Source organism: Halichoeres trimaculatus, unplaced genomic scaffold, assembly GCF_033239565.1.
Source record: "Halichoeres trimaculatus isolate MK-OKI-2021-1 unplaced genomic scaffold, fHalTri1.1 fHalTri1_scaffold_27, whole genome shotgun sequence".
Lineage (NCBI taxonomy): Eukaryota > Metazoa > Chordata > Actinopteri > Labriformes > Labridae > Halichoeres > Halichoeres trimaculatus.
Genome location: NW_027437205.1, coordinates 24785 through 96873, shown reverse-complemented (window position 1 = coordinate 96873; position 72089 = coordinate 24785). Strand labels below are relative to the sequence as shown.

Here is a 72089-nt window from a genome sequence, read left to right as displayed (position 1 = left end):
TTTTTGTGGCTTCAGTGATATTTTTACTACTTTTTCTCCTGTGTTTGTCTGGAGATCCTACATGTAACCATGGCTGCATTGTTTACATGTGAAATCAGCTGTTAGCAGCCCGTAGCATGTCAATGCTAACTGGTGTAAAGCTTGATGATTTCCCTCAAGGTGAGGAGGAGGAGGTGAGGACAACATGCTGGTTCTCCGGTGTGAGCTCGGAGGTGACAACGTGGACCTGTCCTTCCATCCATTGTTGTTGGGAATGTGGGATTTATCTGGGATCTAACGTGGGATGGACGAGCTAGCCATGCTGGCCCAGCGGCAGAGGGGCTGCCAGAGGGCAGAGTGGCATCGTGCTGTTCACGGACGTGGCTGACAGAGCAAACACCGGACGCCACCGCCACATTGGAGAAGCCTTACCTGCTGTGAGCAGACAGGATCTAGGAGACAGAGACTGAACAGACTGCTGGGGAGGCTCAGTCCTGGACCCTGTGGAGGTGGAGGCTGGCTGACTGGACAATGATGGACAAGCTGTCATCATCTATTTTCTTATGGACCTTTTTGCACTTTCTATACACTTTATTATTTTTGTTTTCTTGATTGCTGCTGTGACTTCAATTTCGTTGTACTTGTTACAATGACAATAAAGTTCAATTCTATTCTTTTCTAAATATTTTGATCATTCTTACATTATGTCATTACGTGAATATGTATGCAGCATATAGATCAATGATTAAAATTACATGCACCACACAAGACTGATAGACAAATTAGATAATTATATAATGTATGAGAAACTAATCCCCTTGTGAAATCAAAGTGACTACAACTTACAGATATCTGGGCCGACTTTACTGTCCTGCATGCGTTTATAGCACAGAGCAACATTTTATGCAAACACAATATTTCTATTGCAATATGATTTTAGATAACAAATTGTCAATACTTGAAAAAATGTACAATCATTAAAAAGTGTATCAACCTCCAGTGCTTTAAAACTGATGACTACATTCAGGTTCAATACACATTCAAACACCAATAAAGACTGAAGGTTTGTACAGTCAAAGTTGACATCATTCTGTGAATAAGGGCCAATGTGTGCTGTCACAGGTAAACACTTATGTTAAAAACATGATTTACATGTCAAGGACAGCTCATAGAGCAAGCAGTGAGGGTGTGTTTTCTACAAAAATCTGGTTTGTATGCAACGGTATATGTAACAATAGTAGTTAAGTTCAGTGCAGTATGAAATATCTATTTTGCAGGATGTGAACTTATCATTACGCAGCTGAAATAAATTAAACCAGTGCGATTTGAGTTGACTTTGATAGCGCTACCTTCACCCCACGTTAAGCTAATTTGAGCTGCTACTACGTTGTTTATACAGATGAGTTAGCAACGAAAAAAGAAATGTTGCAGAGAAAGTTCTCTTTAAATTTCTCTCTCTCTTCCAGAAAATGGTCCAACAAGACATATTATTTTTTTTGTTATGTCTGTTTTGTTATCGACATTAAAATGATCGGGAGAGTTTACAACTTACCTGGCTTTTGTGTGATCAATAAACAATTCTTGACATGAATAACGCAGCATTAACTGGCAGGATCCTTGAACACTACGACTCCCAAAGGGCATTGCGTCTTACGCATCCAATCACCAAGCTTGAGACTGACTCACCAAACTTTTGGCGGACTGAAGCTAAGTGCAGATATTTTTTTAACAGCGTTTCAATAATTAGTCGCGTTTAATCACTTCACTTCAAATATATCTGACAAAATCTTTGAAATGCTTCCATTTTTGATTGGTTTAAAAAAGATTTGGTGAAGCAAAGCTTTTGGGCGTCGTCACTATGGAAACAACCCACGGGATTGTGGGTAGTGTAGTATCTTCGGCCATCCAAAAGTGAGATCGAATTCATTATTTCTCAAAATCGAAAGGAACATAAAGACAACTGATGGACTTAAACATTGACACATCTTATTGAGCAATTAACAATGACAAATATGTGTTTTTTTTGTAGAGAAATATCGCGTATAACATAGTAAAATAGCGACGAACGTGAAAACTGTCAGACAGGAGAGTTCTTCCGGATGTTCGTTCCCCCGTTAACCAATTGGATGTAAGCTCACAGCGTCTTAAAACGCCGCAGTCGGTTTACATTGGAGTAAACTGAAGACCCGCAGCGTCTCATGAGGACGCAGAGGGAGAACTTTCGCGTCAGCTTCTGAAGGCAAAGGGCCCTGACCAAGCGTCGGTTTTTGACACGCTGGGAGTGAGACTGTGTTGGCTAGACACTCTTGAAGCAGTTTGTGGGGTTGCCCTGCTCTTTCACTCAACTCTGCTTTGGGCTGAGCAGGAGCTCACTTTGTGAGCTTCACTTCATGTGATTATCAGCTGATCAGATCATTATAGTGATCACCAAGAAGCACTGCTGTTTTGCCTAACGTGGCTTCGCCTTACGCCGCCTGGTATTACTGGACTTTGCTTTGCTTTATATGTTCTGCCTTGACTCGGCTGGGCCATGGTACACCTGGGTTTGGCTGCCTGAGTCATATGTGTATCCTGCCCAGAACCAAACTTAATTGTCGTTGAGCCTGCTGAGTCTGAGCCTTACTTGTGCTCTCTCAGCCGAACTTTACTTGGCTCAGAATAACTGGGCCTATTTGTTTTAAGTGTGTGAAAGTGAGTTAATTAATTTGATTTGGATTTCTTCTTTTGGATTTTGGTTCAGCACTGATTTGAGTCATTTTGTTTCGGTCTCCTTTTCTTCCTGGTTTGATATTTCCTTTTTCCCCTTTTGGTTTATTCACTCATTTCCTTGTGCCTTAATTCTTTTGTTGTCATATTAGAATTTTGGACACAGTTATTTCTTTTGGTTTGTTTCTTTTGTGAATAACAGTTATTTCTGAGGGTTGGTTTGGGTACCCCAAGGGTAATGTGGTATTGACTGTTTATTTGTGGTAAAGTAATTTTGGTTCAGTTATCTGTTTTCTGTTATTTCTTTATTATCCAGTGTAGTAGTTGTGTTCAGGCTACTTTAGCAGTTACCTTTGGTGGCCTTAAATGTATTTTTGATTTATTTGTGGGTTAGTTGGGTTTTTGGTTTGTGTTAATTGAATTAATTTTCTCTCCCTCTCCTTATAGGACTGGAGTCTGGTGGTGGTGGTCCTGGGTTCCTGGTGGTGGTGTTCCCCCTCCTCGTGTGTGGTGTGGTTCTTCTTGAGTTTTTGCACAGTTCAGTGTGTGTTTTTCACAAGTTACTGGGTGTTCCCTTCCCCGTCACATCCCAATCCAGCCCACTGGTGAGCCCAGTCCTGCCAGGTCCCCTTTTTCCCTTGTTTTCTTGTCTTTTGGAGTGTTTGGGTGCTTTTTATGAATTAAACCTTTTAATCTGTTCTTGTTTGAAAAAGAAAGTATCTGTGGACTTTCTAATGTGAACCACGTCTCTGGTTCCTCTTTATGGACTGACCTGTGTGCCTGTCATCAGTGAAAGTGAACCCTTTCCCTGGGTGCAAGTCCAAGGGTGGCGTTGCCTGGCTCTATTATCAAAAGTAAATTAAGGGAAACTCAGACCCCGTCCACTCTAGAGAGAGTGTGTGTGTGCTTGTTTAGGCTGGTTTCTTTCACCTCCTCCACTCGCCACATTTTGATAACAGAGCTTTGCAACTTCTATATAACTGGTTGATTGTTCCTTACTTGACCTACTGTGTTGATATATGAGGAAGTGCAAGTTAAACTTCCATCCTGCCAAACTTCATTTTACAAAAAAGAGCAATAAGGAATATTAACAGAAGTCCATACAGAGCTCCCTTAAACCCCAGTATTCATTAAGTTACAGTTGCTGAAGCTTAATAATAGATTTTAACATGCTACAATTTATGCAAAAAGCTAATAAAAAGCTCTGACCATCAAACATTCAGTACACATTTATAAAGGGAGAAAGCATTACAAGTTAAAAGGATTAGAAATATTTAAAAAATCAAGATCCAGAACCACTCTAAAGGAGCACAGTATTACAGTTAAAGGTTTCTCTTTATGGAACAACCAGGACAGGGACTCTAAGGAAACCAAATCATTCAGTATCTTCACAATACATGCATAAACAAATACAGGGATGAAAGATATTCTTAAACCTTCAACTTAAAATAAATAAATAAATAAGTCAATAAATAGGAATAAAACCACCAAAATATTTACTGACAACCATGATACGATTTTTTTTGTTGGGTTTTCCTTTTGTTTGATGTAAATTTGCATTTAAGTTGTGAATTGCTTTGCCTGTCTTCTTTCTGCAAAAAAGAATGAAGGCAAAGCTGAAAGGCATGCTGGAAGACAGTATTTTTGTTTTTATCTGATCATGTGTTTAGCATTGAATGAATGAAGGGGACTTTTTCTCTTTTTTGCTCCTTTTCATTTGTTTGAGATTTGTGTTGATTTTATATTGTACTTTTATTTTATTGCAACATAAATCCAAAAAAAAAAAAAGTTAAAATAAATAAAATAAGAAAAAAAAAAAACCTTCATCCATCTTTCAGTGAGAGCTGTCCCTTCAGCAGGCAGAGGACAACTGGTTTCTCTAGTCCATGACACACAGTGGCCCTCATTTATCAATCTGAACGTGAGTGTAGGGTACGCTCAAATCCCACGCCAGGTCTGAGTTTGTGTTTGCAAGTTTCATGTCATTATTAGATCATATGAGCGTAAATCATTTTCAGACAGAAAAACAGAGGTTTACAGAGAAATATTTAAATATTAATAGTTAAATTAGATATGAAACAATAGTGTTTCTAACATTTCACTCCTCTTCTGTCAAGCTTTCATATACATCACTTATGCAGAGAGCAGAGAGCTGTCAGCTGATAAATAAATATAATAAATCCATAAAATAAATAAAAAAAGATTACTCTATGGGTTTTAAAAATAAAAAATAGAGGCTGTTATCAGTTTTTAATACACTCCCATGTCCATGATAAAGTCTCTGCAGAGAACATTCAGAGGATGCTAAATCAAACTTTGAGCCAGGATTTTTTAAGGAAGCCGTATTGATTACAAAATATACTGTGAAGATGATTATTTCACCCCTCATAATTTTATCATGTAAACGTGAATTGTGTGTGAAAAAGTGACCGTTTCATATTAAATTGTGTTCATTTACATGGGATCACAAACAACCCGCTCGTCTTGTGGTACAAGTAATCATAAAACTCATTGACACACTTCTTGTCCAGACACCAAATCAACCACGAATAAAGTTAATGGGATCAGTTTTTAGGTGCACTAGTTTGCAGAATTGAAAATGTTTTATCTGTATCTGACACACAGTGCAGGTTAGTCTGTCCCTCCACCACTTCTGCCTGAAACTAACGCAGAGCCGGTGAGAGCTCCTCTCCCTCCTCAGTCTGTGACAGGTTCAGCAGGAGGGGGTGGAGAACATCTCTGCAGTCACTGTGTGAGGGTCTCATCAGGTCCAGGATCAACCTTGACCTCAGCTTTTATAGACAGCCAGGAGACCTGGACTCTTTCAGGACCATGTGGTGCTTTAAGGGCATTTTGAGTGATGTGGCAGACGGTGACCTGAAGTTTGGGAATGTGCAAAAACTATGATGTTTTTATTTATTTATTTATTTATTCAATATTTCAACAGAAAGTTTGTTGAAATAATAATTTTGAGTTGAACTGACTTACATGGGTAAATTGAGTAAGAGCAGCAAATAAAGTGGTTCAAAAAAAAAAAATCTGTCCGTCCGTCCGTCCGTCTGTCTACAGGGAAACATGCTATGCCTCAGGTTGTATTTCCATCCTTTTGCCATTGAAAGTTATTTCCACTCCTGTGGCTCTTTTCTTTTGATCTGGTTCAGATGAGTGAGTGATTTATTGTTGCATTATGTGTGTGGTGTCAGTGACACTATCCAGCTGCTACCAGCCAATCAGAAACCACATTTGGACAAACAGGCAGTTTGATATGAGAGCAAACTAAGCAGCTATGAAACAAACAAGATGACATAAACCTATTATATAGTCTGCACCAATCTGTCAACAATAACCTCCATTTATCATTCACTTTAACAGACAAACAAACACACAAAGGTCCGTACCTTCCTCAGACTGTGTGAATGGAGCTGCTTTCACCTGACACAGAAAGAGTTCACAGGTTTTTTTCTGTCATTATTCTTTATCCCACTGAGAAACAAAATCCCTTTCTACATACCCTCCAAGTGGCTCTGGTTGTAGAGGCCTTCAGCATCAGGAGGCTGCGTGTGATTGGAGCTGCTTCCACCTGACACAGAAAGCATGATCAGCTTCTGATTGAAACATTCTATCTTTGCATATGCATCCCCTCTTTTCAACAATCAATGCTTTTCCTGCTCACAGAGCTCACAGCTCACTGACACACCATCAACACTTTGCTTCAATGAAATCAACTCTGCATGAATGTTTGTGAATATTTGAAATCAAAATGTAGAGCTCCACAGCAGCATGCTTCAAAGAGAAGAGAGCCAGCTTACCCGTGAGGAGGAGCAGAAAGAGGAACCCTGCAAACATCCTGACCGTGGAACGTCTCCTGTCACTAAGGATCCCTGTCCCTCAGACTCTCTGCAAGATTCTGACTTTACACATCACTGCCTTGTTGTGGAAGAGGGCAGGCCACACCTACAACAAAAGCTTGCTTCCTTCCTCTAAATGGCATCAAGCTCAACCATTAGCACACTGTGGGTAAATCCATTTTCTCCTCCAAACAAAGCAGTTTACTCCTCAGCACATCCTCTGTGGTGGCTCCAAAATTTACCAAGAAAAAGCTTTTTAATGGAAGAGCTTCACCCAGCAGCTTCCACACAGCCATGTGTCATTCCTCTTCAGTGCTGTTGATCTTTGAATCCAGCCTGTTTTTAACAGAGATCAAATCACTCCCTCAGACTCCCTTAGTAAAGACTTAATAGACCACTTCAGGGGTCAGACTGACCAATGCAACAAAATCCCAGGGGAAGCAGCAAAGCAGCAGTCCCCAAACCAAAATGCATCTCTGCACTGCCAGCTGTATAAAGATCTCAAAGGCTGAAACCAGGTGAGCCTCTTTGATAAGAGAGCTCAATCCCAAACCACCCCCTACATACTACCCCTTCACTTCTGAGTATAACTCAAAGTGAAGTCACACTCCTGGTTGTGGAGGGCGCTCTTATTGAAGGGGGAGGGGACAATTATGAATGGCAGGAATGGGAGGCCCTCTTCACTTCACTGGGACACAGAATACTGGTCGCCATGGCAACAGAAAGACCCTCTCTGTGTATGGCTGTTAGAATAGAGTAGTATAGAAAATACTTAATTTATCTCTGAGGGGAAATTCAGGAGTCACAGCAGCATTTAAGAAAACAAAAGTTAGAAAGTGTATAGAAAGTGCAAAAAGGTCCACAAAAAAATAGACAATGACAGCCCGTCCACCACTCTCCAGCCCAACCAGTCTCCACCTCCACAGGGTCCAGGACTGAGCCTCCCCAGCAGTCTGTTCAGTCTCTGTCTCCTGGATCCTGTCTGCTCACAGCAGGTGAAGCTCCTTCAATGTGGCGTCGACGTCCGATGTTTGCTTCGTCAGCCACGTCTGTGAACAGCACGATGCCACTCTGCCCTCTAGCAGCCCCTCTGCTGCTGGGCTAGCACAGCTAGCTCGTCCATACTACCGGAGATAGATCCCACATTCCTATTACCGTCTCCCAAACATAATATAAACTGGCTACAGACCGCAACATAAAAGGGACACCACAAGCAAGTTTTGAAGAAAAACAAGAATTTAATTTTATTTCAGACAAATCAATGTTCAACCAAAATGAAACAATAAACCAAAAAGGACTGGAGACCCCGGCCGAAATAATCAAAAGATGGGAAGCTGCCGGGCAACCATGCATTGGACCGTCGTACCCCATGCATTGGACCGTCTTACCCAACACCTTCCCCCAACACCTTCCCCTAACCTAAAAACAACAGAAAAAATCCTACTTCAAAGAAAACCCGATAACGTTTAGATGTGTGTGTACGTTCAGATGTGTGTGTTACGTTCAGAAGTGTGTGTGTGCAGGTCTGTGTTTATGTACGTGTGTGAATTTTTCTAAACAATGGAATAATATTATTATTATTATTGTTATTATTATTGTTATTATTATTACCATAATTATTTCTATTATTATTATTTCTCTTATTATTTATATATTACTATATAATAGTATATATCTCTCTAATATACAATGGGCCAGGGTGGTCCGGGGTGTCCTTGACCCTCTGGCTGCCACGGCCCGGTGCTCTGAGTCTGGCGGATCCTGGGCCCCCCCTGCCCCGGGGGGCCCCGGGGAACAGGGGTGCCTATTGCTGCCAATAGGGCGGCTCACCCTCCAGAGGGGAGCTTTCTCCTCTCTGGTCTTACTTTGCCCCACAGCCCTCACTCCCCCGCTCATCTAGAGCATCCACACACTTAGGACCTTGAGGTGCACGTTCGTCAGGTGCGGTGGTAGAGGTCCTTAGGGACCACTTCTGCTACACCCTGATAAGACTTGCGCCTCAGTTTTACTTACACTTAGACATCCCTACATGATGCCAACTACTCTACACAACACACACAGAGACCCTTGGGGTGGGCCAAGTGGTATATGGTAGGCAGGGCACTTTGAGCTAACCACCTGAAGGGCACTGCCCCATGAGCTACGAGGCCGTCCACTCCCCAATTTTAACTTTTCTTTTTAACTGCATTAGGATCACAAACATCCACACACTACAGAGCGGGGGAGGTAGGGCAGGGGGCTCTTCTCACACCCCTGTTTCTACCATGCCCCCTGGGGCATGGGGTAAAAGCGGATCCGCTGCCTTGGGTTCTGGGCGAGTGGCTCAGCAGGGGTCCCGCGGCGCCCCGGAGGATGCCCATGGCTTTATATCTACTTATTTACTTATTTATTTATTTATTTATTTAATCCTCTTTTTAAAATTATTTATATATGTACGAATATATATATGTATTTGTATGTATATGTATGTGTGTGTGTATATATATGTATGTGTATATATATATTTATATATATATATGTATATGTGTATATATGTATGTATGTGTATTTATATATGTATGTATGTGTGTATATATATATATATATATATATATATATATATATATATATATATATATATATATATATATATTTTTTTTTTTTTTTTTTTTTGGTGAGTGAGGACGAAAAGGAGGGGTATTTCCCACCTGAGTGGCTGGAGGTTCTGAGTGCGTAATGATATGGTGCTGCCGTGTTGTGATATTGTTGTGTGGTCGTCTTGTGGTGCTGTGGTGTTGTTGTGCTGTTGTGTGAACGTATGGGTATGGATGGACAGAATGTTTATGTGCGGGTGTCAGGGTCCACGGTGGAGGGCTGGTGAGCTGTGATAAAGATGAGAGGGGGATAGGGGTGGGTTGGGACAGGAGGCTGTGTACGGGGGATACTGGGTTTCTGGGGAGAGGACTTCTGTGGTCTCTGGTGTCTGGCCGGGTGCGCTGGGGGCCGGCACCGACTCGTGATAGGTGGTGGCCTGGGCTGGGTCCGTCCTCCCGGGTGCCTGACCGAACCCCTCCTCCTCGGGGGTGAGTGGCCCTTGGGCACAGGTGACCCCTGGTCTTACCCCTGCACTCGATCGGGGGCCCTGCGTCTAGCGGGGCCTGCAGACCTCAGTCCCTGGCCCCTGGGGTCCTCCCTCCGCAGTGTCGGGGGCCTGCCTCTAGCCTTCCCGGGACGCTCCCCCCTTGCCTCCTCCTGGATTGGCGTGCTGCTGTCTCCATGGTGGTCTGTCTGGGCCCTGTGCTCTGTTGTGGCTGCGGGACGCCCGGGGATGAGGGCTATCTCAGTGCATGTCTGGCCTCTGGGAGCAGCGGGGCCACATCTGCATGATCACTCCTTGGCATGATCACCTGACCCAAATCAAACCCAATTTTCTATACTGCCACCTGTAGCCCTATATGTGTAGGTGAGTATATGCGTCTGTGTATAGATCTATATACGTATATGTACCTCTTTGCAATTGTCATTGTTGTGCTCACTGCTACTCATGATTTCTCCAGTTCATCTCTCCAGGTTCTTCTCGTGATTATGACGTCAAAGACCCCAGGATACTGTCTCCTTTCAGGCTCAGTAGCTGGTTATTTGTTTCTCCTGTCTGTAGTCATCTGTTCAGTTGTTGTGGTTGTTCTCTACTGTTGTTTTGTTGTCTCTCTCTCCCCCCCTGTCTAGTCTCTTCTCTACAATCTTTTCCTTTTTCACTGTTTCTTTCCTGATATCACCTTGTTCTGGTTAAGCAGTAATCTTCGAACTTGGCAATATACGGGAGGGAAACTGTACATGTATGCGTATGCGTATATATATGTGCATACATACGTATGTGTGTGTGTATGTATATATATGTATGTGTATTTATGTATAAAATATATATATATAATTAAAAAAAAAAAACACTAATAAAGAGTACCATTTTAACACTCAAGGGCAGCTCTATACATTAACGGCTCCCTTTGGAAAAGCAAATGTGTTCTGCACAATACGGCAGCCAGACCATAATTCTGTTGTTGTGACGCTGAACAGGACAAGGGGAAAAAAAAAAAAAAAAAAAAAAAACCAATAACTGCACTACCTGAGATCTCCAGCCCAAACTAAAACAACAAAACCTGGGTGAGAGAGAGGAGACAAAAGAAGCACAAGTACAATGCAGTTATAAAATTTCACACAGGGATGAATTTTGTGCAAAGTTTTGAGAGTTTAGAGCACAATGAAGGCACATAATCTGGGATTAAAGAGTCTGAAGAAATAATAATCCTTATGGTTTCAAGAGGGCCTTCGCCCTGTTTTTAGGCTCAGGCCCTAATCAACCATCCCATTGCTAACCCCTATACGTGAACTAATATGTGAGAGCGTATTTTATCTATTTTCAGTTTAACACACAGTGTGTCAGGTTTCTTCTAAACACTCAGATCTTGATAATATCATATCTTACTCATATCTTGGTGGGAATTCACACAGTGGAGCCTGACTTTGGTCATGGGCTCCTTTTTTCAAATCAGCAAATACATTTATAGATACTACCTGTTAAATTTCTCTGTTATTCATCAAATTAAATCACAATACACACTTTAAATATCAACGAAAGAAAGTTTTCTGACCTGAAAGACACAACAGACACAGAAAGATCCTCTCCATCAAGGTGCTGCTCTGTGGACTGTGCAGGACCACAAAGAAACCCAGGGGTTATGAAGATCCCACTTTAGGTAAAAAGCGTGATGACAGCTCAGGCAGTGGCACAGTCTAACTTGGATGTCAGGATGTTGTATCTTTCTGAATGTTGGCCTTCACATCATGAATCAGGAGGAAAAACCTGCGATGATCCCAGAGCGAAAACAAACCCAGCCCTATTGAACAAGAAGTAAAGGGTAGTCCACTCAAATATCCTCAAAGAAGCAGCTGGCTCTGTGGCTTAGTTTGCCTTTTATTGTGACGGCTGTGTTGATTACACCAACACAGGATCTCAAAGAGACTTATAAAACAGTTATGTTAATTATAATTTGAGTTCAGATTAAAAGGTTTTTAGATCATTTATACAGTGAATTACTGTTTCTGTTATCTGTTACTATGGGGGTGAAACCTGGTTAAAAGTTGTCTGGTATGTGTCCAGCTTTTGCTCGATTCTCAGTCTGTTCCAAAATAAACACCACATGTTGAAATACGATAACTTTTCCCTGTTGCAGGAGCACGCAGAGTCTTTAATTCAACTTCATGTGTATGATGTACAAAACATTATGGAGTTTTTTTTCATTACTTAACTTCTGCACCAAAAAAAAACCAAACAACAACCAAAGAAAATCATCAGATAAACATTGACTCTCCTTTCAAACACAGGAGACAGTAAAATTTATGCAAGAACCAACAGACATTAGTCATCCAGATGAATAGTTAAACGCTGGGAGCTGCCTGAAAAACAAGACGACAGAAGCTCATGTAGAGGACTGACAGCTGAGCCTGGAGAGTTAGTATCTTCCTGTGGTGTGTACTCCTATAAAAAGCCTGAAATTCTGAAGAAATCTTTATTCTTTAATGATCCGTCAGAAAGTTTCCTGCTGATGACAACCATTCAAAAGTTTCAGTCATACCTACTGGCCAAAAGCAGTACTACAGTGCACTCTGCACTGTAACGAACCAACTGTGAAATTCACAGTGATCAACTGGCAACAATCGTCAAGTAAGATATTGTGAAAAAAATTACAGTGTTGTAGCTGTATAGCTGAACACGGTAATTCAAATTTACTGTATGTTTTATTATAGCATTATTTTTGTAACTGTAAAATGTAACACAGTAAATTTTATGTATCGTTATTTATATTACAGTAATATTGTTGCAACTGTAAAATTAAATAAAGTAACTGCACTTTACTGTATCTTATGTAACAGTACTGTTATTGTAACTGAAAATCAAAATCCAGTGTTTACTGTATGTTTTTTACGGTAGAGTTAACTGTAACTGTGAGCCAAAAGACAGCAAATAATAAGTGTTATTTTGTTTTACTGTTGTTGTGGTTTTTTTTTGTTTGTTTGTTTTTTGGGCTGTAAACAAGAAAAACAAAAATGCTATATACTGTATTTTTACTAATTAAATTGGGACAACAAAATAAACATTTTCCTAACTATTTATTTTTTTGTGCATAAACACAAAACAATGGATACAAATATCCATACATAGCATTAGCAAAATGTATGATCACCATCAAGTTTTCAGAACATGTTGTGAAACATCTTACAATATTCCTTGCCATAATATCCATAAAAACAGTGGCAAAAACATGTCAACAAAACTCTTTTTTGTATAGGGCACTCTGTGAACATTTGTGGATTCCAAGTAGAAAAAAACTCCATAAAACAATGGATATAAACATCCAGAGATCATATAGACAAAACACTATTTTTGCATAGAACAAGCTGTGAACATTTTTGCACTCCGAGACTCCAAGTGTACAAAGACATCTTGCCTCTGAGGATCCATCACCCAGTCTGTTCCACAGCAACATCCTGAAAAAGCAACAATCATAGTAAATAAGAAGCGTTTAAACAACCTATATTTGTGTAAGTTTGCCAAAAGCAGTGCTGTACTGCAGCTTTACAGCAGTTTTTCCTTAACAGAAAACTTTTATTAAAGTGCTGTGGTCATAACACCAGATTTATACTGGCCACTAAAACGCTCTCATTCACATCTGGGGGGTATTCCAGTAAGTACAATTTTTCGTTTTTCTTTTTAAACCGACGCGCCAGGCCTGTACACTGGGGACACTGGTTCAGATTGACAACTAAATGATTGTTTTCTTTTATAATTTAAAATGTGGTGGTTATGATCAGAACTAAAGTGGAAAAAAAGTATAAAAAATTAATGAAATTTCAGGCTGTTTTAGAAGAGCTTAAAAAAAAGGAATATTTTAGCTACGCTGTGAGACTAAAGTCGGTCAAGAGAATGGTCACTTACATGCAACGATGCACGTGGGCTGCTCCACTCGCTTCTGTTAACCTTGGAGTTGTCCTGGTGTTTTCACAAAGTGCTGAAAAACAGTCCTCCTCTTCCTGCAGCAGACTAGAGATGGTTGCAAACTCCTCTTACAATCCGTTTTGGTTTGGTACAGAACAGAAGCCAAAACCAATAATGCGTCTTAAAACAACACCAGCACTCAGTAATCCGTTCGCGCCAGTCAGTCTCTATTCGTTGAGCTTGCCGCTTACTTGTTAGCTGCAGCCATGTGAATCGCGCATGGTGATCACATGACCCAGGTGGCTTCCCGGGCATGAGCAGCTGCACCAACCAGCATCTGCTCTCTGATCACCGTAGTTCCTCTAGTAAGATGATTACCGTAAATGACAGCAGGCTTTTCTTTTGTCCATCCCCAGGTTTGATACTGAAAAATGCAGCCTCTTTTTTTTTTTTTTTTTTTTTTTTTACTCCATATAAACACTAATCATAGAACAAATTAAATGAAATACCATACCATACCATACCAGCTTTATTTATAGAGCACTTTTAAAAACAACCACAGCTGTAGACAAAGTGCTGTACAGGTAGATCAAATGAAATGATAAAAACAGATAATTAAAAACAGAAAAATAAAAGAAAAACATTTTAAAAACAATAAAAAGCAAATAAAAAGGGAAGTTATTGTAAAGGGAAAGGGAAGTAAAAGGGAATAAAAGAAAATAAAAGAGAATAAGACCAGGCAAAGAAACTAAGTCTCGCTGGAGTTAAAAGCCAAAGAATAAAAATGGGTTTTAAGACGTGTTTTAAAAGTGGACAGTGAAGGGGCCTCTCTAATGTGCAGGGGAAGACAGTTCCACAATCGGGGAGCAACATTAGAGAAGGCCCTGTCCCCTCTGAGCTTCTTCCTGGACCTTGGTACCTGCAGGAGCAGCTGGTCGGCTGACCTGAGGGACCGAGAGGGTGAGTAGGGCTGAAGAAGCTCAGAGGGGAAATAAAACAAAGATAGAAATCCAAATAGAAAAGCTGTATAAAAAGCTCAAAGTACAATATAAAAACTCTTTTGGATTATTTTATTTTTATAGATTATACATTTGATAAATTTGAATTAAATGTATTTGATAGGAATTAATACATTTTATTTTCCTTGATGCTGTTTCCTGAAATGTGTATTGCTTTGATTGGGAATGGTAGCTGCAAAGCAGCCAAAAGCTGTTTTAATTCCCTGAATATGTCACTTAAAGTTTTGATATTTTTTCCATTTTCTCCTTAAGGAACTTCACTGTGTGTGAAAGAGCATGTGATCTTTAGCCCCAGTGAAGCTCCGCTCACCGAGACACAAACACGTGCACCCATTTACACCCGCAGACAAGCTCATTTCATATAACGGACAGAGAGCTGGAAAACCACCACAAGAAACATCTCCCAGTGCTTTCTCCATGTAGATGCAACAATCACTCTCCTGTGCTCGCTCCTAAGCTCCTGCAGAGTGACCCAACTCTGCAGGACCTTTGGCAGGCCAAGAGCCCCAGTAGGACGATAGGACCCCCAAGGGGCTTCCTGGGGGTCCTATTGCAACAGGAACAAAATATTCTGGTAGAGGACCCTCTGATAAGCAACATACTCAGATTTCATGTTCACAGCTCAAAGTGTGTATAAGTCTTTAGATGGAAGCATGCGTAAAGGCCACATTTACTCTGATGGTTGTCCCCTGTGACCTTTGGCTCTTCCCGAGGTGCTGCGGCTCTGAATTTGTACACAGTGCATGGCTTGACCCCCACGATGAACACAGTAACATTTCAGCCCCTTATGTCAAAGCGTTTGGGAGTTATTAATTTTCCCTGTATTTTGTAATTTCAAATTTCAAAAAGTGCCTTTTTAGCTGCCATGCTGCAACCTTTGACCCCACTGACCCCAAACATGGCACATGGGATGGCCCTAGCCCCCCACAAACAAACTTAAAATTTAACTCTCCAGCTTAAACCTGTCTCCTTTAAGACTCATAATATGTTACTGTGAATTTTTACAATGTCGACTGGTTGTTGTCATTTGTTAAAAGTAAATGTTATTGTAAATTTTGATATATTACTTTGGATTTCTACAACACCAGACAGGTTGCTGGATTTCCCAGAGTACGTGATATTACACTGAATTTTTTATTGGTTGCTGTAATCTTCCACAGTACATCCACAGTTGAGGTTTCTACATAACAGTACACAATATGTAACCGTGAAATTCTACAGTTCTGCAATAAATACTGTGATCTTTCACAGTACTCTACAGGTTACTGCCTTTTCCCACAGTAAATTATTTGTTACCTTAAATTCCAATGTATAACTGTGAATTTCTACAGTACCATACTAGCTACCCTACCAGACACAATATATTACTGCAAATTTCAATGAATTATTGTGAAATTTCACAGTACTGTAACTCTTGCTTTGTTTTTTTTTACAGCATTGACGACATTACTGTGAATAACCACAGTAAAACTTGGTCTGCTGTGAATTTATACAGTATCGTGTTTATTACCGTGACTTATACAGTATTTTGCCAATTACTGCTAATCATACAGCATTTTACTTTAAAAATATTCACAATAACTAACCTTACAGAAAGACTGTAAATTACTGTGTATTTCACAGTCATTTTTTACAGTGTGTGGTTGAAACAATGGATGTGTGCTTGACTTTGGGGCCAGGTCTCATGGACAATTCAACCTTCAAGCCGTAATGTAACATCTCAGTGTACAGAGGGGTCTCACATCCACTGTGTCCCCTCTTCACTCACTCATGGTTATAAAACACTGTCACAACAAAAGTGACTTTGCTGTAAAATAACAGTAACATACTGTCTGCAGTGTTACCAGTGTTTTATTTTTTTAAATACATTTATACACTATGTTACCATATACAGTATAATACTCGAAAAAAATAAATAACAGTGCATGCCTTGTAAAATAACAGGAACCCACTGAGTGAAGAGGCAGTCAAAGGACGTCCTTTCAGAGTCATTTTTGAACGTCTAACTTTGGTCTCCAGACTGTTCCTCCAGACATGGTCTTAGTCTGACATCTACTGGATGTCCATTTATGACGTCTACAGGACCTTCCTATAAGAGTGATCCAAAATAAGAAAGAAAAGAAAAAAGATCAGTTCATGTCAATTCAGTCAGGAACCCTTTGTCTGTGTGGAGCACCATGACTTCCTCATTGGCTGTGCCGTATTCTTGAAGACACTGGACCACAGCCATAGACACAGTAGAACGGTTGTTCTCCTGTAGGAAAACAGTGTCAGCAAGGTGGGGCAGGATCCTCCCAGATTCATCCTTCTCCAGGAGGCAATGAAGATGTTCACATCCTCCATCTGGAGTCTCCTACGAGCTTCTTTTTCTTTAAGGTAGACTGATCCTAGGTATTTCTCCTAAGGCTGGTGGAAACCAGGAATGGCTCCTCCACCTCCTCCTCCTCCTCCTCCTCCTCGATGACATTTTCCTTCATGAGTTTTCTCATTATTGGGTGATTGCTCTGAGAGAGTGGGATGTTTTACTACAGTGCAAGGGGCAACCTAATCTTCACAAATTTTAGGGTCAAGGGAAAAAATATTCTGTCAAGATAAATAATCACAGCTGGTGAAAAAATAGCCCCACTCCACTGTAGCCTGCCTCATTCAAGGACGTCTATCTCACAAACCAGCTCTGGTTTCATGACAAAACCAACTTGATATTTTGAATAAAGCTTTTACAGCATGTTTCAACAATAAATCAAAACTTCACGATGAAACTACTTTCTGAAGCAGAACACCAGGGAATTACAGCACAGCCCCACAGTCCGAGAGTCTTTCAGTTCTCCCTGCTTACACCCTTTGCCAAATGTAGACCTTTGTACACATGAAGACTTAAAGGAAAAGTCAGAACCACTTCCTGTAGGGGCATCTATCAGCATACAGCACAGAGCTGTTAGCAACACTCCTGGCATTACAGTGGATAGAAGAGCGTGGACTTTGTTCAGCTGTTGTTGGTCTCCATGACATCAGGACAAACTCCCATGAAACCCTGACATATGTCATCATTTTGTACTGGGACTCTGGCAGACTTTCAGAAAGGTGTCCTGTCAGGAGAGAGCTTGTGTAGTGAAAGTCCAGTTCAGTCAGTCCACTCCTGCTGAGCCCAGTCCAACTTATTTTGAGCAGCACAACTTTGTCTTTGGCATCTTGGCTCTGAGCCTCATCACTTCATGCAGGATGACTTGACATGAAGTCAGTGATCCACATCATCCCAAGATGCTTTGCAAAAACAGCTCTAGACTGTACTCTGCAGAGACCTGGAGTAGAACCAGACTCATGTTAGAGAGACATCTGCAGAGACAGTGTTGGCTTAGAGAGAAAGGGATGTTTTTGATTTTACTCAACAACTTTGTTTACAGTAATGTGCAACAATGAAGAAGCTCATTTTTCACAGCCTAAAGAGCCTGATGATCACACAATGGACCATGTTTCCATAAAACCTCTAAGATCTGCCGTTCCTTTAAAGAAATGAAAGTCCACCCAGACTCTGGCTCTCACTAAGAGAAGGAAGAGCTCACTCAATTCCTTTCCTGTCCTCTTCTCCACCTCTTTCTTCCTGCTGAGAGAAACGCACAATTTTGCCTGTCCTGATAAAAGAGTTTCAAAGTTTCCGTCTGAGCGTGCTGGTGTGGACCAAAGTATTTTTAAAAACCAATTGGGGGGGATATTCCTTCTTGAGAAATACCCGGCGACGTGTGTACAAGGCCTTAATCAAACCAACAACCTCCCAAACACAAGTCTATTCTCAATACTACTACACCACACAGACAGACAGGCTTCTGTTTCATGAAGAGAGGACACTTGGAAACTAGAAAAGCAATTTCTGAAGAAATTGCGCTGTGAATGCAGGATGCTGAAGCAGCTTGCGCTGAACTCCTAATGCAACAAAAGCTGAACCTGAATGACTGAAGATATGTCTGAAAATGGTTGAAAAAGTCTTGAAAAGCTTGCGCTCAACTGCTAATGCAGAATGCTGAACATTAATGACTGAAGGTTTGTCTGAAAATGGCTGAATGAAGTCTTAAAATGCTTGCGCTGAACTGCTAAAGCAAAATTCTGAACAAGAATGGCTTAAGTTATGTCTGAAAATGGCTGAATGAAGTCGTAAAAAGCTAGTGCTGAACTGCTAATGCAGAATACTGAACATGAATGACTGAAGTTATGTCTAAAAATATTTATATTAAGTCATGACAAGCTGGCACTCAACTGCTAATGCAAAATGCTTAATTAACCTGCCATGAACTCTTGGATGAAAGGAAATGAATGGATGAATCAGTTAAATGGATAAATGAATTTAAAGTTGAAATGGCTGCATCTTTTCAAAATTTGAAGCAATGAATTAAATTTTAAAGAACAGTTATGGAAATAATGACCTGACTGAGGGAAAATGCAAGTCTCATCTCTGAAACGCTGTTAAAATGAAATTCTGTGTGTCCTGTGTGTGAGTTTTTAATCATGTAAGCCTTTTGAGATCCTACATGTAACCATGGCTGCATTGTTTACATGCAAAATTAGCTGTTAGCAGCCTGTAGCATGTAAATGCTAACTAGTGTAGGGCTTGATGATTTCCCTCGAGCTGAGGAGGAGGAGGTGAGGACGACGTGCTGGTTCTCGGATGTGAGCTGCGAGGTGACGACGTGGACCTGTCCTTCCATCCATCGTTGTTGGGAACGTGGGATCTCGCTCCGGGGGATGGACGAGCTAGCTGTGCTAACCCAGCGGCATTGTGCTGTTCACGGACGTGGCTGACGGAGCTGACATCGGACGCTGGCGCCACATTGGAGGAGCTTCGCCTGCTGTGAGCAGACAGGATCCAGGAGACAGAGACTGAACAGACTGCTGGGGAGGCTCAGTCCTGGACCCTGTGGAGGTGGAGACTGGCTGGGCTGGAGAGTGGTGGACGAGTGGTGGACGGGATGTCGTCATCTAATTTCTTATGGACTTTTTTGCACTTTCTATACTCTTTCTTACTTTTGTTTTCTTAAATGCTGCGGTGACTCCTGAATTTCCCCTCGGGGATAAATAAAGTATTTTCTATTCTATTCTATTTTAGCTGAGGCTCATCTGAAGCCAGATGTTGCCATGGTGATCATTGTTTACCAACTGCCATCAGAGAGCTGGTGGAGTCTGTTGATTCCCAACACATTTCCACTGAAATCAGGGTGTCAAACTGCCTACAACTGTGACAAAACCAAGGGGCCGATAAGAAAAGTGATCACACCGTAGGAATCCTGAGACCCTGAGGAAGCTGTCTGTGTTAATTTCATGTCTAAAGATGCAGAAATAGGCCCATGACAGCAATATATAGATGAGGGAAATTTGACTGATCTCTGAGAAAACCCCTCAGGAATTAACATTGGAGTACATGGGTGTCGGAGCTGACTTTGCCCGACAGTTGGTCATTTTGTGAAAAAGTGCTCCATCTTTTTGCTTTAAAAACCACTTTGTCAGAAGCAGGACAAGACTACTTACATGCTGAGGGCTTATTTGTGTTGATAGCTCAAAAAATGTGGCCAAGAGAGCAGTTTACCCAGAAGTTTCTCAGGTCTTGTTTCCCCCTCTCCCTGCTCTGTCGTTTGAATCTCCCACTCTGAGCTGAAACATTCCGTCCAATACACACCAATGTTAAATGGCTTGAAGAGCTGAAATGCATCATGACCTTTGAAGGGTCATTGTGAAGTAACTATGAATGCTAGGAAACATTTGAAACCCACTGAATGAAGCCAAAAGATAGCTGAATATTTTGAAGTTTGAATGGAGTTTGTAGCTGAATTTATGACTGAATGAGAAGGGTTTGAAGAAGGCTGAAAAAATGTCCTGAAGGGAGAAAATTTTGAAAATTCCGCATTCATCTCTATGGGACCGAAATCTCGTAAAACGTTGAATATCTCGGAGAATATTTGTGAAAAGTTTCTGAAAAGTCATAGCCCCCTTGTCCCCACTGAAACACACGTTTTGAAGTTTGAACGGTGAAAATCGGTTGAAGTTTGCAGAAGTTTTAGCGGTCCAAAAAAGTGGGCGGAAGAAGAAGAAGAAGAAGAAGAAGAAGAAGAAGAAGAAGAACTAGAAAAGCAATTTCTGAAGAAATTGCGCTGTGAATGCAGAATGCTGAAGCAGCTTGCGCTGAACTGCTAATGCAACAAAAGCTGAACCTGAATGACTGAAGATATGTCTGAAAATGGTTGAAAAAGTCTTGAAAAGCTTGCGCTCAACTGCTAATGCAGAATGCTGAACATGAATGACTGAAGGTTTGTCTGAAAATGGCTGAATGAAGTCTTAAAATGCTTGCGCTGAACAGCTAAAGCAAAATTCTGAGCAAGAATGGCTAAAGTTATGTCTGAAATCATTTGAATTAAGTCTTGAAAAGCTTGTGCTCAACTGCAAAAGCAGAATGCTAAACATGAATGACTGAATTTATGTTTGAAAATGGTTGAAATAATTCATGAAAAGCTGGCACTCAACTGCTAATGCAGAATGCTAAATTAACCTGCCATGAACTCTTGGATGAAAGGAAATTAATGGATGAATCAGCTAAATGGATAAATGAATTTAAAGTTGAAATGGCTGCATCTTTTCAAAATTTGAAGCAATGAATTAAATTTTAAAGAACAGTTATGGAAATAATGACCTGACTGAGGGAAATACAAGTCTCATCTCTGAAACGCTGTCAAAATGAAATTCTGTGTGTCCTGTGTGTGAGTTTTTAATCATGTAAGCCTGTCAGCTGAGGCTCATCTGAAGCCAGATGTTGCCATGGTGATCATTGTTTACCAACTGCCATCAGAGAGCTGGTGGAGTCTGTTGATTCCCAACACATTTCCACTGAAATCAGGGTGTCAAACTGCCTACAACTGTGACAAAACCAAAGGGCCGATAAGAAAAATGATCACACCGTAGGAATCCTGAGACCCTGAGGAAGCTGTCTGTGTTAATTTCATGTCTAAAGATGCAGAAATAGGCCCATGACAGCGATATATAGATGAGGGAAATTTGACTGATCTCTGAGAAAACCCCTCAGGAATTAACATTGGAGTACATGGGTGCCGGAGCTGACTTGGCCCGACAGTTGGTCATTTTGTGAAAAAGGGCTCCATCCTTTTGCTTTAAAAACCACTTTGTCAGAAGCAGGACAAGACTACTTACATGCTGAGGGCTTATTTGTGTTGATAGCTCAAAAAAATGTGGCCAAGAGAGCAGTTTACCCAGAAGTTTCTCAGGTCTTGTTTCCCCCTCTCCCTGCTCTGTCGTTTGAATCTCCCAGTCTAAGCTGAAACATTCCGTCCAATACACACCAATGTTAAATGGCTTGAAGAGCTGAAATGCTTCATGACCTTTGAAGGGTCATTGTGAAGTAACTATGAATGCTAGGAAACATTTGAAACCCACTGAATGGAGCCAAAAGATAGCTGAATATTTTGAAGTTTGAATGGAGTTTGTAGCTGAATTTATGACTGAATGAGAAGGGTTTGAAGCAGGCTGAAAAAATGTCCTGAAGGGAGGAAATTTTGAAAATTCCGCATTCATCTCTATGGGACCGAAATCTCGTAAAACGTTGAATATCTCAGAGAGTATTTGTGAAAAGTTTCTGAAGAGTCATAGCCCCCTTGTCCCCACTGAAACACACGTTTTGAAGTTTGAACGGTGAAAATCGGTTGAAGTTTACAGAAGTTTTAGCGGTCCAAAAAAGCGGGCGGAAGAAGAAGAAGAAGAAGAAGAACTAGAAAAGCAATTTCTGAAGAAATTGCGCTGTGAATGCAGAATGCTGAAGCAGCTTGCGCTGAACTGCTAATGCAACAAAAGCTGAACCTGAATGACTGAAGATATGTCTGAAAATGGTTGAAAAAGTCTTGAAAAGCTTGCGCTCAACTGCTAATGCAGAATGCTGAACATTAATGACTGAAGGTTTGTCTGAAAGTGGCTGAATGAAGTCTTAAAATGCTTGCGCTGAACTGCTAAAGCAAAATTCTGAACAAGAATGGCTAAAGTTATGTCTGAAATCATTTGAATTAAGTCTTGAAAAGCTTGTGCTCAACTGCAAAAGCAGAATGCTAAACATGAATGACTGAATTTATGTCTGAAAATGGTTGAAATAATTCATGAAAAGCTGGCACTCAACTGCTAATGCAGAATGCTAAATTAACCTGCCATGAACTCTTGGATGAAAGGAAATTAATGGATGAATCAGTTAAATGGATAAATGAATTTAAAGTTGAAATGGCTGCATCTTTTAAAAATTTGAAGCAATGAATTAAATTTTAAAGAACAGTTATGGAAATAATTACCTGACTGAGGGAAAATGCAAGTCTCATCTCTGAAACCCTGTTAAAATGAAATTCTGTGTGTCCTGTGTGTGAGTTTTTAATCATGTAAGCCTGTCAGCTGAGGCTCATCTGAAGCCAGATGTTGCCATGGTGATCATTGTTTACCAACTGCCATCAGAGAGCTGGTGGAGTCTGTTGATTCCCAACACATTTCCACTGAAATCAGGGTGTCGAACTGTCTGCAACTGTGACTAAACCAAAGGGCCGATCAGAAAAGTGATCACACCGTAGGAATCCTGAGACCCTGAGGAAGCTGTCTGTGTAAATTTCATGTCTAAAGATGCAGAAGTAGGCCCATGACAGCGATAGATAGATGAGGGAAATTTGACTGATCTCTGAGAAAACCCCTCAGGAATTAACATTTGAGTACATGGGTGCCGGAGCTGACTTTGCCCGACAGTTGGCCATTTTGTGAAAAAGTGCTCCATCTTTTTGCTTTAAAAACCACTTTGTCAGAAGCAGGACAAGACTACTTACATGCTGAGGGCTTATTTGTGTTGATAGCTCAAAAAATGTGGCCAAGAGAGCAGTTTACCCAGAAGTTTCTCAGGTCTTGTTTCCCCCTCTCCCTGCTCTGTCGTTTGAATCTCCCACTCTGAGCTGAAACATTCCGTCCAATACACACCAATGTTAAATGGCTTGAAGAGCTGAAATGGATCATGACCTTTGAAGGGTCATTGTGAAGTAACTATGAATGCTAAGAAACATTTGAAACCCACTGATTGAAGCCAAAAGATAGCTGAATATTTTGAAGTTTGAATGGAGTTTGTAGCTGAATTTATGACTGAATGAGAAGGGTTTGAAGCAGGCTGAAAAAAATGTCCTGAAGGGAGAAAATTTTGAAAATTCCGCATTCATCTCTATGGGACCGAAATTTCTTAAATTGTTGAATATCTCGGAAAGTATTTGTGAAAAGTTTCTGAAGAGTCATAGCCCCCTTGTCCCCACTGAAACACACGTTTTGAAGTTTGAACGGTGAAAATCGGTTGAAGTTTGTAGAAGTTTTAGTGGTCCAAAAAAGCGGGCGGAAGAAGAAGAAGAAGAAGAAGAAGAAGAAGAAATTTTTTTGACACAGAAGAACATATGCTGTGAATGCATTACTGCATTCACAGCAATAAATTTTTTTGTCACAGAAGAACATATGCTGTGAATGCATTACTGCATTCACAGCAACTAGAAAAGCAATTTCTGAAGAAATTGCGCTGTGAATGCAGAATGCTGAAGCAGCTTGCGCTGAACTGCTAATGTAACAAAAGCTGAACCTGAATGACTGAAGATATGTCTGAAAATGGTTGAAAAAGTCTTGAATAGCTTGCGCTCAACTGCTAATGCAGAATGCTGAACATTAATGACTGAAGGTTTGTCTGAAAATGGCTGAATGAAGTCTTAAAATGCTTGCGCTGAACTGCTAAAGCAAAATTCTGAACAAGAATGGCTAAAGTTATGTCTGAAATCATTTGAATTAAGTCTTGAAAAGCTTGTGCTTAACTGCAAAAGCAGAATGCTAAACATGAATGACTGAATTTATGTCTGAAAATGGTTGAAATAATTCATGAAAAGCTGGCACTCAACTGCTAATGCAGAATGCTAAATTAACCTGCCATGAACTCTTGGATGAAAGGAAATTAATGGATGAATCAGTTAAATGGATAAATGAATTTAAAGTTGAAATGGCTGCATCTTTTAAAAATTTGAAGCAATGAATTAAATTTTAAAGAACAGTTATGGAAATAATGACCTGACTGAGGGAAAATGCAAGTCTCATCTCTGAAACGCTGTTAAAATGAAATTCTTTGTGTCCTGTGTGTGAGTTTTTAATCATGTAAGCCTGTCAGCTGAGGCTCATCTGAAGCCAGATGTTGCCATGGTGATCATTGTTTACCAACTGCCATCAGAGAGCTGGTGGAGTCTGTTGATTCCCAACACATTTCCACTGAAATCAGGGTGTCAAACTGCCTGCAACTGTGACTAAACCAAAGGGCCGATCAGAAAAGTGATCACACCGTAGGAATCCTGAGACCCTGAGGAAGCTGTCTGTGTTAATTTCATGTCTAAAGATGCAGAAATAGGCCCATGACAGCGATAGATAGATGAGGGAAATTTGACTGATCTCTGAGAAAACCCCTCAGGAATTAACATTGGAGTACATGGGTGCCGGAGCTGACTTTGCCCAACAGTTGGCCATTTTGTGAAAAAGTGCTCCATCCTTTTGCTTTAAAAACCACTTTGTCAGAGGCAGGACAAGACTACTTACATGTTGAGTACTTATTTGCGTTGATAGCTCAAAAAATGTGGCCAAGAGAGCAGTTTACCCAGAAGTTTCTCAGGTCTTGTTTCCCCCTCTCCCTGCTCTGTCGTTTGAATCTCCCACTCTGAGCCAAAACATTCCGTCCAATACACACCAATGTTAAATGGCTTGAAGAGCTGAAATGCATCATGACCTTTGAAGGGTCATTGTGAAGAAACTATGAATGCTAGGAAACATTTGAAACCCACTGAATGAAGCCAAAAGATAGCTGAATATTTTGAAGTTTGAATGGAGTTTGTAGCTGAATGTATGACTGAATGAGGAGGGTTTGAAGCAGGCTGAAAAAATGTCCTGAAGGGAGGAAATTTTGAAAATTCCGCATTCATCTCTATGGGACCGAAATTTCGTAAATTGTTGAATATCTCGGAAAGTATTTGTGAAAAGTTTCTGAAGAGTCATAGCCCCCTTGTCCCCACTGAAACACACGTTTTGAAGTTTGAACGGTGAAAATCGGTTGAAGTTTGCAGAAGTTTTAGCGGTCCAAAAAAGCGGGCGGAAGAAGAAGAAGAAGAAGAATAAATTTTTTTGACACAGAAGAACATATGCTGTGAATGCATTACTGCATTCACAGCAATAAATTTTTTTGTCACAGAAGAACATATGCTGTGAATGCATTACTGCATTCACAGCAATTACTAATCATAGACAAGGTTAAGAATGTATTTATTTATTTACTTATTTATTTATTTAGTTAGTTAGTTAGTTAGTTAATTGTGATATGAACAAATTAACCAGCAAAATCACCTCCTCACCCTGAGTCTCATATTCTGTCATAACCCCTGCTTTACCTCTCTGAGACACACTTCTACAAAGTGACCACTAGATGGCAGTAAACACTCAGGAGTAAAGAGCAGAAGGCGGAGAGAGGCCTGTTGTGTGAACAATAGATCATAACATTTTTTAGGACACCTTAACCCTTAACCACAATAATACAAACAGTCAGCCTGGTCCTTTTTCTCTTTTTAATCAATAAATGTGTCAAAAATGTATTTTGTGTGAATTCTTTTGCCCTTTTTTTCAGGACAAATCTCTCAGGAATTTGTCTTTCTATATTTTTTAGATGCTTCAACTGTGTGGACCAGCAAAATCAATGATTCATTTATTTGATAGTAACAAAGCAGTTTAACAACCAAGCATTAATCTGATGAAAAAAAAACTAGATCATAAAACGTGCATTTACCAGCAAAGGGCAAGAAAAAATTACAGGATAACGGTAAAAAAACAAAACAAAAAAAAAACCACACATCAACCTAACAAAACAACAATGTCCCAGCTCAAACAGAAAATTAAAAACATGGCAGCCTAAAAATGGTTACAGCTCTGTTTTGCTTTCAGCCAGAATCAGAATCAGAATCAGAATCGGGTTTTATTGCCAAGTATGCAACACATACAAGGAATTTGACTCTGGCAGTTGCTTTCTCCAGCACAAGAGGTCAGCCAGCACTTGACCTTAACAGTGAAAGATTTTAAATCTGTGTTCAGTTTGATTTCAGTTGGTAATGAATTTCAAAGTTTCCCCCTTTAACAGAGAAAGCTGACTGTCTAAAAGTTGATGTACGTTTTTTATTGATAAAGTTTCCATTCACTGTACTTCTGTTTATTCTGCTGCTGCTGCTGCTTCTCTGCCTTTTAATACATTTGGAAAGAGGTTCAGAGGCCAGATTATTGACAAATTATATAAAACAATAAACATACAAATAAATAAATAAATAAATAAATAAATAAATAAATAAATAAATAAATAACTTCCTAGTTAGTTTCCTGTTTATAAACACTGTTGATGTACAGAAGTTTCAGGCTATTTTTATGGAGATGAAATGTCGCCATCTTTTGGTGAATTTTATTCATAACACTCATATCAGATTAGACAAGATAAATCAAGATAATCCTTTAATTGAGCCACAATGGAGAAACAAGAACAAAATAATCACATGAAAATACTTAAAATAGAAATCATCAAATCAAATCATAATGAAGATTAGTATTAGTTGTAGTCGTGTTTTCATTAATTGCATTTTAATCTTTGTGAGGTTAGTATTTACATTAATCTCATTGTGTTATTTAACAGTCAGACCAAATCAAACCTTAATAATCTGCTTGTTTGATGGATTTCTTGTCCTAACAGGGTCCATGTTGAAGTTTGTTCGTGAGGGTGTCACAGAGCCAGCACCCAGCAAGTCACCAGAGTCCTGTACTACCAAGCTGGATTTTCTTTTAGCCAGGTAACTTCAGGGTTAACCTCTGCAATCAGCTGTTTACAGTAATATGATGATGATAGGCTTCAACTTTCAGGAAACGGAGATGCACTCTGCAAGAAAAGACAAGTGAGGCAAATTTTGGCCTTAAGACTGTTTGCTGTTGCCCCTGACAAATACATGTAAACATTACCAAAAGATAACATAAATATAATCATTTTCATTAACTGCTGAGATCATATCGTCAACAAAAACGAACTATGAGACTCAGAAAATGGAAAATACCAGTCAAGTGGTTAAGTGGTTTTGCACTTATGGAAGATATATGTCAGTTTAAAAACTGGAATATTCCAGTAGGAAGTGGTGTATTCCATATAGCCAGAAGTGGTATACAAAAGGCACGTCTCAAAGCCATAAACTGCAGTTTCCTCTCTCCTCTCTCCTTCGCAGCACTTTCTGAGTAGCCATATTGAAGGACGTTCCAAAGTGATAATTGTGCTCAGAGGAGGGAGAGGGGAGGGAGAAGGGAGGAGACTGATCGGAGCAGCTGTGATCGAGGAAACACAAGAGCTGGCTTTGCAAAAGTCTTTTGACTGACAGACACGCCCCCATATGGAATATCACTCTCTGATTGGACACTACAGAGTCTCAGACTTCTCTGAAACTTCACATCAGCAGAGTTTAACTAGAAAAGCAATTTCTGAAGAAATTGCGCTGTGAATGCAGAATGCTGAAGCAGCTTGCGCTGAACTGCTAATGCAGGAAGCTGAACATGAAAAACTCAAGATATGTCTGAAATGGTTGAAATAGTCCTGAAAAGCTTTCGCTCAACTGCTAACGCAGAACGCTGAACATGAATGACTGAAGTTATGTCTGAAAATGGCTGAATGAAGTCTTACAAAGCTTGCGCTGAACTGCTAATGCTGATACTGAACATGAATGACTGAAGATATGTCTGAAAATAGAAGAAAGAAGTCATGAAAGGCTTGCACTGAAATGCTAAAGCAGAATACTGAACATGAATGACTGAATTTATGTCTGAAAATGGTTGAAATAATTCCTGAAAAGCTTGCACTCAACTGCTAATGCAGAGTGCTGAATAAGCCCCCCATTAACTCTTGGATGAAAGGAAATTAATGGATGAATCAATGGAATGGATAAATGAATTTAAAGTTCAAATGGCTGCATCTTTTCAAAATTCGAAGCAATGAATTAAATTTTAAAGAATATTTATGGAAACAATGACCTGGCTGAGGAATATTGCAAGTCTTATCTCTTAAAATCCTGTGTGTTCTGTGAGTGAGTTTTTAATCATGTAAGCCTTTTAGCTGAGGCTCATCTGAAGCCAGATGTTGCCATGGTAATCATTGTTTACCAACTGCCATCAGAGAGCTGGTGGAGTCTGTTGATTCCCAACACATTTCCACTGAAATCAGGGTGTCAAACTGCCTACGACTGTGACAAAACCAAAGGGCCGATCAGAAAAATGATCACACCGTAGGATTCCTGAGACCCTGAGGAAGCTCTCCACGTAAAATTCATGTCTGAAGATGCAGAAATACGCCCATGACAGCAATAGATAGATGAGGGAAATTTGACTGATCCCTGAGAAAACCCCTCAGGAATTAACATTGGGGTACATGGGTGCCAGAGCTGACTTTGCCCGACAGTTGGCCATTTTGTGAAAAAGGGCTCAAATCTTTTGCTTTAAAAACCACTTTGTCAGAAGCAGGACAAGCCTCCCTACATTTTGAGGGCTTATTTGTGTTGACAGCTCAAAAAATGTGGCCAAGAGAGCAGTTTACCCAGAAGTTTCCCAGGTCTTGTTTCCCCCTCTCCCCAGTCTGTCATTTGAATCTCCCAGTCTAAGCCGAAACATTCCGTCCAATACACACCAATGTTAAATGGCTTGAAGAGCTAAAAATCATCATGACCTTTGAAGGGTCATTGTGAAGTAACTATGAATGCTAGGAAACATTTGAAACCCACTGAATGAAGCCAAAAGATAGCTGAATATTGTGAAGTTTGAATGGAGTTTGTAGCTGAATGTATGAATTAATGAGGAGGGTTTGAAGCAGGCTGAAAAAATGTCCTGAAGGGAGGAAATTTTGAAAATTCCGCATTCATCTCTATGGGACCGAAATTTCGTAAATTGTTGAATATCTCGGAAAGTATTTGTGAAAAGTTTCTGAAGAGTCATACCCCCCTTGTCCCCACTGAAACACACGTTTTGAAGTTTGAACGGTGAAAATCGGTTGAAGTTTGTAGAAGTTTTAGCGGTCCAAAAAAGCGGGCGGAAGAAGAAGAAGAAGAAGAAATTTTTTTGACACAAAAGAACATATGCTGTGAATGCATTACTGCATTCACAGCAATGAGAGAGAAAACAGGCACTGAGGATGGTTCAGAAACAGGTCATGAAGGATCATGAAGGTCATGATCAAAAAACGGTTTGATGTGAGTTTGAAGAACAAAATACTGAACACGGCTGTCATCAAATCAATGAAACAGAAGATCAATACTGAAAACTGAAATCTGATAAACAATATCTTCCTGAGACATGATAAACTAGGTTATATTAATAAGTTTTAGTTTTGTTAAATGTGGTCACTAGATGGTGCCCTTGCTCAATTTTTTTGTACTCTTCTGAAACAACTCTTCTGTATACACTTTGTTGTGTTGTGTTCATGAAGTATGAGAGCAGGCAGGCAAGACACCTGCACTCAAGTTTTGTGTCAGGTTAACCTCTTGTAGTGGCACTAAAAAAATACACCAAAGGCTAAAGATCAAAGATCGAGTAAGTTTGCTTATCGTCCAGACCCAAGAAGACAACTGAACACTCCAACATCAGGCTAAATAATTCATAAATAATCTGATAATGAGGCATTTTACTGGTGAAGTGATCTGTGTGCACACAGAGTGAACAGAGAGCAGGTTTTTTTCATGTTAACGTGTTAAACAGGTTAAAAACACAGACAAAGCTCTGTTACTGTTTTTGTTTGCTCAGAGTTATTACAGCACACATGTACAGACACACAAACAGCTGTTAGAGCTGACTGACAGATGATTCAGAGGTGATCAGCTGTCATCACTGAACACGTGGCTTCATGTGACACTGCAGAGGAGAGGACGTTTCATTGCTCTAAAAACAAATCTCCTCTATTCCTTTCTCCTCTGTTCATTTCCTCATTTCCTCTCTCCTCTCTTTATTTCTTTGCGTGTCTTCCATACATCTCTGGTAGGAGGGACTAAGACACAAGTGAACGACTCCAGTGGAGGAAGGAAAGATGAAACTTTGGAGCTTTGAGATGCAACCTATGAAACAATGAGGCCAACATGAAAAAGTAGAAAGCTGCAGTAATCTGTCTGAGTCTTGTTCCCTGTGAGAAGAAAACAGCAGCAAACTCCTAAACCTGTCTTGAAGGATCTTAGCTGTTTTAAAATAAATCATAAAACACAGGGATGGTATGGTAATAGAATGGGGGGAAAAAGAAAAGAAAAAACTGAAGAAAAAGAAATTTGACAATCAAGAACTAACATAAGAAAAAAAGTAATAAAGTTATAAAATTATAAAAACCCTATATGAAAGCCATATATTTGCTTGTTATCACCAAAATATGTACTGATGACTGTATCTTAATGCAAGAAAGATGAAACTACAGTGGGATTACACTGACACATTTATATAACCATATACATAAACTCTTTATTCAATATTTAGTAATATTTTGTAGCCATATATCGTTTCATATCAATACATGCAAAAATGTAAAATAGAGGAGACAAAAACTGATGATGTTATACATATATGGAAACACAATTTATTCTTATTGATGTGTTAGCTTTTTGTGTGTCTTGTTTCACATTTTAGTATAAATAAGTAAAATATATTAATGAAAACATTTAGTCAGTCTTTCTTATGACTTTACTGCAATTAATAGTGAACCTGATTTTCCTTGACAACATTCTGGTATTTGTGTGTGTGTGTGTGTGTGTGTGTGTGTGTGTGTGTGTGTGTGTGTGTGTGTGTTCTTATTTTTTCCATAATGTTTCTCTGATTATACTGGAATTGTTATAATTGTTTGTGTGTTAAGTTTGGTGAGCGTCTATATATCCATCCATTTTCTATACCGCTTATCCTGTTTAGGGTCGCGGGTGGCTGGAGCCTATCCCAGCAATCATTGGGCAAGAGGCAGGGTACACCCTGGACTGGTCGCCAGTCAATCGCAGGGCTGACACATAGACAGACAACCATGCACGCACACACTCACACCTAGGGACAATTTGGTGTGACCAATTAACCTGGTAAGCATGTTTTTGGACTGTGGGAGGAAGCCGGAGAACCCGGAGAGAACCCACGCATGCACGGGGAGAACATGCAAACTCCACACAGAAAGACCCACCGGCCGAGGTGGGGATTTGAAACGGTGACCTTCTTGCTGTGAGGCTGCAGCGGCGTCTATATGTATATATATATATATATATATATATATATATATATATATATATATATATATATATATATATATATATATATATATATATATATATATCAGAGAGAGAGAGAGAGAAACAGAGAGACAGAGACAGATAGGTTGTCATGAAGATATAGATATAAATACATGTATAACAGTAGTTATAAGGTGTTGTTCTCAGTAGTTGATGACTAACTGTTCATGCTTGGCTTTGATTTTCTTTCTCAAAGCAACATTTTCATGCTCCCTTCATCCTCTTTGACAGCTTCTATGGCCTGTAGGCCACAGATGGCAGCTTGCTGTGCATGCTGTACAATGAGAGACTGTGAAATGTCTCACCAATCCAATCCAGGCTTCAATCCAGGCTTGTTCATTCTGTGAATCACTTTCTTCTTCTGATTATTTCTAAAATAAAGATGTTGGTTTGTTTTCTACCTTTATTTCTCATCTTTTCCTCCACATCCTTCAATCTTTAAATCACATTTCAGATGTCTCTGAAAATATTCTTCCTCACAAATAAACCTGTCAGTGACAACACTTGTTGGAAAGTGACCCTGTTCTTCTACTTCCTTCTGCTTCATTATTTAGTTACTTCAATTAGAGGAAAAGGGTTTAACATGGTTCCAGTCCAGAAGATTAAAGTGTGTGCTGAAGCCTGTGTAACGTAAGTCAGGCTGGGACCTGGTTTCGCAGCTCTAACCTGGTCTCCAACTTTAACCCCCCCAAGGAAGGAGAGGTAATAAAGCAAGTTTTGGAAAAACAGACCTCTGCGCTCAAGTGGTTTTCTCCCGAAGTCTGCCTCATCCCTTCTCTGATGTTTGCAAGACTGTAAAACATTAAGACACCGCTGTAAATTCGAAGACTTTTTGTTGACACCTGGCGGACATGTGAAACTGTACAGACATCCTTCTCTCAGGGAGAGGCTGGAGAGACCTCCCAGCCTCCACCTTGTATCTTGTGACCCTCGACCTTTCTCTCTGGGAACAAGAAAGAAGGAATGCCAGGGGGAAGATTTGCTCCCCACCTTCTCCTCAAAGACAAAGACTCTTTGATTCACACAGTTGAGAACAGCACAAAAATGATGTTTTTACACTAAGACTTACATGTACATCTTCACCTTTGCAAACATGTACTGTGTAATGAGAATCATTGATAATGTGTGTGTGAAAACTGCTGTCTTCCCATTGAAACATCTCGATTTTGATTTTATTGGGTTCATAAAGAGAAAAACCTATCATGTTTAGTCTTGATGTGAAGCTTAAATCATAAGAAATGTTATTTTGACTATTACACGTGGGAATCTCTTTACAGTTTAAAGTTATAGTTAGTAAGTGATCTCTGGGACAATCTGATCCACGTGCAGAAAGATGAGAGGTGGAGGGGCGTCAGCCTAAAGTGACCTCACTGACTCGGCGGGAAAAAGCTGAGTAAAACTCCACTCCAGGACAAGAACATTGGCTCTTTCCTCTACCCCTCATCCAAGCTCTTTCCTCTTACTTCTTCCAGAAGGTTCCTCTTCTCCTTCTGCTCCTGAATCTTCACACGTCCTCAACTGGCAACGCACATTCCAGCTCCAGACCGGCTCCAGACTGGCTGAGACGCAAGTCACCTCAGCCCGACTGCATCCAGTCATCTATCGGTGCCTGGGTCTCTCCCTGAGACTCCCAGCTGATCGACGGGGATTCCCCCTCATACGCTGACGTCAGGAGACGAGCGCTGCTCACTGCTTTCCCTGCGGTGATTCAACTTTGGAACTCCGCCAAAGTTTCAACCCGACGCTCGGCATCATCGCCGCTGTTTCAGCCGCTACTGCCGCTGTGAGAATCGATTCTACGGACTCAACTAATCGGACATCACCTCCGTGACGCTCAGATGACCTGCAGTAGGCCTCCAGCCTCTCCATCATCCCTCAACGGAACGGACATCCGCAGACATCTGCAGCAGGACCCAGCCATCTCAGTCGCCCCCTCCGCTCTCGTCATCGGCCTCAGGACTTGTGTAAGACAATCTTGCATTTCTTGGTAGGGGAGACTGGGGACAGTTGCAACACTTTTTACATTACTCTCAGTTACTCAGAGAATATTTGGACTAGTCTCACCAAATCTTTACATATTAAACCTACATCCGTATGCTAAATGCCCATGCCATTTAAAGATGGCTACATATAACATATTCATTTGAATAGAGGAATTCAGATGTTGCAACTGACCCCAAACCTGGGGACAGTTGCAACACAGATCAGGGTTGCAACATATAAAAAAAACATTAATTTTTCACTAATTATTCTCAGTGTTTTGTCTAAATAGGACAAATACTAATGGTATGACCCAGAGTGGGCTCAAATTCAAATTTTTTTTTTCTGTACAGCTTTAAGGTATTTAATTAGTTTTGTTTTGTTTTAAACCTTGAGTCAATGTGCAGATGTTACTGAAGCTATAAAAACTCAATATTACATTTTGGGACAAAAAGAATAGAATAACTTGCAATTATTTTTTGATGCCGTGCTTGCAAGATTCTTTTTTTTTGATGTGGAACCTGAACAGTGTGGTGTGGCATATGTCAAAGGCCACTGCCCTCACTGATTTGCCCTCAACTATAATAATATCTGAGGCTTGTTCCAAAATACGGAGGGGAACCCCTCTGTTAGTGACTCTCTTCCTCACTCTTTGCATACTGAAAATAAACAGAATACAATTTCTCTATTTAGATGATTCATTCACTCTATGACAAGTTTATATGACACATACAACATACAACAATAACTAATTGCTAAATTTTGCTTAACAAGTTATTTGGGAAATTATTTTCTTTATCATTAGCGTTAGTTTCTCCATGTGATTGCCTGTTCTGTTCATCATGAGCAATAAGATATATTAATGTTGCCTATTTTGAACTAAAAATGTTAAAAAATATGATTGTGTGGTCTTTTCTAGTATGACTAACCTAACAGCATGGGGACAGTTGCAACAGTTGCAACTGTCCCCATGGTACCAGTCATGACAAAACGCTGTGTGCTAGCTAGCCACATTGACATTGACACATGCTCACCATGTCATTTAATAGTCAACAAAAAGTGATTCAAACTAGAAAGGTTTGGATTCATTCATACATAAGGTCAGGACAGTATGACTAAAAAACAGCTCATGAAAAAAGCTACTTTCATACCTCCAAAACAACTTTACTTGATAGAAGCAGGACCAGATGCCCAATATGGCCTCTCTCTCCTTGGTGGGTAGAGGGTCTAACTGAGCATGTGCAGTGTGAGTGTCATCACTCTAGCATGTTTCTGATTGGAGAAATAAGGCTTGTTGCAACCGTCCTTGCTGCAACTGTCCCCAGTCTCCCCTATATTGTGGTCAATGCCCCAGAGATCTTGGGTGGGTTAGTCAATTTATGTGGGTTGGTATGTTCTTTTATTCCATTTATCCAGTTTATTACAATAAGTTTCACTTTCAATTCATCAATGCATTTATCCTTTTATAGTTTTAAAATAGAGACTCTGTCCCACAAGCATCCTCAGCCATTGTGGTAAAGACGTGGCTCTTGTTAGTGTGTGCATTTAGTGGTCCTTAGGGATGGGTACCATATTAGATAGATAAGATAGACAGATAGATAACTTTAGTGTTCCAATTGGGAAATTGTTTTCACAGCCTGCCAAGCCCGCCATTCAGGTACTTTTATAGGTACTGACCGAATTCTGTCAAAAGTACCGGATACCGACTCACACAAACCCAAAAGGACCATGTTTAGGTACTTAAATGCATCCATTTGACTGTGAAGAGTGAAAGAGTAGGTGATTTTCCATACAAGACATAAACACAAAATTGGAAGGTTATATACTGATGAAAAATATTGCCAGGTACTGGCATCAGTACAGTCTCATTTTAAATGTGAAAGGTACCCATCCCTATTAGTCATCAAAGGGACATTTGGTCTTTGTGTGGTCCGTGAATTTGTGTTCTCTGGGGAAAATCTGAAGCAGCCACAGATACCGAGAAATATCATTAGAAATTTAGAAATGACCAGTTTTGAACTCCTGAATAACCAACAGGCAAATAGAAAAGAGCAAGACTGTTTGAGGATCAGGTCTAGAGTCCTCACAGGGTCTTTAAGGAAGCAGGACTGATCCTCCAAATCAAGCCTTTAACTCTGACCTGTTGAACATCTGGACTCTATGACTCTCTGTACTGTTGGTTTCACTCTTTAGATGTTCTGGTGGTCTTCATGGAGCCAAACTGAAAACACAGATCCCAGGAACACACTGGCAGCTAGGAGATAAACAATGAAGTAAATCCGGTTCAGTGTTTTGGTCTTTCTGGTCCAGTAGCCAGGGTCCTCTTCTTCCTTCCTGCTGCTGAGAAGCAGAACCACTGTCTTCAAAACCTCCCTCAGCTCGTCGCTCAAATTCTGTAAGTCCTGGATCTCCTGGGTCAGCTGGCTGCTGCTGCCCTGAAAAAACAAAAACATACCATGGTGTATTAGAGCGGTTAGAGGAAGAAGAAGATGGAAAAGAGGAGTCATTGAACTGAAAGTCAACAGTGGACCTAATATTCTGTCTGAGAAGCTGCTGATGGGGGGAGGTGTTGAATAAAGGAAGAAAGTGTCAAATCAGCCTTTCTGAGGCTTTCAGATGACTCAGACAGTTACACCCCAAATGATTCAACCCTGATTGGAAATGAGCTCCATGAGCAAAATGTACAAACTTCCCTCTGTTAGCAACAACAAACCAAGAGCCGCATTCAAAGCCCTCTGCGTCTGCTCTCTTTCTGTCACCTAAAGCTGAGTCAGGGTTTGTTCTAGGGGCTCTGGATCTATGGGATGAAGAGAATATGGAGCAGAGAAGGATCACAGCAGTTTGACAGAAATACAATTTTATGCTGACCTCTTTCACCTCTGGCAGCAGCTCAGGAGGCATCCCAGCAGGGGACTGGTCAAAGACACGCACACAAGGAATGGATTTGTTCATGTCTGTAAAGAAACATGGGAAAGCTTAGAGCCTGAACAAAGAGACAACAAATTGAAATGATAGATTCTACATGAGGAAGATCTGGAGAAAGACTCTGCTGCTCCACAAATGAGGCAGCTGTCTGTTTCCTCCTTTCAGTCAGAAAGCTTTCTGTTAATATTGATGTTAGTTGAGCTGAATCTCACCTCTGAAGCACTCGTGGACTTTTCCTGCTTGGTCCCTGTAGTCCTCACCCAGGCTTTGGTCTTTATCTGCCTCTTGGTCCTGGGACACATGGTCCTTTTCCATCAGGTACATCATCAAAATGGTCTCCAAGAGGCTCAGCATCATCAGAGTAAAAACCCCGATACAGTAGACGGCTGAAAGAAGAAAGCAGTGACAGAAAGAGCAAAGCAATCAGTGAGCTCACAGTGAGTTAGTAGGTGCTGCTTAAGATCCATCAGTTAGTGCAGGACTCTGAGCTCCTTTACCTATGAGTGGGATCCTGTCTGAAGAAGAAGGCAGAATATCATTCAGAATCAGCTGCATCACTGTGACAGCCAGCAGCACAGTCACCTTGAAGCTCAGCTTCTCACCTCCACTTTCTGAGATCAGGAAGGAGGCCAAGTCCAGACACAGGAAGAACAGGACGGGGACTATGAAGTTGGCCACATAGAGGACTGAACGCCTCTTTATAGTCATCTGTGAAATCATGGTTAAGATCAGGTTGGTCTTTTTGTTCCAACACTTCAGTTAAGAAAGCTCAACAGTCTTTGTGCCCACTGCATATCAATGAGCTGTCAAATCAGCAGGTTAGCATCATACAGGTTATCATAGAGTCAAAGTCTTTGTTTAATGCTCACTGTTTCTCTCTTTATAGACTGAACTACACTCAAATCAGTAAGCAGTGGGGACAGTTTGGCCATTTCAAAGCAACATCAGTGTTTGGAACCAAACTAGTGGAAAGAAGAAAAACTGGAGCTGTTCAGGATGAGGGGAGCTGAACAGGTGTGTGTTGATCCAAACAAGCTAATGCTCTGCAGCAGTCCATGTTGTTCAATCAATAGAATCAACATGTGAATAGAGCCTGTTTGGAAGAGATGGACCAATGGGCTCTATGAAAATGTGTTAGTGTGTGTTAGTGTGTGTGTGTGTTTGTGTGTGTGTGTGTGTGTGTGCGCTTGCGCGTACAGACTCCTGCTGCTGGTACTCACTGTGTAAACCAGCATGCTTGAGGGAATGTTAAATTTAAAGACCATTGTAGTTTCCACGGTTACGTTCATGAGAAGCCACTCCGACTCAGTCTTCATGTAAGCACGAGTATCCTTTAACATGTATCCATTGGGGATACCTGAACGAAGCTGTATTTGTCCCACTGATGATAGAGAAAGAGAGACAAGTGTGAGTATTTTCTTCCAGTTCTAACAAAGACAAGGTATCTGGTCTTGGTGTCATGAAGTCCTGTACTAGCCCAGGGACTCCAGACCCTTTGACCTTGGTGAACTGTTCCTGATGTGTTCATTTTTGTCCTTTTTTTCCCAGAGGGGATCAGAAATGGCTGCAGGAGGAAGTGATGGAAGCAACTGGACAGACCTTTAACCAATCGGAGCCAAGTAGCATGTGACCCAGGGTAGCTCAGAGCTACTTAGAGCGTCCCTGTAAAAAGTGTTGAAATTGTCTGTCAGTGAATGAGAAAGTTGAGCAGTTGAAAGAAAAGGGTCAGTCACAGATTGAACAGAACGTAGAGAGAACTTTAGAGATTATTCTCTATCAATACTATCAAAGTGATGTCCTCACTCTCTGTAAACTCCATCAGATTCTTTGGATCTTTTAGAAACCTTTGAGTTATCAAACTGCCACACTTATCTCTAACCATGAAGGCTCTCTTAACACTTCTTGTTCATGGCTAATTCAACAGAGAGTCAACTGCTCTGATCAATGTTCAGCCATCTGTCACAGCTTTGATATGTCAACGTCATCATTACATTTTTAGGATCAAATCAAATCTGAGATTTTAGTTTCAGTTATAAGCCAGCTGTGATGGTTTGTAAACCAGCAGGGTTTTCTGGGACCCGAAGGGGGACTGAGGCAAAAACAGGTTTGAGGGTTTTTATTGAGAGATTAGGTTTAGATGGTGAGATGGAGAGTGTGGCTGTCGGTGAGCAGCTGTAGGGGTGATCCTTAGAGGCACTGGAAAGAGAGACATACAAGGGTTAGTCCCCAAGAGATCCAAAAAACACACATGCACCAAAAACACAAGAAATACTATATCGATCTGATTACCACGGTGAGAGCAGGAATCAACTGGCCGGCCCATTCCTCCAGCAGAGCTTAAGTGCCGGCGCTCCTAATCACCCAACTCGAGACAGGTGTGCAGAGTGCAGCCGCAGGAAACCTCTAAGCAGCTCCACAGAGAGGGGAGGGGAAAGGAGAGAGAGAGCAGCTTCCACAACAGCCAGGATCATGACACCAGCTAACAAAAAGATAAATATCTGCAGTGCTCAGCTCACAGCTAAAATATAGTCCCTGTCATCTTTAGTGTGATGGAGGCCAGCTGGATGCTGATAGGGTTAAAAAGTGTTCTAATGTCTCTGAATCAAAAACAGCCAGAAAATAAAACTTAATCCTACTCTACCCTTAAAGAAATAACAAACAATAAGTGACTTTAAGTCAAATGATAATGAAGATGAAAAGATGGAAATATCTCTAACTGTAAAATGGATGAAAGAAATGTGCTTTCTACATGTCTAAAGGTCCCACACAGTCGTAATTAGGCTCAAACAAACAGCTCGTTGTAATAAATAATAGACATGAGAATCAAAAAGTCAAATGTGGAGCATGTTTGGTCCCTGATCCCAAGAATCAGAGATTTAATGTTAAAAACACAAACATTCAGAGTTATACTCACGCTCATGTTGGATTGACTTGAATGTTAAGTTGCAGATCTGAGTGTCAAAGGGAAATCTGTAGAAATCCATCTTACAGGTGCTGACCAGCACCATGCCACTCTTTTGATTTATCCATCCATTAAACCTCATGGTGAGATACTGAGTGTTAAAGAGCTTATCTTTGTTTGTTCTGAAAGAGACAAAAAACAAGTGACTCTAAAAGCATGCTGTAGATTCAAAGTGTTGAAAAATTCTCTTTGTGTTTCTGCTTGAAATGAAGGCAAAAAGTTCATCATTTGAGTCAAATGAAGCTCTGAGCTCATCTCAGTGACAAAACGATAAAAACACTTTGACGGCACAGACTGAGCCCTAACACCTCAGACAGCAGCATGGACACATGGAGAGAGGACAGGTGCAGAGGGTCTTGTTACAGACCTGTGTCCTGGTAAACTCTGGATGTGGCTTAAAGTGTCACCAGTCTGTCACCTAGATAAGATCTCCCTACAAGTTCAAAGGGGGACCTTTGGAACTGAAACACCAGTAGATCTCTGCTCTGGCTTGATAATCCACATTCTTGCTTTTAGTGGATCCTTTCAGACCTGTTCAATCCTCTTTGTCTTTAGAGCTCTTCTCCTTTTAAGGGTAGATTGAAATTTGCCTTTCCTCATGAAAAAAGAAGAATCAGTGAAATAGCAGCCTCCACTACCACCTGCTAGCTGTGACAGCAGCAGAAACTGTCCTAACAAAAACAACCTTTCAGAATCTCAATAGTGCTGTAGGGCTACCACATCAGTTATAAATATACAGTTTAAGGATTTTACTGGTCTGAAATATCTAAAGAAAAATACATCAAGATCGTTCCTCCCTGCAGCCATCAGAGTTTTTAATTCTTTAATCTTTGGAAGATGAGCCCAAACAACATGAATTTCCCTTTGGGGATGAATAAAGTATTCTATCTATCTATCTATCTATCTATCTATCTATCTATCTATCTATCTATCTATCTATCTATCTATCTATCATGTAAATCAGGGGTTTTCAAAGTGTAAGACAGTGAACCTCTCTTCAGAGAACATGAGGTCGTAGGGGCCTCCCCTATTTAAATAAAACAAAAACTACTTATAATAAATAAACACTCCACTCTGGTTGGAACCACAAAACATATGAATGTTTATTTTATAAATTCTGTTCTAAACCAGTCCCCCAAATTTTAGCTGAAATGGGTAGGAATTAGATGAATTTCGTTCAATGCCTATATGTTCATTTATCATGATGACTTCATGAACATCAAACATTAAAATAAAATTAGATGAAAGCTCTTGAGCCAAGAAAGAAAGCATGTCCACTACTGCAAAAGAGAATAAAAGATCAATCAAAATTCAGGAATTAAAAAATCATTCAATTACAGATCAATCATACACAGAGCTGCTTTTAGCATCTGCAAAACTCTTGTTTAAGAAGACTGTTTAGTACAGCTTTTCAAACGCCAAAAGATTACAAATTCACAGTAAACAAGGTACACACTGTGGCCTTGGAGAATCTGGTGAAAGAAAAACCCAACTTTAAATATCCGTCGTTACCATTGTGCAAAATACGTAGGGGTCTGAGACCCCAAAATTGATATATGAGACCTGCTAAAAGGCTCAACGGCAACATTTCCAGAGGTCTCTTAAGAAGTACATTTCGCCATACATCGTTTAGCTGAGTTCATATGTTCACATTAGTGTGTGTTTGTGGACACATGCCCCTGAGGGATACGTGAGTGTCCTGTTTGGTTGCAGAGCAGAGCAGTTGTCCTGTAGCTGCCTGCATGGTTGCGCGTTCACAACTCTCCTCCGCTCTCTACAAAGCGCATGGCAATGTTCCACCCCGATGCACACAAAGGATAAACAAACACGTGTGTACGCACACACAGAGACGAGCATGCAGACAGCATCAGGGAAAATAATGATGAAACTACAGTGCATTTGTTTCCATAATTTTTGTGCTCAGTGCTAATTCAGACATGTAGTTTCTCTTCTTGGGCCTCCCCTGGACCCTTTAGCAGCCCCCAGGGGAGGCGGGCCTCACAGTTTGAAAACCACTGATTTAAATAAATGTGAAGTTAGGTCCAGAGTTTATTCAAGGCTGTTGTGGCTGACCAAGCTTCACAACCTACTCCTACCACAACCAGCATTTAACAGCAAAACAGTCAAAAACACAAACACTGGTCCTGAATCACGTCTCACAAGAGCAAGAGTGGAGCCACATATTTCTGTACAAAACTCTTTAAGCGCTTACTAGCTCCAACTACGTGTCTTCCTCTTGAATATTTAATTAGCCAGCATCAACTCCCAGTTCTCATGCATGCGTCACATGGGCTGTGAAATGGGAGTGAGTGCTTCAAATTGGCAGCTCAGCCCCACCCCCCAGTCTCTGCTCCACGTACTCTACTTATGCTGCATTTGTATTCAGAACTGGAAAGTCTGGAGTGGGAATGGCGTCACCACCGAGTTTAGCATTCCAGTTGCTTGCCATAACAGTAGTATTTCTGTATATCAACATTAAATAATACTATATACATGGCTGACTTATTGCAACAAACATTAGTCAGAAATTCTAAAATTAAGAGAATCTAACAGGAGCTTAGTTACTATTTACCCTGGAACCTCAGAATATCCAACTTAGAACTCAGGGATAGTGTGAGTGCTCCAGCTTCCAAGTTGGAAATTCTGACCTTGGTGGGGGGCATTCAGTTGGGTGTTCCCACTCGGAACTTGGAAATTCCAACAAATGCAGCACTGGAATAATGGAGAAATGTTGTGTACTGGGCGTTCGTGTAGTGACGTAATGACTACACGACACGCCCACTAGATAAGACGGAAATCACAGAAAAACACGCGAGACACTGTTGAAAGTTTATAAAAAGGAAGAAGACAAAAAATAAGAATGAGCCATGGAAAGATTATCACTATTATTATGTCAAGAATTGAATAGACATATTTCTGTGTGTGCTGCAACATTTAATAACTTTAATCTTCTTTTTGGACAGTGAATTGAAAAATGATGAAAAAAAAACCCTGGTGCAGCACCTGTCAGGGGAGGCAGCACTCAAATTAAAAAGTTTCCAGCTGAAAATGGAAAGAGCCCTCTCTTCTGAGGCTTTTCTCAGCCATTTATGATATAAAATATAGATTGGGAAGCTTTGAAACATGTTGCATTTTTATTATTTGCATAGCAACATGCAAGTTTTACATTTCACAGAGCCATCGCACTAATAAATGGGAACAAATATTACAAGCTTCACTGAAAACATTGAGAGCCGCATCTCTGCGTCCAGAAATTGCCTGGACGCATGCGCTCTCTTCCAGCTTCCTCCCACGGTTCCACACAATAATGAACTCATAATCTCAAATATATATATGTATACATTTATCATACATAAATATATATATACATATATGTTTGTATTTTAGCTAATTAATTCTTGTCCCGAGTTGTTTCTTTAATTATTATCATTATTTTGTGGCAGAGTCAAAGAATATTAACATTTCAACGCTTTAAAATCAATTCATTATAAGGCAACAAGCAAAACGGTATTGAGTGTAAAAGCAGAGCAGAACATTCAAAGTTTAAATGCTACCCGGGCTCATATCTCTTTAAGAACAGTATAGTGGGCGTGTCATGTATTGACATCACTACGTGACACTCCCACTACATTATACCACCAGGGTTTTTTCTATCATTTTCAATTCACTGTCCAAAAAGAAGATTAAAGTTATTAAATGTTGCAGCACACACAGAAATATGTCTTTTCAATTCTTTACATAATAATAATAATGATAATCTTGATAAACCTTGGCTCATTCTTATTTTTTGTCTTCTTCCTTTTTTTAACCTTTAACAGTGTCTCGCGTGGTTTTCCATGATTTCCGTCTTATCTAGTGGGCGTGTCGTGTAGTCTTTACATCGCTACACAACACGCCCACTACACGACGCGCCCACTACACGACAGGCCTCTGTCTTGCAAGCCGCAGACAGATACACTTGGATTAATGGCCACTTATCAATTTCATGTATGCCTAAAATGTGCTGTGATAGAGAGAGAGTGCTTCTGATTGGCTGCTAAGCCCCATCCCTACTCCAAGTCTCAGCTGCACTTGTGCAGTGAAATTTGATCATTCTTTTGTGTGTGTGTGTGTGTGTGTGTGTGTGTGCGTGTGAGTGTGTGTGTGTGAGTGTGTGTGTGTGTGTGCGTGTGAGTGTGTGTGTGTGAGTGTGTGTGTGTGTGTGTGTGTGTGTGTGTGTAAATTATACTTGTTTTTGCAGCTAGGTGAGGTCCTGACCGTATGAGAGGCAGATTTTGCAAGATTTTAAACTGCAGTTATAGAGCAAAAACCTTTATGGCAATGCAGTGAATAGCACAAGGCTTTGATACACATATATGCATTTTAAGCCTGTACTGTTAAAAATGAGCGAGTTAAAAACGGGGTACAGAGAGAACAATCATGTCCTGGAGGGCAGACAATTCACCTTGTAGCAGATGGGAAGATTTCCTACACTCCTGTCAGACTGAAGCTCTCTGAGCAAAAACTGTCTCTCAGAAGAGTTAAGAAAGGATTCCAAATGAAGGAGGAAGGCGGTAAATCATGTCTGAAGATTGAGGTATGAAGACGTTGTAGACATTTTTACAAAAAAAAAAAAAAAAAAAGGTGGAATCTGTGACTGCAGCGCACTCTGAGTTGCCACATCATGTGCTTATCTCTTGTGAGAACGCTTTAATCATCATGTTGCTTGAACAGTGATATCTCACAAACTGTAGAAGGGCATAAAGCTAAAGACATCCATTCAGCTGCGAGTGTGACTCTGTGACGGCGTGCACTCCGTCATGGAGGGGGAGTGTGTAGGGGGCCCATAGAGGGTGCGTCTCAATGCGTTAACTTGGTGCTTCCTCCGTCCTATCTCCTCCACGACATCAGAAGTACTTTCCCAGTCACCATTTTGAAGACTGTCCCAAAGCGACAGAGGAGAGAGGAGAGAGGCTGGAGGGGACTGATCGGAGGAGTTATAATCGAGGAGACACGAGAGCCGGCTTTGGGGAAGTCTTTTCACTGACAGACACGCCCCCATATAGAATATCACTCTCTGATTGGACACTGCAGCGGGTCAGACTTTACATGACACTTCACAAACGCAACAGAGTCTAATGAGAGAAAAGTCGAGCTGAAAACAGGCACAGAGGATCATTTAGAAACTGATCATAAATCTGGTAATACAGTGTTCGCTGTGAGTTTAAAGCACAAAACACTGAACACAACCATCATCAAATCAATTTAACAGAGGATTAATACAAAAAACTGACTGATAAATAAAATCTTCCTGAGACACAATAAGGTGGGTTACATTAATAAGCTTCAGAGTTCACAGTCAGATGGGCTCTATAAAGGCTAAATAATTCATAAATAATCTTACAATTACGCATTTTACCGGAAAAGTGATCCATGAGCTTTTAAACGGCACACAGAATAAACAGAGAGCAGGTTTTCTTCATGGTAACGTGTGTGTTTAACAGGTTAAAAACACGGATAAATCTCTGTCACTGTTTCTGTTTGATCAGAGTTATTACAGCGCACATGTGCAGACGCGCAAACAGCTGTTAGAGCTGACTGACAGATGATCCAGAGGTGATCAGCTGATGCCGTCATCACTGAAACACGTCGCTTCATGTGACGCTCTGAAGGAGAGGATGTCCCATTGCTCTAAAAACGAATCTCCTCCATCCTCTCTCCTCTCTTCATTTCCTCGCGTCTCTCCCATGCATCTCTGGTGGGAGGGACTAAGACGCAAGTGAATGACGCAAGTGGAGGAAGGAAGGATGGAACTTTGGAGCTTTGAGACGCACCCAGAGACGCACCAATTGTGTCATCTTTGTTGTATGGCCTTTGTCTTTTTCTTACTGCCCTCTGCTGGTTTGGGGGTGCAGTGCAGTCCCTTTTATCGCTTCTCAGCACTGCTTTGGTTTGTTTAATCTTCATGAGACTAAAGCTGCTGAGGAAATGCAGACAACAAGGGGGAATTTATGTTTTTGGTCCTTTTGGTTGAAAAGCACCCTCAGAAAGTGATGTTCCAGAGGCACCTGAACTCTAGGGGGACAGTCAGAACTACTCTCTGGCCTGAATAGGCTCAGAGGGGTCAGGGTATTGGGGTTAGTGAGGAGCATGAGGAACTGTCTGATGATACATACATACATACCAACACAGTGAATGTTTTAAAGGAAAACAAAGGTTTGTAACGAAAACTGAAAGAGTTTGGTCAGAAAGCCTTGTGCACAGAGCTTTTTCTGCTGTGGAGGACAGAAAGACAAACTTACACCTCTTCAATGGTTAAATCTGGTTTCCACAACAGCTCAGTAGGAGCAGTGATCTCGTAGGTCTCACAGAAATCCCTCGGTTTCCAGTTGATAAATTTATTTTCCCACCACTTAAAAGAACAAGATGTAAAGTTCAGTTAGTTGAGTCATATGGTCTTTTAACAAAAAAGACCAAAAAGTCAAACAAAAAGTCTTTAGAGTGAACTCACCATCATCATCCAAAAGTAAGAAACTAATTCCTGTTCCTTTTCTTTCTACGAGGAGAAACAAGAAAGTCCTGATCAAGCCTCAAAGGTCAGATAAACCTACATTTAATTATCATAAATGCCAGCAACAGCTTTAAAAAAAACATTAGCAACAACAAAATTCTGAAAAAGCTGAGTCATGTCAAAGAAGAAGCAGGAGAAACTATGAGTCATTATCAACAGGTTAGTCACATGAGTGAGTCGAAAAAAATGAGCCTCCAGAGAGGATTTCATCATCTGCACAACATGATATCATGAGAGGATGAGAGAATCTGGAGAAACCTCTGAACAACAGGGACAAGAACCAAAACTATGACCAGATGGACCTCAGGCAGCTCTGCATTAAAAACAGACATGACTCTGTTGAGGAGATCACTGCATTCATGAAAACAGACATAACTCTGCAGAGGAAATCACTGTATCAATAAAACAGACTTTACTCTGTAATGGAGATCCTTGAAAACTTTTGGGAACTGAAGAAAGTTAGGGTTAGGGAGTCTTTCTAAAATAATTCACAAGTAATTTATGTTAGAGACAAAAGAAAGGAAAGACAAACTGACTGATGAGAAAGAATGACTGCTGTGTTGAAATTAGTGGATAACTTGAGGTCTAGAAACTGGACTTCATCCATTGGTCCATGGTCCAACTAAACACAGAGTGAGTTTGAGATCTACTCCCACAGACATTAATCCATAAAGCAGTAATATGGCTTCGGCAGAAGACAAAAAAAAAATTAATTGAAGGTTAAAAACACTTACCACGTCTAAAATGCTGTAGAGGTTTATAAACAGCATTACATTTGTGGGGCTCCTGATATGTTTGGTTGGGCGGGTCCAGTAAAACTTGACTTTGTCCGATAAATGAAAGTAATTTACGATGTTGGTATAATTACAATGATCTGGCCAATCACCTACAGAGAAGACAAGACATTTTCATTAAAACAGTAATTTCCCTGTAAAAGAAGCAGTCATTAAGTCTGACTGTAAACTGGAGAGTAGTCACTTCATGTTCCTGTTCCTGGTTTGAATAAAACAGTTCTGTGAACTGCAGTAACTAATGACTGAGAAGAGTCACAAAGCATACAGTGACTTCTTTTCCAACTCAGCATGGCAGAGTGTGTGAACATAGCTGTACCCAGAGTCAAGAGGAAGATTGAACAGAAGAGCAGCTTGTGGCTTTAATTCAAAGAAAATGACTGAACATTAAGTTTTTCATTCAGCTCCAGTGTTTGGTCAAACGAGCTAAATGTCATGGGAATTAATCAAAAACTTGATAACTGTGAACAAGATTACATAAAACAGTCTGTATGTAATACAATAAAATTTGAATAATAACCTTCATTTATGAATCACTTTAACAAATAAAGGATCATACCTTCCTCAGAGTCGTACTGATCATCAGGAGGCTGAGTGTGATTGGAGCTGCTTCCACCTGACACAGAAAGAGTTCACAGGTTTTCATGTTGTCGTTATTTTCATGTTTATGTATTCAAGCAGGCTTTTGGAACCACAAGGTGAAGGTGATCAGCAGACCTCAGGGACCGCAGTGGAGTGTAAATATTTAAAAGGTCAGGTACTGAGGTGCTGATCCATGTAAAGATTTAAACACAAACAATAAAAATTTAAAATAAAATCCAAAATAAATGAGAGGGTCCAGCTGCAGACCTCCACTCTCAACAGATTAACGGCTGCTCCAACGAATCGGAAGCCAGCTCCAATGTGAGACGGATGCGACGTAAAACTGTTCCCTTTTTTCAGTATTACATGTCTGATTGGCTATTCCACCTCCAGCTCCTCTGACGTAAGACAATCCTATTGGCCCTCGTTTATCAATCTTGGTGAGAATTTGCGCAGATCTGGGTGTAAAAATCAGTTTACCAATGTTCACGTGTGATTTATGAAACGTGCATACCAGGACCAATCACGGCGTACGCCTGATCAGCTGTTGATAAATGCGGCGTCTGAAAACAACCGGTTACATAACACGCCCCTAATTATTCAAGGTAAAGCTGGCCGAACCCAGGGCCGGTCCTACACATTTTGGTGCCCCAGCGAGATTGGCATTTGCGTGCCCCCCCTGGGTGCCCCCCCCCAACAAACATTACTCAGACATCACCACGAATTAAAGAACACAAACATGTTTTTTTTATTTTCTGGCTCATATAACAAAGTCAGTTTTACTCCTTTAAGGAGGTAAGAGAAAAAAATACAAATAAAATGCTAAAACAGTCTTCAAACAAGATAATTGTGCATTGGATGTCTCATTCACATTTATAGAGGTCATATAGTGAAGTTTTAACAAAATTACTAACAAAGTCAGCCAGTCCTAGTGGCAGTAAACATTTTTGTATGCATAGAAAAGGTGCTATTCAATACTCTTTGTATCACATCAAAGTCAGTTTTACTCCTTTAAACACGGATGATAAAATAAAATGTATAATGTTAAAATAATAAAACAAACATTTGGTTGAACATGTTTCAGAGAGTGGTGTAGATGGGAGATCACCAGATGTTTGGGCTAGAGGAGCTGCACAGTGTGTGTCAGTGGAGGAGGTGCTGGATGTTGGGGATGTTGGAGCTGAAGGTGCAGCTGTAAACAAAGCACATTCATGCTCTTACACCACTGCATTGTCTTTTGTGTACAGTAATGTTACTGCACATAAACAAAACAAATACAATTTATTAAATTTGACTAAATCCTACATGTAATAGCAAGGTGTAACTGTAAACTACACCAACTTATCAATTACACGAGACCACAAATAATTGGCTGGAGTTACTTACATGCTTCAGAGAGTGGTGTAGAAGTCCCTTCTCCTCCAGGAGTTGGGGGCTTCAAGAATTTGCTGAGTGTGTCTGTACGAACACAGGTACAGTTATTAGCCTAGCAAAAGCATGTATAGCTGCACAGTACAAACAATTTAAATCATTTTTGTAATTGATAATTGTAGTCACATTATCACTGATATAATGGGGCAGCCTGCTACTAATTTTGAGACTCAAGGCAAGCATGATGACAAGGGTTTGGGTTTGTACCTCTGCAATGCAGGTGTAAAGTAGTAACCTAGTTTTTAGTAATAAAACTACTAAGCCCAAACGTGAGGAATGAGCATTCATCTCAATCTGTATGAATCTATCAATAGCCCATCATAACATTGCATTATCTAGCTAGCTTTACCTTTAGCTTTACTACTTTTATTATTACTTTATTACTTAGCTAACACTAGCGTTAGCGCCTGTCAGCCTAAAATAACACAGAAACGCAAAACAGCGCTTTGTTGACATAGCTTACCTCTTAATTGGGCTTTCCTTTCCTCCTTCTCTTTTCTCCGTTTTCTGCCCTGCGCACCTGAGGGTTTGTGCCTTTTCATTTTTAAAGAACGCTACCTGTCTGCCTGATATGATATGCGCGGCGGCAGCGGCACCAACATAGGGTGCGTCTCAATGCGTTAACTTCGTGCTTCCTCCATCCTATCTCCTCCACGACACCGGAAGTACTTTCCCAGTCACCATTTTGAAGACTGTCCCAAAGCGATAATTGCGCTCAGAGGAGAGAGGAGAGAGGAGAGAGGAGAGAGGAGACTGATCGGAGGAGCTATGATCGAGGAGACACGAGAGCCGGCTTTGCGGAAGTCTTTTCACTGACCGACACGCCCCCATATGGAATATCACTCTCTGATTGGACGCTGCAGCAGCTCAGACTTCACATGAAACTTCACAAACACAACGGAGTTTAATGAGAGAAAAGACGAGCTGAGGACGGGCACGGAGGATCATTTAGAAACTGATCATAAATCTGGTATTAAAGGGTTCGCTGTGAGTTTAGAGCACAAAACACTGAACACAACCATCATCAAATCAATATAATCAGAGGATTAATACAGAAAACTGACTGATCAATAATATCTTCCTGAGACACAATAAGGTGGGTCATATTGATAGTAATATAACCCACTTTATCTGATCGTGAACTCTGAAGCTTCAGAGTTCACGATCAGATTGGCTCAAGATAAAGGATAAATAATTCATAAATAATCTCACAATTACGCATTTTACCGGAAAAGTGATCCGTGAGCTTCTAAACAGCACACAGAATATACAGAGAGCAGGTTTTCTTTATGGTTACGTGTGTGTTTAACTGGTTAAAGGAACAGACAAATCTCTGTTACTGTTTCTGTTTGATCAGACTTATTACAGCGCACGTGCCCAGACGCACAAACAGCTGTTAGAGCTGACTGACAGATGATCCAGAGGTGATCAGCTGATGCCATCATCACTGAAACACGTCGCTTCATGTGACGCTCCGAAGGAGAGGATGTCCCATTGCTCTAAAAACGAATCTCCTCCGTTCCTCTCTCCTCTCTTTATTTCCTCGCGTCTCTCCCATGCATCTCTGGTTGGAGGGACTAAGACGCAAGAGAACGACGCAAGTGGAGGAAGGAAGGATGGAACTTTGGAGCTTTGAGACGTACCCCATGTAGTTGTGTTTACGCGCACGTCTTGATTGGGCTGCGGTTGCCAGTTGTGCAGAGACATATCCCCCCCCACTAAAGCAAGCAGCAGCAGCATCGTGTCTCTGTTCAAGTGCATCAGCCAGGCCAGATGAAATATTGTAAATAAAAAGTGTATTTATTCTTGCTTATTTGTTCATTGTGTAGAAAAGGAGGGGGGCACCTGGGCGCCCAAATATTCTTATTTTTATTTTTTATTTTTTTGTGAGGCGCCCCAAGCACACCTGGCGCCCCAGGCAAGAAACTGCTTCGCCTGTAGGACGGACCGGCCCTGGCCGCACCCACGGAATTTACGACATGGGGTGCTTCCCAATGTGCCAAAAAAATGCAGTCTCCTATCTCCTCTCTCCTCCGCGACACCGGAAGTACTTTGTGAGCAGCCATATTGGAGGACATTCCAAAGTGCCAAATGTGCTCGGAGGAGAGAGGAGAGAGGAGAGAGGAGACTGAGCTGGAGGAGGCATAATCGAGGAAACACAAGTGCAGGCTTCGCGGAAGTCTTTTCACTGACAGACACGCCCCCTTGTAACGTATCAGAGCCGGCCACAAAGCGTCAGCTGTCCACATGTGTGAAACGTGAGCACCATGGAGCAAGATACGCTGTTTAAGTGTAAAGCCTGGCTCGCACTTCAGGATTCTCGCCCCGATTTAACCCAGATTCGGTCCTCCCCACAATCAGGGAAAAAATCTGGTCGGAGACTTAAATCAGCCCCGACGTTCGGCAAAGATTATCTTCTAGTGTGAGCGGTTGACAGATGAATCTTTAGCCCCACGATCGTCTCACAGACTCGACGGAGCTGCCCCGATAATTTTCAAACATGTTTGATATTTATCTGGATGATTACAACATTCATTCTCACTGAGGATGACAACAAACAATTAGAAAGAGCCCCAGAGACCGGACAACAGACAACAAGGCTTAAAGTGAAACTGAAAGGCTCCGGGTCAGCTGACTGCGCGCTCCACTGGCTCACTCCAGCCAGTTCAATAATGCCTTTAAAAATAACACATAACCACGCCATTTTCATACAGTAGCAAACTGTTGTTTTCTCAGTGATGGGTGTGAGATCATGCCATTATTGGCTGATACAGCAACAGTTTCACCTCTGTCCCTCTGCGTGCGCGTAATGGATGAAAGGCACCGCTGCAGACAGCTCTGCTTCTCTCTCCTCCTGTCCCACCAGTGAGCTAAGCAGTGTTTATAGCAGAATAAACACATTATTTATGAACACAAAGTGGCCCCAACATAAGAATTAAAAACTATCACTCTGGGCCTGGGAAAACGTGACATTTTTCTTTTTCATTCATGAACATATTCATGTTAAACTGATTTAAAAGTGAATATGAATTTTCCGTGGTCGAGCGCCCTGTTGTTTACATTATTTTCCTTAATTTAGTTTCTCCCGTGCGTTCAGACCGGTTTATCCAGCTGTGATGCTGTCATCACTAAAATACGTCGCTTCATGTGACGCTCCGAAGGAGAGGACATCTCAATGCTCATAAAATGAACCTCCTCGTCTCCTCTCTCCTCTCTTCGTTTCCTCGCGTCTCCGGCATGCATCTCTGGTGGGCGGGACTAAGATGCAAGTGGAGGAGGCGAGTGGAGGAGGCGTGGATGGAACTTTGGAGCTTTGAGAAGCACCCATGGAAGGACGCATTACGGGGAAAAAGGAACTTCTCCATGCCTGTAATCGGCAACGCTATAGCAGCAGAGGTAGAGAGGAAATGACACGTTGCTGCGTTGTTCGGCAGTCGGAAAATAGAGCGAATCAGAAAAAAAATCATCTGCAAGGAAATCACTGCAGTAATTCAGCAGCGTAGATGTGACAAACTAGAATACATCTGAGTTTGAAACATTTAATTTACACATCGTTTGTTTACACCTTGGTTAAGTAATCCTTGTTGTCTGACTGTTAGAAGCCACAATATTGGTTATTGTTTCCATTCAGGACCAGAAACGTGGAAAGTTGTCTTTCAAAGATGTGTCTGAGCTCTTAAAGAAGCTGCAGACTCCAGCCTGAACCTGAACCTGTCACAGACTGAGGAGGGAGTGGACCTGAAGTGTGTCATTCGTGCGCAGTTACACACAGGTAGTCCGGAGATTTATTCGTACCATGAGACGAGCACATAGGTTGTGATCTCATGTAAATGAACGTCCTTCGTAAGGATCAATATATTGATCCTTACAATATTATCATTTACATCATCTTCACGGTAAATCCTGTAATCAATACCGCTTCCTTAAAATAAAAACCTTTTTTAAAAGTTTGATCCAGCGTCGTCTGAATGTTCTCTGCGGAGACTTTATCATGGACATGGGAGTGCATTAAAAACTTATAACAGCCTCTCTATTTACACATTTTTCGGTAAACCGATCGAGGAAACATTTTTTGTAAACGTAGAAATCAGCTGACAGCTCCTGCTGTTCTTTCATAGCGAAGTATTTTATAGATTGGCGGAATAACAGTGAGCAGTTAAAAGCATTCTTGATGTCATAACTAATTCAAGGATCTAAATCTAAATAATCTAAGAACACGAGTTTTTAATTCTGAAAATGTTTTTGTTCATATGATCTAATAATTCTCCTTCACAGATGGATTTCCCTCGGCACAACCCGGCTCTCCACTGGCATGAACGACGCCCACGTTCAGATTGATAAATGCCGATCTGTGCGTGGAAAGGAGCGTACACTCATTTTTCAGGCATACGCACGTTTGATAAATGAGGGCCATTGGATTGTTGAAATTACTCTAATCGTATCACATAAACAAATATGAATAATGAAACAGACTTGAACTTATTTTACTTTTATGTGTTGAATATGATAAATTAATATCTTTAAACCTTGTATTGATGCTGCTATCTCCGTTGTACAGTTACAACAGCAGTTATGTAAAAGAAAGGTTGTGATAGGACTCTCAGGCAAATAAAACAATTGTGCATCTCAAATGAAAACGCTCAGGATCATTGCATAAAACGGAGGAGCTCACGCACTTATGTTGCTTTGCTCATAACCTGCATTTTGTAACTCTTATTTTAATGCAACACACGCAGAAAAATACGCATGTCTGCCCAAATTAACTTTTAAGACAATAATCTGGAGCGTTTTCTTTTCATTTCCTTAGTATTACGTCATTGCTTTCTGACAGTGGAGGAGTATATGACATCACTTCCTTCTGACGATGGAGGTGTAGAGTATCCAAGACAAGTCGGCTGAGAGTGGAGGTCTGCAGCTAGACCAGTCTTTTTCAACCCCATTTGAATTCCAGGCGACCCCATGTGGGCTTGCCTGGAATTCAAATGGGGTCGCCTGGAATTTCCAGCAGTTGATTCATTAAAAAAAAGAAATAATAAAAATTAAAAAAATATATATATATATATATATTATTAATGATTGAATAGGCCCGTATATTTCATTTAAATTAAAACACCAAACATTTTCGTTTATAATAATAACTATTATTTAACTACTACTAATAATAATAAAACAAGTTTAACCCTCTCTACTGGATGTTACGTCAGACATGAGATGCGCTCTCCCCACCACACCACATTACTTTGAAAACAAAAAAACACAAATAAACAGACTCCCACTGAAAAAATCTGATATTGGTCTGCATTCACGCTTTATTTAGAGAATTTTCAGTGCGTTACTTACACACAAAACACCGCTTAACAAGGCTCTAGTTCTCATTGTGTCGTAAAACAGTGCTACCGCAGCTGGCTACCTGGCTACGAGGCGCTCGCCCCTTGGTGTATCAGTCCGCACGCACAGCTTGACAGATATAAACAAACACAGGTAGTCTGCCAGGACGGAGAGACACAATGAGAACTAGAGCCTTATTAAACGGTGTTTTTGTATATATATATATATATGTGTATATATATATATATATATATATATATATATATATATATATATATATACTTATATATATATACTTGGCGCTACCCAAGTAGCTGCCTGTTGCAGCAGCTCTCTCGTCTTTGTCCGTTTCTTGTAATTTTTTTGTCTCTTTTTCGTCATCTTTGTATTTGGAGTGGATCATCACTTTGTATGGTTCATTGTCGGTCACGGACACCAAACTTTTTGTGTCTTCGGCGGTATTTTTTACTACTTTTCTCCTGTGTTTGTCTGGAGATCCTACATGTAACCATGGCTGCATTGTTTACATGCGAAATTAGCTGTTAGCAGCCTGTAGCATGTCAATGCTAACTAGTGTAGGGCTTGATGATTTCCCTCGAGCTGAGGAGGAGGCGGTGAGGACGACGTGCTGGTTCTCGGATGTGAGCTGGGAGGTGACGACATGGACCTGTCCTTCCATCCATCGTAGTTGGGAACGTGGGATCTCGCTCCGGGGGATGGATGAGCTAGCTGTGCTAACCCAGCGGCATCATGCTGTTCACGGACGTGGCTGATGGAGCAGACATCGGACGCCGCAACACATCGGAGGAGCTTCGCCTGCTGTGAGCAGACAGGATCCAGGAGACAGAGACTGAACAGACTGCTGGGGAGGCTCAGTCCTGGACCCTGTGGAGGTGGAGACTGGCTGGGCTGGAGAGTGGTGGACGAGTGGTGGACGGGATGTCGTCATCTAATTTCTTATGGACATTTTTGTACTTTCTATACTCTTTCTTACTTTTGTTTTCTTAAATGCTGCGGTGACTCCTGAATTTCCCCTCGGGGATAAATAAAGTATTTTCTATTCTATTCTATTCTATTCTATATATATATATATATATATATATATATATATATATATATATATATATATATATATCGAAATCTATTACATGAACAAAAACAATCATTTGTTTTAGGTGTCTGGGGTCGCCCGAAACTTTTGATGTAAAAATGGGGTCACAGCCCAAAAAAGGTTGGGAACCACTGAGCTAGACACTCTTGAAGCAGTTTGTGGGGTTTCCCTGCTCTCTCTCTCAACTCTGCTTTGGGCTGAGCAGGAGCTCACTTTGTGAGCTTCACTTCATGTGATTATCAGCTGATCAGATCATTATAGTGATCACCATGAAGCACTGCTGTTTTGCCTAACGTGGCTTCGCCTTACGCCGCCTGGTATTACTGGACTTTGCTTTGCTTTATATGTTTTGCCTTGACTCGGCTGGGCCATGGTACACCTGGGTTTGGCTGCCTGAGTCATATGTGTATCCTGCCCAGAACCAAACCTAATTGTCGTTGAGCCTGCTGAGTCTGAGCCTTACTTGTGCTCTCTCAGCCGAACTTAACTTGGCTCAGAACAACTGGGACTATTTGTTTTAAGTGTGTGAAAGTGAGTTAATTAATTTGATTTGGATTTCTTCTTTTGGATTTTGGTTCAGCACTGATTTGAGTCATTTTGTTTCTGTCTCCTTTTCTTCCTGGTTTGATATTTCCTTTTTCCCCTTTTGGTTTATTCGCTTATTTCCTTGTGCCTTAATTCTTTTGTTGTCATATTAGAACTTTGGACTCAGTTATTTCTTTTGGTTTGTTTCTTTTGTGAATAACAGTTATTTCTGAGGGTTGGTTTGGGTAACCCAAGGGTAATGTGGTATTGACTGTTTATTTGTGGTAAAGTAATTTTGGTTCAGTTCGGTTCAGTTATCTGTTTTCTGTTATTTCTTTATTATCCAGTGTAGTAGTTGTGTTCAGGCTACTTTAGCAGTTACCTTTGGTGGCCTTAAATGTATTTTTGATTTATTTGTGGGTTAGTTGGGTTTTTGGTTTGTGTTAATTGAATTAATTTTCTCTCCCTCTCCTTATAGGACTGGAGTCTGGTGGTGGTGGTCCTGGGTTCCTGGTGGTGGTGTTCCCCCTCCTCGTGTGTGGTGTGGTTCTTCTTGAGTTTTTGCACAGTTCAGTGTGTGTTTTTCACAAGTTACTGGGTGTTCCCTTCCCCGTCACATCCCAATCCAGCCCACTGGTGAGCCCAGTCCTGCCAGGTCCCCTTTTTCCCTTGTTTTCTTGTCTTTTGGAGTGTGTGGGTGCTTTTTATGAATTAAACCTTTTAATCTGTTCTTGTTTGAAAAATAAAGTTTCTGTGTACTTTCTAATGTGAACCACGTCTCTGGTTCCTCTTTGTGGACTGACCTGTGTGCCTATCATCAGTGAAAGTGAACCCTTTCCCTGGGTGCAAGTCCAAGGGTGGCGTTGCCTGGCTCTATTATCAAAAGTAAATTAAGGGAAACTCAGACCCCGTCCACTCTAGAGAGAGTGTGTGTGTGCGTGTTTAGGCTGGTTTCTTTCACCTCCTCCACTCGCCACATTTTGATAACAGAGCTTTGCAACTTTTATATAACTGGTTGGTTGTTCCTTACTTGACCTACTGTTTTGAAGTATGAGGAACTGCAAGTTAAACTTCCATCCTGCCAAACTTCATTTTACAAAAAAGAGCAATAAGGAATATTAACAGAAGTCCATACAGAGCTCCCTTAAACCCCAGTATTCATTAAGTTACAGTTGCTGAAGCTTAATCATAGATTTCAACATGCTACAATTTATGTAAAAAGCTAATAAAAAGCTCTGACCATCAAACATTCAGTACAAATTTAAAAAGGGAGAAAGCATTACAAATTAAAAGGATTAGAAATATTTAAAAAATCAAGATCCAGAACCACGCTAAAGGAGCACAGTATTACAGTTAAAGGTTTCTCTTTATGGAACAACCAGGACAGGGACTCTAAGGAAACCAAATCATTCAGTATCTTCACAATACATGCATAAACAAATACAGGGATGAAAGATATTCTTAAACTTTCAACTTAAAATAAATAAATAAATAAGTCAATAAATAAGAATAAAACCACCAAAATATTACTGACAACCATGATACGATTTTTTTTAATTTTTTTTGTTGGGTTTTCTTTTTGTTTGATGTAAATTTGCATTTAGGTTGTAAATTGCTTTGCCTGTCTTCTTTCTGCAAAAAAGAATGAAGGCAAAGCTGAAAGGCATGCTGGCAGACAGTATTTTTGTTTTTATCTAATCATGTGTTTAACATTGAATGAATGAAGGGGCAGATACAATAAGACTTTTTCTCTTTTTTGCTCCTTTTCATTTGTTTGAGATTTGTGTTGTTTTTATATTGTACTTTTATTTTGTTGCAACATAAATTAAAAAAAAAAAAAGTTAAAATAAATAAACTAAGAAAAAAAAAAACCTCATCCATCTTTCAGTGAGAGCTGTCCCTTCAGCAGGCAGAGGACAACTGGTTTCTCTAGTCCATGACACACAGCGGCCCTCATTTATCAATCTGAACGTGGGTGTAGGGTACGCTCAAATCCCACACCAGGTCTGAGTTTGTGTTTGCAGGTTTCATGTCATTATTAGATCATATGAGCGTAAATCATTTTCAGACAGAAAAACAGAGGTTTACAGAGAAATATTTAAATATTAATAGTTAAATTAGATATGAAACAATAGTGGTTCTAACATTTCACTCCTCTTCTGTCAAGCTTTCACATACATCACTTATAAAAGAGCAGAGAGCTGTCAGCTGATTTCTCCATAAAATAAATAAAAAAATATTACTCTATGGGTTTTAAAAATAAAAAATAGAGAGGCTGTTATGTGCCACTAATGTTTTGTTTCTGTTTTATCTTGAGGCCACCTTGGACCTCCATACCTGCTTCGCTCCTGATCCCTGGCACCTCTGAGCTGGCTTCAAAAGCCACTGCTTGGCTCCTCCCACACTCTCTCCCACACTGCAGCCAGGATCAGCAGCAAGGCAGCAGCTCCTCTGAATCCTTTCTGGTCTTTTCTTTCAGTTTTTTGTAATAAATGATTGTTGAAACTTCACTTAATGTCTCCTATGTTGCCTTCCCTGAGCCAGGGTCGTAACAAGGCTGTTATCAGTTTTTAATACACCCCCATGTCCATGATAAAGTCTCCGCAGAGAACATTCAGAGGATGCTAAATCAAACTTTGAGCCAGGATTTTTTAAGGAAGCCGTATTGATTACAAAATATACTGTGAAGATGATTATTTCACTCCTCATAATCTTATCATGTAAACGTGAATTGTGTGTGAAAAAGTGACCGTTTCATATTAAATTGTGTTCATTTACATGGGATCACAAACAACCCGCTCGTCTTGTGGTACAAGTAATCATAAAACTCATTGACACACTTCTTGTCCAGGCACCAAATCAACCACGAATAAAGTTAATGGGATCAGTTTTTAGGTGCACTAGTTTGCAGAATTGAAAATGTTTTATCTGTATCTGACACACAGTGCAGGTTAGTCTGTCCCTCCACCACTTCTGCCTGAAACTAACGCAGAGCCGGTGAGAGCTCCTCTCCCTCCTCAGTCTGTGACAGGTTCAGCAGGAGGGGGTGGAGAACATCTCTGCAGTCACTGTGTGAGGGTCTCATCAGGTCCAGGATCAACCTTGACCTCAGCTTTTATAGACAGCCAGGAGACCTGGACTCTTCCAGGACCATGTGGTGCTTTAAGGGCATTTTGAGTGATGTGGCAGACGGTGACCTGAAGTTTGGGAATGTGCTAAAACTATGATGTTTTTATTTATTTATTTATTTATTTATTTATTTATTTATTTATTCAATATTTCAACAGAAAGTTTGTTGAAATAATAATTTTGAGTTGAACTGAATTACTTGGGTAAATTGAGTAAGAGCAGCAAATAAAGTGGTTCAAAAAAAAAAAAAAAATCTGTCTGTCCGTCCGTCCGTCTGTCTACAGGGAAACATGCTATGCCTCAGGTTGTATTTCCATCCTTTTGCCATTGAAAGTTATTTCCACTCCTGTGGCTCTTTTCTTTTGATCTGGTTCAGATGAATGAGTGATTTATTGTTGCATTATGTGTGTGGTGTCAGTGACACTATCCAGCTGCTACCAGCCAATCAGAAACCACATTTGGTCAAACAGGCAGTTTGATATAAGAGCAAACTAAGCAGCTATGAAACAAACAAGATGACATAAACCTATAATATAGTCTGCACCAATCTGTCAACAATAACCTCCATTTATCATTCACTTTAACAGACAAACAAACACACAAAGGTCCGTACCTTCCTCAGAGTCGTACTCATCATCAGGAGACTGAGTGTGATTGGAGCTGCTTTCACCTGACACAGAAAGAGTTCACAGGTTTTTTTCTGTCATTATTCTTTATCCCACTGAGAAACAAAATCCCTTTCTACATACCGTCCAAGTGGCTCTGGTTGTAGGGACCTTCAGCATCAGGAGGCTGTGTGTGGTTGGAGCTGCTTCCACCTGACACAGAAAGCATGATCAGCTTCTGATTGAAGCATTCTATCTTTGCATATGCATCCCCTCTTTTCAACAATCAATGCTTTTCCTGCTCACAGAGCTCACAGCTCACTGACACACCATCAACACTTTGCTTCAATGAAATCAACTCTGCATGAATGTTTGTGAATAGTTGGAATCAAAATGTAGAGCTCCACAGCAGCATGCTTCAAAGAGAAGAGAGCCAGCTTACCCGTGAGGAGGAGCAGAAAGAGGAACCCTGCAAACATCCTGACCGTGGAACGTCTCCTGTCACTAAGGATCCCTGTCCCTCAGACTCTCTGCAAGATTCTGACTGTACACATCACTGCCTTGTTGTGGAAGAGGGCAGGCCACACCTACAACAAAAGCTTTTTTCCTTCCTCTAAATGGCATCAAGCTCAACCATTAGCACACTGTGGGTAAATCCATTTTCTCCTCCAAACAAAGCAGTTTACTCCTCAGCACATCCTCTGTGGTGGCTCCAAAGTTTACCAAGAAAAAGCTTTTTAATGGAAGAGCTTCACCCAGCAGCTTCCACACAGCCATGTGTCATTCCTCTTCAGTGCTGTTGATCTTTGAATCCAGTCTGTTTTGAACAGAGATCAAATCACTCCCTCAGACTCCCTTAATAAAGACTTTGTAGACCACTTCAGGGGTCAGACTGACCAATGCAACAAAATCCCAGGGGAAGCAGCAAAGCAGCAGTCCCCAAACCAAAATGCATCTCTGCACTGCCAGCTGTATAAAGATCTCAAAGGCTGAAACCAGGTGAGCCTCTTTGATAAGAGCTCAATCCCAAACCACCCCCTACACACTACCCCTTCACTTCTGAGTGTAACTCCAAATGAAGTCACACTCCTGGCTGTGGAGGGCGCTCTTATTGAAGGGGGAGGGAACAAATATGACTGGCAGGAATGGGTGGCCCTCTTCACTTCACTGGGACACAGAATACTGGTCGCCATGGCAACAGAAAGACCCTCTCTGTGTATGGCTGTCAGAATAGAATAGTATAGAAAATACTTTATTTATCTCCGAGGGGAAATTCAGGAGTCACAGCAGCATTTAAGAAAACAAAAGTTAGAAAGTGTATAGAAAGTGCAAAAAGGTCCACAAAAAAATAGACAATGACAGCCCGTCCACCACTCTCCAGCCCAACCAGTCTCCACCTCCACAGGGTCCAGGACTGAGCCTCCCCAGCAGTCTGTTCAGTCTCTGTCTCCTGGATCCTGTCTGCTCACAGCAGGTGAAGCTCCTTCAATGTGGCATCGACGTCCGATGTTTGCTCCGTCAGCCACGTCTGTGAACAGCATGATGCCACTCTGCCCTCCAGCAGCCCCTCTGCTGCTGGGCTAGCACAGCTAGCTCGTCCATACTACCGGAGATAGATCCCACATTCCTGTTACCGTCTCCCAAACATAATATAAACTGGCTCCAGACCACAACATAAAAGGGACACCACAAGCAAGTTTTGAAGAAAAACAAGAATTTAATTTTATTTCAGACAAATCAGTGTTCAACCAAAATGAAACAATAAACCAAAAAGGACTGGAGACCCCGGCCGAAATAATCAAAAGATGGGAAGCTGCCGGGCCAATCATGCATTGGACCGTCGTACCTAACACCTTCCCCTAACCTAAAAACAACAGAAAAAATCCTACTTCAAAGAAAACCCGATAACTGGACTACCTGAGATCTCCAGCCCAAACTAAACCAACAAAACCTGGGTGAGAGAGAGGAGACAAAAAAAGCACAAGTACAATGCAGTTATAAAATTTCACACAGGGATGAATTTTGTGCAAAGTTTTGAGAGTTCAGAGCACAATGAAGGCACATAATCTGGGATTAAAGAGTCTGAAGAAATAATAATCCTTATGGTTTCAAGAGGGCCTTCGCCCTGTTTTTAGGCTCAGGCCCTAATCAACCATCCCATCGCTAACCCCTATACGTGAACTAATATGTGAGAGCGTATTTTATCTATTTTCAGTTTAACACACAGTGTGTCAGGTTTCTTCTAAACACTCAGATCTTGATAATATCATGTCTTACTCATATCTTGGTGGGAATTCACACAGTGGAGCCTGACTTTGGTCATGGGCTCCTTTTTTCAAATCAGCAAATACATTTATAGATACTACCTGTTAAATTCCTCTGTTATTCATCAAATTAAATCACAATACACACTTTAAATATCAACAAAGGAAAGTTTTCTGACCTGAAAGACACAACAGACACAGAAAGATCCTCTCCATCATGGCGCTGCTCTGTGGACTGTGCAGGACCACAAAGAAACCCAGGGGTTATGAAGATCCCACTTTAGGTAAAAACATGTAAATTCACCAGCTCCTCATTTCCCTTGTCTTCATGACCCATCCTCAGTCTCCTTAATCCTCTCTGTGCTCTAGTTCCTCTGATGAGTCCTAGAAATGTTAAAGAAGGCTCACCAAGGTAAAACATGTGGCCCATCTTTTTAGAGTCTGAACTGTATCCAGATGGTGTTTACTGCGTGATGACAGCTCAGGCAGTGGCACAGTCTAACTTGGATGTCAGGATGTTGTATCTTTCTGAATGTTGGCCTTCACATCATGAATCAGGAGGAAAAACCTGCGATGATCCCAGAGCGAAAACAAACCCAGCCCTATTGAACAAGAAATAAAGGGTAGTCCACTCAAATATCCTCAAAGAAGCAGCTGGCTCTGTGGCTTAGTTTGCCTTTTATTGTGACGGCTGTGTTGATTACACCAACACAGGATCTAAAAGAGACTTATAAAACAGTTATGTTAATTATAATTTGAGTTCAGATTAAAAGGTTTTTAGATCATTTATACAGTGAATTACTGTTTCTGTTATCTGTTTCTATGGGGGTGAAATCTGGTTAAAAGTTGTCTGGTATGTGTCCAGCCTTTGCTCGATTCTCAGTCTGTTCCAAAATGAACACCACATGTTGAAATACGATAACTTTTCCCTGTTGCAGGAGCACGCAGAGTCTTTAATTCAACTTCATGTGTATGATGTACAAAACATTATGGAGTTTTTTTTCATTACTTAACTTCTGCACCAAAAAAACAAACAAACAAACAACAACAAAAAAATCATCAGATAAACACGGGATTGACTCTCCTTTCAAACACAGGAGACAGTAAAATTTATGCAGGATCCAACAGACAGTAGTCATCCAGATGAATAGTTAAACTCTGGGAGCTTCCTGAAAAACAAGACGACAGAAGCTCATGTAGAGGACTGACAGCTGACCCTGGATAGTTAGTGTCTTCCTGTGGTGTGTACTCCCATACAAAACCTGAAATTCTGAAGAAATCTTTATTCTTTAATGATCCGTCAACTTTCCTGCTGATGACAACTATATTAAAGTTTCAGTCATACCTACTGGTCAAAAGCAGTACTACAGTGCACTCTGTGGTTGAAACGATGGATGTGTGCTTGGCTTTGGGGCCAGGTCTCATGGACAATTCAACCTTCAAGCCGTAATGTAACATCTCAGTGTACAGCAGGGTCTCACATCCACTGTGTCCCCTCCTCACTCACTCATGGTTATAAAACACTGTCACAACAAAAGTGACTTTGCTGTAAAATAACAGTAACATACTGTCTGCAGTGTTACCAGTGTTTTACTTTTTTTTTTTACATTCTTACACTATGTTCCCATATACAGTATAATACTCGAAAAAATAAATTACAGTGCATGCCTTGTAAAATAACAGAAACCCACTGAGTAAAGAGGCAGTCAAAGGACGTCCTTTCAGAGTCATTTTTAAACGTCTAACTTTGGTCTCCAGACTGTTCCTCCAGACATGGTCTTAGTCTGACATCTACTGGATGTCCATTTATGATGTCTACAGGACCTTCCTATAAGAGTGACCCAAAAAAAGAAAGAAAAGAAAAAAGATCAGTTCATGTCAATTCAGTCAGGAACCCTTTGTCTGTGTGGAGCACCATGACTTCATCATTGGCTGTGCCGTATTCTTGAAGACACTGGACCACAGCCATAGACACAGTAGAACGTTTGTTCTCCTGTAGGAAAACAGTGTCAGCAAGGTGGGCCAGGATCCTCCCAGATTCATCCTTCTCCAGGAGGCAATGAAGATGTTCACATCCTCCCTCAACATCTGGAGTCTCCTGAGAGCTTCTTTTTCTTTGAGGTAGACTGATCCTAGGTATTTCTCCTGAAACTGGTGGAAACCAGGAATGGCTCCCCCTCCTCCTCCTCCTCCTCCTCCTCCTCCTCCTCGATGACATTTTCCTTCAAGAGTTTTCTCATTATTGGGTGGTTGTTCTGAGAGAGTGGGATGTTTTACTACAGTGCAAGGGGCAACCTAATCTTCACAAATTTTAGGGTCAAGGGAAAAAATATTCTGTCAAGATAAATAATCACAGCTGGTGAAAAAATAGCCCCACTCCACTGTAGCCTGCCTCATTCAAGGACGTCTCTCTCACAAACCAGCTCTGGTTTCTTGACAAAACCAACTTGATATTTTGAATAAAGCTTTTACAGCATGTTTCAACAATAAATCAAAACTTCACGATGAAACTACTTTCTGAAGCAGAACACCAGGGAATTACAGCACAGCCCCACCGTACGAGAGTCTTTCAGTTCTCCCTGCTTACACCCTTTGCCAAATGTAGACCTTTGTACACATGAAGACTTAAAGGAAAAGTCAGAACCACTTCCTGTAGGGGGCAGAGTTCAGAGTTCTTGTGACCAACATTTGTCAGATCCAGTGTTTGTTTTTCCAGATGGATCTAAAGATCCAGATCACATATCTCTGTGAGTGACCCGGGTTTGAAGAACAGGCTCAGACCATCTATCAGCATACAGCACAGAGCTGCTAGCAACACCCCTGGCATTACAGTGGATAGAAGAGCGTGGACTTTGTTCAGCTGTTGTTGGTCTCCATGACATCAGGACAAACTCCCATGAAACTCTGACATTTGTCATCATTTTGTACTGGGACTCTGGCAGACTTTCAGAAAGGTGTCCTGTCAGGAGAGCGTGTGTAGTGAAAGTCCAGTTCAGTCAGTCCACTCCGTCTGAACCTAGTCCAACTTATTTTGAGCAGCACAACTTTGTCTTTGGCATCTTGGCTCTGAGCCTCATCACTCCATGCAGGATGACTTCACACGAAGTGAAGGACATCACATCTGAAACCACCTATCAGTGATCCACATCATCCCAAGATGCTTTGCAAAAACAGCTCTAGACTGTACTCTGCAGAGACCTGGAGCAGAACCAGACTCATGTTAGAGAGACATCTGCAGAGACAGTGTTGGCTTAGAGAGAGGGATGTTTTTGATTTTACTCAACAACTTTGTTTACAGTAATGTGGAACAATGAAGAAGCTCATTTTCCACAGCCTAAAGAGCCTGATGATCACACAATGGACCACGTTTCCATAAAACCTCTAAGATCTGCCGTTCCTTTAAAGAAATGAAAGTCCACCCAGACTCTGGCTCTCACTAAGAGAAGGAAGAGCTCACTCAATTCCTTTCCTGTCCTCTTCTCCACCTCTTTCTTCCTGCTGAGAGAAATGCACAGTTTTTCCTGTCCTGATAAAAGAGTTTCAAAGTTTCCATCTGAGCGTGCTGGTGTGGACCAAAGTATTTTTAAAAACCAATTGGGGGTGGGGGGTGTTCCTTCTTGAGAAATACCCGGCGACATGTGTACAAGGCCTTAATCAAACCAACAACCTCCCAAACACAAGTCTATTCTCAATACTACTACACCACACAGACAGACAGGCTTCTGTTTCATGAAGAGAGGACACTTGGAAATTACTAATCATAGACAAGGTTAAGAATGTATTTATTTTTCTATTTATTTATTTATTCATTTATTCATTTATTTATTTATTTATTTAGTTAATTGTGATATGAATCAGCAAAATCACCTCCTCACTCTGAGTCTCATTTTCTGTCATAACCCCTGCTTTACCTCTCTGAGACACACTTCTACAAAATGACCACTAGATGGCAGTAAACACTCAGGAGTAAAGAGCAGAAGGCGGAGAGAGGCCTGTTGTGTGAACAATAGATCATAACAACATTTTTAAGGACACCTCAACCCTTAACCACAATAATACAAACAGTCAGCCTTGTCCTTCTTCTCTTTTTAATAAATAAATGTGTCAAAAATGTATTTTGTGTGAATTCTTTTGCCCTATTTTCAGGATAAATTCAAATCTCTCAGGAATTTGTCTTTCTATATTTTTTAGATGCTTTAACTGTGTGGACCAGCAAAATCAATAATTCATTTATTTCATAGGAACAAAGCAGTTTAACAACGAAGCATTAATCTGATGTGCTGCACAGAGAGTTTATAGCGAGTGCTAATTTCCAACTCTTGTCCCGACTCCCTAGTAGAGCTTTAAAAAAAAACTAGATCATAAAATGTGCATTTACCAGCAAAGGGCAAGAAAAAATTACAGGATAACGGTAAAAAAAACAAAACAAAAAAAACCACACATCAACCTAACAAAACAACAATGTCCCTGCTCAAACAGAAAATTAAAAACATGGCAGCCTAAAAATGGTTACAGCTCTGTTTTGCTTTCAGCCAGAATCAGAATCAGAATCGGGTTTTATTGCCAAGTATGCAACACATACAAGGAATTTGACTCTGGCAGTTGCTTTCTCTAGCACAAGAGGTCAGCCAGCACTTGACCTTAACAGTGAAAGATTTTAAATCTGTGTTCAGTTTGATTTCAGTTGGTAATGAATTTCAAAGTTTCCCCCTTTAACAGAGAAAGCTGACTGTCTAAAAGTTGATGTACGTTTTTTATTGATAAAGTTTCCATTCACTGTACTTCTGGTTATTCTGCTGCTGCTGCTGCTTCTCTGCCTTTTAATACATTTGGAAAGAGGTTCAGAGGCCAGATTATTGACAAATTATATAAAACAATAAACAAACAAACAAACAAACAAACAAACAAACAAATAAATAAATAAATAAATAAATAAATAAATAAATAACTTCCTAGTTAGTTTTCTGTTTTTAAACACTGTTGATGTACAGAAGTTTTAGGCTTTTTTATGGAGATGAAACGTGCCATCTTTTGGTGAATTTTATTCATAACACTCATATCAGATTAGACAAGATAAATCAAGATAATCCTTTAATTGAGCCACAATGGAGAAACAAGAACAAAATAATCACATGAAAATACTTAAAATAGAAATCATCAAATCAAATCATAATGAAGATTAGTATTAGTTGTAGTCGTGTTTTCATTAATTGCATTTTAATCTTTGTGAGGTTAGTATTTACATTAATCTCATTGTGTTATTTAACAGTCAGACCAAATCAAACCTTAATAATCTGCTTGTTTGATGGATTTCTTGTCCTAACAGGGTCCATGTTGAAGTTTGTTTGTGAGGGTGTCACAGAGCCAGTACCCAGCAAGTCACCAGAGTCCTGTACTACCAAGCTGGATTTTCTTTTAGCCAGGTAACTTCAGGGTTAACCTCTGCAATCAGCTGTTTACAGTAATATGATGATGATAGTCTTCAACTTTCAACTGTCTGGTTCAGTTTTTTGGTCTTTGTGGTCCAGTAGCCGTGCTCTTTTTCTTCTTTCCTGCTGCTGAGAAGCAGAGCCACTGTCTTCAAAACCTCCCTCAGCTCGTTGTTCAGACTCTGAAAGTCCTGGATCTCCTGGGTCAGCTGGCTGCTGCTGCCCTGAAAAAACATACCACGGCATATTAGAGCAGTTAGAGGAAGGCTTTAAGATGACACAGACAGTTACACTACACACTAGAAAAACCATTTCTGAAGAAATTGTGCTGTAAATGCGGAAAGCTGAAGCAGCTTACGCTGAAATGCTAATGCAGAATGTTGAAGATGAATGACTGAAGACTGAAAATGGTTGAATGAACTTTTGAAAAGCTTGTGCTAAACTGCTGAATGCGGAATGCTGCAGAAACCTGTCGTGAGCTACTGGATGAAAAGACAATGAATGGATGAATCAATGGGATTAATAAATTAATTTAGAAGTTTAAATGGCTGAATGTTTAAAACATGAATAAATGATTGAATGAATGAATGGATGGATGAAATAAAAGTAAAATCTGTGAAAATCATGGGTTCAAGAAGTTTAAATAGGACTCTGATCCAAGTGGCAACATCCGGTCTGAAAGCACACGACAACACTGAGGTGCTTATATCTGCTGTTTCTCGAGTGTCTGCTTGAGGCTGGCTGTGGAAGCACAGGAATTCACACACACACACCAAACCAAACCAAACCAAAAAAAACAGCAGAAACAAAGTGCCAAACCATTCATGCTGGGGGATGTTGCAGGCAGCAGAATGTTCTCCATGGCGTCTCCAGACTCTGTCACGTCTGTCACATGTGCTCAGTATGAACCTGCTTTAATCTGTGAAGAGCACAGGACCCCAGTGGCGAATTTGCCAATCTTGGTGTTCTTTGGCAAATGCCATACATTCTGCACGGTGCTGGGCTGTAAGCACAACCTCCAAATGTGGACGTCGGGCCCTCATACCACCCTCACGGGGTCTGTTTCTGACCCTTTGAGCAGACACATGCACATTTGTGGCCTACTGGAGGTCATTTTGTAGGGATCTGGCAGTGCACCTTCTGTTCCTTGGTCCTGCTGCTGGGTTGTTGCCCTCCAGCGGCCTCCTCCATGTCCCCTGATGTACTGGCCTGTGTCCTGGTAGCGCCTCCATGCTCTGGACACTACGCTGACAGACACAGCAAACCTTCTTGCCACAGCTCACATTGATGTGACATCCTGGATGAGCTGCACTACCTGAGCCACTTGTGTGGGTTGTAGACTCCGTGTAGTGTTGCTTCCTAAGTGTACAGTTTGATTTCACAGAAGTGTGATTGACTTGGAGTTACACTGTGTTGTTTAAGTGTTCCCTTTATTTTTTTTTTGAGCAGTGTACATTTTTTGGGAACGGAAGATGTAGAAAAGGCCCTGGATCATAAGCCACACCCCATGACAGACTGTGATGTCACGGCCGACGAGCAGTGTTGGAGTTGCTTCGTAGCTGCAGTGAGCATCGCTGTGTGGACTTGTGCCTGTTCCTGTGTATAAGTCAGTGTGGACTCTTTTGGGTTTATGTGCGTCCATGCAACTGTGAGTACAAAGCTGCCTTTATGCTGAAGACTACCTTGGTTGAAGTTTGTCAAGATTTATCATGCATGTGCTTGTATATCGTTCCCTCTGCTTACCGAGCCTCGTGTGATATGGAGATTTACTTTCAGTGTTAAAATCCTTCCTTACCTATAATAGTGAGCTATAAGTGTTAGAACTCATTTATCATTCAGTTGTTCTTTGGTTAGAGTTGTACAGTGTGAATGGTTATTTGTAAGTCCGGTGAAGAGTTTGCCGTAACTGTGTGTCGTTGAAGCTGCCTTTGATGTGTGCCGCATGCTAGGATTGCTGGCGCCGCTGCTCGTTAATTTTCCGCCACTAGATGGCAGTCTTGGCTTATTAATAGAGATCAGTGTGAGAAAGGATTATAGGACTTTCATCTATCAGTGAATAAGACCCTTTATTGTATACTGTGGCTGTTAATTGCATTTTAGGATTTATTCAGTTAATAACCTATTTGTTTGAGGATGTATCCATACTTATTTATGTTTTGTATTTGTTTACAGAACCACATAACTACAAATAACTCAGATACAAGAGTCCCATTGAGATGTTGCACCTTCAGAAAGGAAAATAAAGACAAGTAAATGCATCAAGGGTCCTGCCTCCTACATTCTGACCGATGTACCACAGTGAATGCCCATCCCACGAACCGCAAATACAGTCCTTTAAACCTTCCTCCATTACAGAAGAACATATGCTGCAAATGCATTGCTGCATTTACAACAATGATTCAACCCTGATTGGAATTGAGGGTAATGAGCAAAATGTACAGACTTCCATCAGTTAGCAACAACAAATCAAGAACTGCTTTCAAAGGCCTCTACATCTGCTCTCTTGCTGTTGTCTAAAGCTCAGTCAGAGTTTGTTCTAGGGGCTCTGGATCTATGGGATAAAGAAAACATGGAGCAGAGAAGGATCACAGCAGTTTGACGGAAATACAACTTCATGCTGACCTCTTTCACCTCTGGCAGCAGCTCAGGAAGCGTCTCAGCAGGGGACTGGTCAAAGACATGCACACAAGGAATGGATTTGTCCATGTCTGCAAAGAATCATGGGACAGCTTAGAGCCTAAACAAGGAGACAACAGCCTGAATTAGAGAAATTGCATGTCCCTTGCAGCTAATGCGTTGAAATGCTGAAGCTGAGGAAAGAAAATTTGAAATGAAATTGCTATTAGTACTGAACAAAGCTGAAAATGTGAAATGGAAAAAAGAAAAAGCAGAAGAAATTATAACTGTGGTAGAAATAATGATTAAAGTAGCAAAGAAAGAAGAAAAAGTAGTTTCAATAGTAGGGGAGACTGGGGACAGTTGCATCAAGGGACGGTTGCAACAAGCCTTATTTCTCCAATCAGAAACATGCTTGAGTGATGACACTCACACTGCACATGTTCAGTTAGACCCTCTACCCACCAAGAAGAGAGAGGCCATATTGAGCATCTGGTCCTGCTTCTATCAAGTAAAGTTGTTTAGAAGGTATGAAAGTAGCTTTTTTCATGAGCTGTTTTTTAGTCATACTGTCCTGAACTTTATGTATGAATGAATCCAAACCTATCTAGTTTGAATCACTTTTTGTTGTCTATTAAATGACATGGTGAGCATGGGCTCTAATTTCGTAGACCAGGCGCAGGCGCAGGCGCACCTGCCCTGCGCCGGCCTTCGCCGTGCGCACAGGGTGTGACCGGCGCACTTTGCAAGTTTCCTGCATTGCCAAGAGAGGCGCAGTACAGGCGCACATGAGCGCGGAGCTGCGCGTCCACGCCTCCCTCCGCGCAAATGGCAGAGAGGGAGGAGAAAAGCCGTGAGTGGGTTTAACACTGCCGAGCGCTGTTTTCACCAATCAAATGAGCGCCTCTCCTTGCCTTTAAATGCCCTGCGACTGAGGCGCAGCGTCTGATTGGTCTGATCGATCTCCAGCACCACGGAGAGAGTGTTGGTAGCGGAGACGGTCAGAGCCGCTGTGCCTGCAGCAGGAGAATGGACAGCGGGGCGCATCGGAGGACACAACGCGTCACCTTGTGGGCCAGCTCCCGGGACAGATTTAATCTGTTCCTTTGTCTTTATTCGGAGTAAAAAATTAAGAAGCAGTTACACAGCTGGCTTATCCATTCAGAATACTTTTAATCCACCTGCACTCCTGGTTTGTCATCGCCAAGCAGTGCCTTTGGTGATACACTGTATACTCTCCCAGTGTCTCCACCTCATCCTCCTTACAGTAATGTACTCCATCTTTTTAGATCACGTTAAAAATAAAGACTAAAACAGAGAAATATGGGAAATCACGGGTAAATCCTGAGTGACATACATTTATTTTGTCTGTTTTTTTCTTCGTCTTTTCTCTCCCTCTATTCTTTGAATGAAATGAAATGAGAGAACCAGCTATATACTCAGTATCAGATGTTAAGGCTGTTTATTGTTTAACTGTGAGATGTGCATCAAACTTCCAGCTGCCGTCAGGTTGACTTTCCATTATGACAAACGGCTTTAATCTGACATCAGATGTGACGGGAAAGTTAATATAGATATAAATGTATATGCTGGTTCAGACAGTTACATTAAACAGTGATTGCTGTGATTGTTTACTGCATCAAAATGTGTGTGACACTCTGGAAACCTGCCTCTGAGGCTTTGATGACATGTGGGCACATGTGCGCCTGTCACCAAATCACAGCTGCGTGGGGTGCGCTCCGCCTTGCGCCGAGGATAGACCAGGTTGGAGCTGGCGAGCTTTCAGCGCACTTTTTCAGCGCACTACCAAATTGTCAAATTAGCAGCGCACGGTGGTGCGCCACACGAAATTAGCACTGCGCAGGCTGCGCCAGGCTTGCGCCCCCTGCGCTGCGCCACGAAATTAGAGCCCCATGTGTCAATGTCAATGTGGCTAGCTAGCACACAGCGTTTTGTCATGACTG

At 40.9% G+C, this 72089-nt stretch overlaps 1 protein-coding gene across 6 annotated transcripts; it reads right to left on the bottom strand.

Moving 5' to 3' along the window:
* Positions 1–34697: 34697 nt before the first annotated feature.
* On the bottom strand, positions 34698–60577 carry LOC141786411 (5-hydroxytryptamine receptor 3A-like). 6 transcript variants are annotated; one of them, XM_074665063.1, is made up of 16 exons: positions 60259–60577; positions 59961–60029; positions 59825–59881; positions 49074–49145; positions 48796–48879; positions 47665–47721; positions 47049–47200; positions 46255–46299; positions 46046–46155; positions 39717–39886; positions 38023–38183; positions 37405–37510; positions 37300–37317; positions 37015–37188; positions 36746–36831; positions 34698–36312 (listed from the first exon to the last, which is right to left on the bottom strand). In XM_074665063.1, exons 1-16 carry the CDS (start codon positions 60293–60295, stop codon positions 36067–36069), a joined length of 1644 nt encoding a protein of 547 aa, XP_074521164.1. In that variant the 5' UTR covers positions 60296–60577; the 3' UTR covers positions 34698–36066. The 6 variants fall into 6 exon arrangements, with proteins under 6 accessions (XP_074521164.1, XP_074521161.1, XP_074521162.1 ...); XM_074665060.1 differs by having other exon boundaries at positions 37300–37510; positions 60259–60575; XM_074665061.1 differs by lacking the exon at positions 59825–59881 and having other exon boundaries at positions 37300–37510; positions 60259–60574.
* Positions 60578–72089: the final 11512 nt, after the last annotated feature.

Coding starts and splice junctions, on each gene's coding strand:
- LOC141786411 (XM_074665060.1), bottom strand. CDS start 60,295: ATGTTTGCAGGGTTCCTCTTTCTGCTCCTCCTCACGG. Junction 60,030..60,258: donor CTTTCTGCTCCTCCTCACGG/GTAAGCTGGCTC, acceptor TTTCTGTGTCAG/GTGGAAGCAGCTCCAACCAC. Junction 47,722..48,795: donor TCCTCTAGCCCAAACATCTG/GTGATCTCCCAT, acceptor TTTCTGTGTCAG/GTGGAAGCAGCTCCAATCAC.